The sequence below is a fragment of the Salmo salar genome, chromosome 19 (genome assembly GCF_965601325.2).
Source record: "Salmo salar chromosome 19, fSalSal1, whole genome shotgun sequence".
In the NCBI taxonomy this organism is placed as follows: Eukaryota; Metazoa; Chordata; class Actinopteri; order Salmoniformes; family Salmonidae; genus Salmo; species Salmo salar.
In genome coordinates, this window is record NC_138309.1 from 19,816,530 (window position 1) to 19,888,618 (window position 72,089).

Here is a 72,089-nt window from a genome sequence, read left to right on the forward strand (position 1 = left end):
ACATGACTAATCAAATGATCTGTGAAGTCAGTTATAAGTCAGCAGGGATGGAAATTAAGCTAGCCCGAGGCTAGCACTTTTCAGACTGGGCTAGTAAATTATTTTACATTTTTTAAATTTTTTGTCATTTAGCAGACGCTCTTATCCAGAGCGACTTACAGTAGTGAATACATACATTTCATTTCATGCATTTTTTTTTGTACTGGCCCCCCGTGGGAATCGAACCCACAACCCTGGCATGGCACACACCATGCTGGCGTTACAAACCCCATGATCCTTCTATCCCTGTTGGTACATCTGAGTGACCTCAAGGCTGAGGGTTTTAACTTTCCTTTTGAGAATAAGAATCAGAAGTACAGTCGTATAGCTCATTGCAATACTTCACCTCTTCGGGCAAATTGTACCCTAGACAGTGACGTGTATTCATGGATGCCAAGGGAAGCCAGGCTTCCCCAAAAAAACGTACAAAAAAGTAATAAAATAAAACATCAAATAATGTATATTTAATCTCTGTGTTTCATAACTTTCCTTAAATTCGTAAGAGGCTGAATGTACTGTACCTCACAGGAGAAAGCACCGAGCGAGCGAAACAGCGCCCCACTGATATTGTCTGGTCCAAACGAGTATGACATTTTTGCGCCCGTAGCATTGAATGCAAAGGAAGCCAGCGAGCATTTGGCCTCTCTTGACAAAAAAAGTATGGAAATCAGCATGGAGCTAAACTGAGCATCGAAAGAAAAAAAAAGTGTCAAGGGAAGCCAACTTGAATTTGGAGTCTCTCCTATCAAATCACTTCATTAACAGAAAAAACTTGAATTGTTGCATCTTGTTGTGTTGTTGTCCTCCGGTGGCTAGCTAGCCAGCTAGCTAAAATGGGCCCTTTCCTAAATTAGCCATAGATAGACATAGGGATTTGGACTTGTGGTTTTACTGAATTCTCTGTACTGGCCAATGATTATAACAGCGATTCTGATCCAACCATTAATTTATACATTGTTGTGCCCCTGGCTTGAGAGGATGGAAGTTCAATATGTATAGTAGCTAATGGCTAATGTTAACTAGCTAACGTTGCCCATGAATGGAAGTTAGGCTTGCGAGAAAGCATTTTAGACATGTAGCCTAGGACAACAAATACAAGCGTGTACTGTATGACAGAGTGATAGACCATTTCGTCAACATAAAAGAGAGGATGGCATAGGCGTTTCTCTACAAGTACGGGGAGTCAACTTGTTTTTCTACTTGCAAGAACGCGTTGCATGCACACAAACAGAAATCCGAACCATGGACAGCCATCATATTTAGCTTATGTTGATTGGACAAAACAGTTTTTGGTATCTTTTACTTACTAAATCAATAGTTGTTTAGTGGTCTGACATGCCATTCCACTGAACCTGCTCCGGAGATGGTTCCTTATCCACTAAAGATCCTCCTCTGTGGGCTCTTGGGACAGAGGGTTATAGTCTTTGGCTGGGTACAAGTCCTCCACTGACTGCACCTGGTTGGGCACGGCTATCTTCATCCACTCGCATTCCACATCCATACAGATGATATTGTGAACCATTAAAATAGGCTGCATGGCTACACTGATGAACTCCACGGAGGCATTCCCATGTGGTAGAGAGAATCCCATGGCCACCTTGTCTCCTAGAGATGAACGTACTTTGGTGCAAAAAGTGCAAATCAATCCCAGAACAACAGCAAAGGACCTTGTGAAGATGCTGGAGGAAACAGGAATAAACAGGTACAAAAGTATCTATACCAACAGTAAAACAAGTCCTATATCGACATAACCTGAAAGGCCGCTCAGCAAATGTCCTCTGGTCTGATGAAACAAAAATAGAACTGTTTGGCCATAATGACCATCGCTATGTTCGGAAGGAAAAAAGGGGAGGCTTGCAAGCCGAAGAACACCATCCCAAACGTGAAGCATAGGGGTGGCAGCATCATGTTGTGGGGGTGCTTTGCTGCAGGAGGGACTGGTGCACTTCACAAAATAGATGGCATCATGAGGGAGGAGAATTATGTGGATATATTGAAGCAACATCTCAAGACATCAGTCAGGAAGTTAAAGCTTGGTCGCAAATGGGTCTTCCAAATGGACATTGACCCCAAGCATACTTCCAAAGTTGTGGCAAAATGGCTTAAGGACAACAAAGTCAAGGTATATAAGTGGCCATCACAAAGCCCTGACATCAATCCTATAAAACATTTGTGGGCAGAACTGAAAAAGCATGTGCGAGCAAGGAGGCCTACAAACCTGAGTCAGTTACACCAGCTCTGTCAGGAGAAATGGGCCAAAATTCACCCAACTTATTGTGGGAAGCTTGTGGAAGGCTACCCGAAACGTTTGACCGAAGTTAAACAATTTAAAGGCAACGCTTCCAAATACAAATTGAGTGTATGTAAACTGCTGACCCACTGGGAATGTAATGAAATAAATAAAAGCTGAAATAAATCATTCTCTCTACTATTATTCTGACATTTCACATTCTTAAAATAAAGTGTTGATCCTAACTGACCTAAGACAGGGAATGTTTACTCGGATTAAATGTCAGGAATAGTGAAAAACTGAGTTTAAATGTATTTGGCTAAGGTGTATGTAAACTTCTGACTGCACATATGAGATGAGTAAAGCAGCATGTAAACATTAAAATGACTAGTGTTCCATTAAAGTGGTCACTGATTCCAGCTAGCTATTTACATTTTTCTCATTGTTTGTGTAGTCAAGACTTTTCCCCAGATCCCACAGGTGGTGACATGCTAGTTAGTCCCCCAGGGCATGGCTATTTAACAATCGCTAGTTAGCGCTAATCGCTCAAGTTAAGCACACTCGCTAGCATGTCACTGCCTGTCGGGAAAGTCTGACTACACCACAGTGAGATACGGTGTAACGGTAGCTAGCTAACGTTAGCTAATGTAACCAACTAGCCAACCAATGTACCTAAATAGCTAACCCACCAGGTGATATTTAGCTAGCTATATCTATGCACTGGTGGGCTAACGTTAGCTAGGTAGCATGTCACTACGTGAAAAAGTATTACCACACAAACCGTCAGCTAATGTTAACTAGCTGGCTAGCTCACAAAGGACTTGTCAGTGATAAGGTCACAACAGCCATTATGCTAGCCTATGCTCGTTTTCTGTTTACTTGTAAGGAAGATTATGTGCAACTATAGTCAGTGGTTATCTAGCTAATTTTCAAAAGCATATAGTTAACCACAGATCTTTGACTTAACTAGCTGCTTGTTAGCAGCTAGCAAACATGGTTGGACAACGATAAAATGCATGTGTTCTTATCAGATTAGTGGTTACAATCCGGTACATAACACAGAACCATCCTTGCTTCTGATCGACAGAGAGACCTAAGGTTAGCTACAAAGGCCAGGGTAATTCAAACAATTATAGTAAATTAAAAATGCTAATCCCCTACGGAAAAAATGAATGTTGTAAAAACGTTTGGAACCATTTCCGGGTTTAACAACTACGTTTTATGGGTATTGTGACTCATACTCTGGTACTCAATACGCTCTCTACCAGACGCATGGATAGAATGTTTGGAGGGTAGTATAAGGTAACCAGTACATCCACATAATAATACAGTCCACAGTCAAAGGCGATTACTAGAATTTGTTACATTTTGGAGTATAGGCTAGACCAATTATGTACCAAAGACATCTTAAATCTTTTTTTAATAATTTTGACCCATGCGTAATATGCGGTAGGCTAAGTATTGTAAACTCAGCAAAAAAAGAAACGTCCTCTTACTGTCAACTGCTTTTATTTTCAGCAAACTTAACATGTGTAAATATTTGTATGAACATAACAATATTCAACAACTGAGACATAAACTGAACAAGTTCCACAGAAATTGAATAATGTGTCCCTGAACAAAGGGGGGGGGGGGGGGGGCAAAATCAAAAGTAACAGTCAGTATCTGGTGTGGCCACCAGCTGCATTAAGTACTGGGGGGGGCATGCCAGAACACTGACTTTCCTGTCTTGCAGGAAATCACGTACAGAACGAGCAGTATGGCTTGTGGCATTGTCATGCTGGAGGGTCATGTCAGGATGAGCCTGCAGGAAGGGTACCACATGAGGGAGGAGGATGTCTTCCCTGTAACACACAGCGTTGAGATTGCCTGCAATGACAACAAGCTCAGTCCGATGATGCTGTGACACACCGCCCCAGACCATGACGGACCCTCCACGTCCAAATCGATCCCACTCCAGAGTACAGGCCTCGGTGTAACGCTCATTCCTTCGACGATAAACGCGAATCCGACCATCACCCCTGGTTAGACAAAACCGTGACTCATCAGTGAAGAGCACTTTTTGCCAGTCCTGTCTGGTCCAGCGACGGTGTTGCTGGTGATGTCTGGTGAGGAACTGCCTTACAACAGGCCTACAAGCCCTCAGTCCAGCCTCTCTCAGCCTATTGCGGACAGTCTGAGCACTGATGGAGGGATTGTGTGTTCCTGGTGTAACTCGGGCAGTTGTTGTTGCCATCCTGTACCTGTCCCGCAGGTGTGATGTTCGGATGTACCAATCCTGTGCAGGTGTTGCTACACGTGGTCTGCCACTGCGAGGACGATCAGCTGTCCGTCCTGTCTCCCTGTAGCGCTGTCTTAGGCATCTCACAGTATGGACATTGCAATTTATTGCCCTGGCCACATCTGCAGTCCTCATGCCTCCTTGCAGCATGCCTAAGGCACGTTCGCGCAGATGAGCAGGAACCCTAGGCATCTTTCTTTTGGTGTTTTTCAGAGTCAGTAGAAAGGCCTCTTTAGTATCCTACGTTTTCATAACTGTGACCTTAATTGCCTACCGTCTGTAAGCTGTTAGTGTCTAAACCCTTTACAATGAAGATCTGTGAAGTTATTTGGATTTTTACGAATTATCTTTCAAAGACAGGGTCCTGAAAAAGGGATGTTTCTTTTTTTGCTGAGTTTATAACGGCACAATGATTATTTTAATTCAGTATTTTATAGGCCTATGCATATGGGTGTTTTGAATTAATCATTACCTTAGAAAGCGCTATCCATTTCATTGTGTTAGGTTTTAAAGAACATCCACAAAGACCATGTTTTCCACTTAGTTTCAACCTGTCAAATCGATCAATCACAGTGAGGTGAGTTTTAAAAGCACATACTGTTTTCAGGATAAGTGTTTGATGTGATTTTCAATTGCATTGATGTCAGAGGGGTTAGAGCGACAATAGAGCCCTTAGTACCAGGCCAGTAGCGACCTGATGATATTTTGGAAATTGGGTACTACCAACTCATGTCCAGAGTGCATAAGAGTAGATTACCGTGACTCAATGGTCACTCAGCGGAATTTTACTGCTGTCATGACTCATGACTGTCGGTTTGGCGTTGATATGGTCACCTCAGCAGTCTGTCATGAAGAGGGCAGGTGTCCTTAATGTTTTGTATACTCAGTGTGCATCACCGGATTTACCTCATACTCTCCCTTGGGGGCTCATTGATAAACAGCGACATAAAATAGGTTTCAGTGGATTCCCCTGCTACGTTCATCACTGATAAGATCAAAGACTGACTCAGTGTCAATAATGAGTTGACCATAGCTTCATAATGAGAAACCAGCTATGGTCTCTATCTCTCAATTTCAATTTAAGGGCTTTATTGACATGGGAAACATATTTTAACATTGCCAAAGCAAGTGAACTAGATTATAAACAATAAAAATGAACAGTAAACATTACACTCACAAAAGTTCCAAAAGAATAAAGACATTACAAATGTCATGTTATGTGCAAATAATCAAAGTACAAAAGGTTGCCTTGTTGCCTTGTGGTAACAAGTCACAAATCTTGCTGCTGTGATGGCACAGTGTGGTATTTCACCCAATAGATATGGGAGTTTATCAAAATTGGATTTGTTTTCGAGTTCTTTGTGTATCTGTGTAATCTGAGGGAAATATGTGTCTCTGATATATTTGGCAGGAGGTTAGGAAGTGCAGCTCAGTTTCTACCTCATTTTGTGGGCATTGTGCACATAGCCTGTCTTCTCTTGAAAGCCAGGTCTGCCTATGGTCGGCCTTTCTCAATAGCAAGGCTATGCTCACTGTGTCTGTACATAGTCAAAGCTTTCCTTAAGTTTGGGTCAGTCACTGTGGTCGGATATTCTGCCACTGTGTACTCTCTGTTTAGGGCCAAATAGCATTGTAGTCTACTCTGGTTTTTTGTTAATTCTTTCCAATGTGTCAAGTAATTATCTTTTTGTTTTCTCCTGATTTGGTTGGGTCTAATTGTGTTCTGTACTGGGGCTCTGTGTGGTCTGTTTGTTCTCCCTCTCTCTCTCAGAGATTCCACCTCAATGCGAACGTTGGTGTGAGCTATTTATCATATTATCTGGGCGTGCACTTCCCTTTCACACTGGTTACATCCCAAATAGCACCCTATCCCCTATATAGTACACTACTTTTCACCAGAGCCCATTTGGCTCACTATGTAGGGAATATGGTGCCATTTGGGATACTCACTGTGTGGGGGATGGTGATCGTCAGAGGGGTTTGCCTCAGATCTATTAGTAAATAACACAGAATTTACAGTAGCAGGGTTATCTGCATCTCAGCCACTCATACAGCCATATATGGTCATCACAGGTCAGTGTTAGTCATAGTTAGCTGAGGTAAAGGAATACCTAGCTGATTCCCGCCCTCGCCCTGTCACCGGTCCTGCCCACACAGTTACCATGACATCAGAGAGATTGGAGCAACATGCTTCCTGATAATAAGGAAATTGATCTCCGATGCTATCAAGGAACTGTTCTTCATACACAAAGTACCAGAAAACACAGACGGATACTGTAGTTGTGTAACAGAAACATTTGAGCATGTTGGATGGAGCCCACTCACATAGTAGTTGAAGGAAGAATTGTAATGTAAATAGTATGCAAGCTTTATAATAACAATTAGCAATTCTTCAAAAACATTTTAGAGTAGGAACTAGTAACTACAGGTGTGTGTGTATGAGCTGACTGCCTTCACCATAGAAACAGATAGCTATACCTTCAATATGATGTCCCCCTTCCATTTTATCTAGTTATTCAACCATTAACATGACAAAAACACAGGTGTTGACTTTTTCATTTTATTCAGATGAATTATATGACATGTTATTCAGTAATTCAACTTCATATTGAGACAAAATACCGTGTAAGAGACTGAAGTCAATTTACAAAATGCTATAGACATTTCTCATTAGAAAACCACAAACCCAACAGGTAAAATGGATGTAAAAGATCATTGATTACACATGTACTACACGGTGTAACTTGCATAGCAAGTACTCAAAATATAATATTCAGATTCCACAGGAACAAACAAAAAGTTCATTAAGAACTTCAGACAATATGGTTTGTACAAACCGCAAATACATTGTCAGAAATCATATTGACACACAGAATGTCTCAATCATAAGACACATGCAGACATTTCTTTATGCTGAGAAGAAATAAAGGTTTTTAAATGGTTCTTCCTAAACTTTGAAGGTTCCTTGGGGAACTCTTTCTCGATAAAGAACCTTTGAGTTAAATGTGGGGTTCTTAACGTGATGGTTCTTCGGAATTCTAAAAGGTTTTTGAATTGTATTGAAGCCTGCAGATGTGTCCCTTCCATAGCAGACAGTAAATTGGCCAGTGTTGATTTTTCAGTGTAACATTTCTAGTGTTGATTCAAGTTAAATTAACACTGTAGAGGTAAATGAACACTCAGTAGTGTAAAAGAACCCCATTGTTGGTGTTAATAACCAGCGTTGAACCAAAACCACGCCCATCATTATCCTATTTCCCAGCAGGCCCTAGTGCAGGTAGATTTTTTTTTACATTGTTTTTTAAAATGTTTTTGCATGCACATTGATTGATTCATAAATCTTATGCTACGCAAATATAAATAACATACATTTTTGTAAACAAATCCAATCTGTTACTTGGACTTATTGCACACGTTGCTGAAATGGTTGTTCCAGTTTAGATGTTTAAGATATGAGTATCTTAGTCTCCCCAACCCTGGCAGTCATTTTGAAGGCAGGTTGTGGGTGAATAAAAATGTCAAACATTTAATATCCCCAGTCTGGCTGGATTCCAATAGGAATTACACATCACTTATAAAGCCAGCATATTGTGGCCTGTAAACTATGAATTTCAGGCCACAACTAGGCACTCAAAAAAGGCCTTATGAAATATATTTTGTTTTAAATAATTAGATTTTAATGACAACATATTCACTTAGGATTTCTCTTGGTGAAGCCACAGGACTGAAAATGAATGAATGCAACAAGCATGTCTTTATCACTAGCAAACAGTCATGGGTAGTACTTTTAACTCTAATATTCACTCGAAAGGCACCCTGGGAAATATGCAAATAAGTCTTAAAACCCTACACCGGTTTGGTATGGTTGTTCAAAGAACCATCCCATTTATGGTTCTTCAGAGATCCTAACATGGTTCCCCTATGGCATCGCTCTCTAGAATCTGATTTGGTTCCAACTTGCACCTTTATTTTTAAGAGAGCAAGAAACAAACTTGTAAAACATGCTAATATATCATGTATCTCCATAGCACATCACAAGATGTCGCTGATTCCACTGTTAACCAATGAAACCCAGAGTTACTGAATAACACATCTCATCTAACCAATGAGGCTCAGCACTGTTGAGAGATGGCAAACTAAGATAGCTACAGCGTCCATTTCACCTGCTCTACCCAACCCTCTGTCCTTCTGGTGACTCTTTCAAAACATATCAGACACACATTCACCATTGAGTCTTCATGAGTTCCAAACTCAACTTCCTGAGAGTCTCTGACCTATCAGTTCACCCGTACCAAAATGTTCCCATGGGGATAATAAAGTCATTATCTTAGCACCAGGCTAAGGTTAAAGGTTACAGTTATAGCTTTACCAGACCAATTTCTGTCAGAGGTCTTACTAAATGTGTCTTTGGGTTACGCTCAGGGTTAGCCATACTCTGTAGCAGGGGGGCCTCTTACTAGATTATAGTACCCAGTCATTGCCCCCAGGTCGATGTACAGTGATCCCTTCCTCCTCAGGTGGGCAGAGTCCTCAGGCTCAGAGTACAGAGACGATTCTGCAAAAAAAGGGAATTGTATGTTATTGGTAAGATACGCTCTCATGAAGTTTCATACAAATGTTAGTGTTATGTGTCGCTTGAGGAAGCGCGTAGGCATTTTACCACAGCACAGTTAACATTTCAAGTCCCTGTCTACCTCTGTAGGGAATATGAGGAACAAAGTATATTTTAGGGAAGTACGATGATAAAGAACAGGAAGATATATATATATATATATATAGGTCCCTACCCTGTGTGGTGTCAGGCTGCTGGCTGTGCTGCCTCAGAGGGTGGGAGGCCTCCACCAGGGCTGAGTCCAGGCTCCAGCAGCGTGGCTGCTCCTCCCTGGGAGGGTTGATGGCCTCGTCCCTCAGGAGCTCGGCTGCAGAGCTGCGCTGGGCAGGGTTCCTCTCCAGGGCTCGCTCCAGGAAGGACCTCATGGCACCGCTGCAGTCCTCTGCTATGTCCTCCAGGGGAGGGGCCTGCTTGTGGATCTGAGGGGAGCCATAGAATTAGAATTGTAGTGAAGCCATTCTACTTCTGTGGTAGAACCATATAGATCCTATAATTAGGGTTTCACAGCTATTCTTATAGTTCTACACTCTAAACAAATGCTGGGTTAAAAAGACCTAAACTGCACCTCCAGTCTTGGATCTGACCCGCTGGGTCATTTCTCAATAACCCAGCATTGACAACCCAACACTGCTCTTTTTAAAGAAAACAACCCAACTAGGTCTGATGCAACAGTTTCACATACCAGTCTTCTATGGAATGTGAGAATGCGATGTCAGGTTAGGCGAGACCTAGCCACCATCACTATAAGCATTCCTTGTCTTTTTAGTCATAGTGATGGCTAGGTGAGACTCAAAGCTATCCTGCAACTCATGCTATCTCTGGGCACAACTTCCCGAGTGTAAAACACATTTGATGTACAAGTAGGGTTGCAAAATTCCTTGAAATTTCAATAAATTCCCTGGTCTTCCAGAAATCGTGAATCCTGGAATAAAATCGAATTGCTAAACAACCTGTTTGTGTCGTGCTTATATTTGCAATAGCCTAATATACAAACAGACAAATAACTAAATTTATTCAAACTGTTTTGTGTACAGGCAGCAGCGGAGTCATGGAGTGACTGCACACTGAGCAGCAGCTGAAAGGACATAGGCTATTGGATCACGCATAAGCAGAAATCTCAGTATTTTTAGCAACAGAAAGTCAGGTTCGGGAACTGCAGCCAATCCAAAAAGAGAAACAGGACCTCTTCAAATCAGGAATGTGATAATGAAAAACATTTTTAAAAGCAAAACAGAACTATTGTACTGAGCCTAAAGGAGTATGCTGATAATGTGCCAGAGACAGCATCCCAAATGGCAACTTATTCCCAATATAGTGCACTACTTTTGACCAGGGCCCCTAAGGCTCTGGTCAGAAGTAGTGCTCTATACAGGGAATAGGGTGCCATTTGGGACGCAGACAGTCACGTTAAGGGATCACATGATGTTTGAGAAATGATCTTGCAAGAATCTAGGCCTATGCCGTGGAAATCTAAACCGGGTGATGAAAAAATCTGTCTGTTTCAAAGACTGGCTACAAGTGGGGGTTTCCCCTCCTTTAGCCCTGTCAGTGTAGCAAGACGAAGGCCTGTATGTTCACCATTCACTCATCTATACAGTTCATCCATCCACTTTCCATTGTCCCATTACTTAGTGGAGTGACTATGCAGAAACTTCTGCTACACTACTTTATATATTTGTGCATTTATTGGAAGTGTATAAATCATCTAATAGTTGTTGTTTTTTACTATCAGGAGATGCTTACTATGTAGAGGTAGGATGGGTAGGACCTGCGTGGGTATCTCCTGACCCAGGGCGGGCTGCCAGTTTGCATGTGGATAATGGTGGTGCCCAGACTGTAGATATCCGTCTTGGTGTTGTGTCCTCGACACAGAACCACCTCCGGGCTCATATACATCTGAGGAAGAAAACACAAGACAACAGTTACTCACAGGGTCAATGGTTACTCACAGGGTCAATGGTTACTCACAGGGTCAATGGCATAATGTCAATTGTAGAAGAAGAAAATAAGTGTTTGGACAGTACCCAATATTTTTCTTCATCAAATGTAATTTTTATGTAGTCATGTTGCCAGTGAGAATCATAACAGTTATAAAATGAATAATACAGTGTCTCTATGACTATGTATTAATACAGGAACCCTAAGAGCAGCTGGGCTGGTGTTAGGCTCTGAACTGCACTGTGTACGGTCTGTGAAATGTGAAACAGTAAACATCAGACCAGAGTCCATCTCTCAACTGGAATTTCCAGCCTGCCCCCATGTTAGCTAATGTCAGCCTAGTCTCAGCACCTCCACTCTGTTGGCTAGCTATCTCCCTCCCTGTTATTAATGCTGGGTGTCTGTCTCTCTGCCCTGGGACTTTCCCACTCAGCCACCAGGGGTATAGGTCACCACAGAGGGGAGGAGAGGGTTGAGGAGAGGATTAGGAAGAGGACGATGAGCAGAGGGAGGGTCGTGAGAAAGAACAGAGTGAATGCCTCCTCCAAGATTTTCCCAACTGTGAATAAGGATGTAAATTGGAATCTGAAAATGCTAGTGTTCAAAGGCTTTCAACCTACTGTATTATTACTGATAAACAATGTCCATTTGAGACAACTCTGAAGCCTGTGCATTGCACACAAAAACTTATAGTCCACCTATAAACCTATACAATATCTCTTCGTGTTTGATGTGGTTCCCCTGCACCTTTTCCATTACTATGGGACACTGTGAGACAAACACTGACACATCTACTAACTAAATCATTTTCAGAGTGCCCTGAGGCATCGCTTGATCTCAATCTTGAACGGAAAACTGCTGCTTTACCTTCCAGTAAACACACTTATTGAACTTCTCACAAAGTAAGAAGTTGCTCTTGTTGTTGTCATGTCATAGGTCACCAGGAAGTAAACTGAAATTCCAAATCCCCCCCCCAAAAAATGTATTGACTGAATTGAAAATTAATTGACCCTAACCCTGTAGGTCATGTCATAGGCCTGATGGTGTCTTTTGTTGTTATGTCATAGGCCTGAGGGTGTCTTTTGTTGTTATGTCATAGGCCTGATGGTGTCTTTTGTTGTTATGTCATAGGCCTGATGGTGTCTTTTGTTGTTATGTCATAGGCCTGATGGTGTCTTTTGTTGTTATGTCATAGGCCTGAGAGTGTTGAAGAGAGCAGACAGCAGAGTCACTTACCTCTGTGCCGCGCAGGTCCCTAGGGGTGTACAACTCCTCTGTCATCTGTACCGTCAGGCCAAAGTCCACCAGCACCGCTTTGTCTGACATCAGAACGATGTTGCTGGCTGAATAGAGAAAAGGGGGAGGGAGGGTGAGTGAGAATCACCAAAAAAGCTGTGCAGTTCAGCCATGTCAAAACTAAAGAATATGTGCTGCAAGATACAGTATAATCTCAGAGCCTAATACAGTGTGTGCTAACTTGCTACTCTGTTAAATGTTTGTCACAAGGTCAATATTTCTGCTATCATTTGCTACAATTGCTCTTGACATACAGTATATGTGATAGGAACTGTATGTACATTTAAGGAAATGAGAAGTATCAACATTTACACTGATGTAAAATTAAAGTTCACACAGAACATGCTGAGGCATGTTGAGTCTCTGAATGGCTTTTGACTGAGCTTAAAGAAAAAGGGAACTAAAGCATTTAAAAGTCATTACTGAAGTCAAACAAACATCTTTTAGGGTTTTGGCACAGAATTTTACAGTTATAATTAATAAGCAGGCTTTTCCCAAACCTCCTCTCCCTCCTTGCCCCCCTGACCTCACCGAGGTAACATTACATATTTCTGTGTGTCCCAAATAGCACCCTATTCCCGATATAGTGCACTACTTTTGACCAAAGTCCTATGGCACTACATAGGGAATAGGGTACTTCATAGGGAACAGGGTGCCATTTGGGATGTAGCCTTTGACTGGAGGACAGGAAGAGCACAAGACCACAGTGCCACGTCAGAAAGTCATAACTCACTGGTTTCTTCTAAGCAGCCCTACAGTTAACCTTGTTACAGGGAAGGAGGGAGGGTCTGACTGGAATTTCCAGATGCTACATATAGTGCATTTAGTCTTTAGCCAAGCCCTGATTGACTGACTGAATGATAGACTGGCCCACAGGTCTTTGTTTAAAGTTCATTGCAACACATTAACCCCTATAGATAGTATAACTTTTACTAGGGAACACCCCACATTATAAAGTTAACGTTAATACAATACATTTACTGGAGGAGAGGGTATTGCTTGCTGAGTTTAAAACTCTGATAGAGAAATGTTGCTGACCATTGTAATTGTTTTTAATTGACAGTATTGTGCTCGTGTCGTATGTACACGCCGACTACTTCCTGCTAACCTCTTGCCAGGTCCCCCTCGAAAAAGGGGTTTCTAACCTCAAGGGTCTTTTCATGGTTAAATTCATGTTAAATAAAAATGCATTTATCAACAGTTTTGACTGATGTTAGCTGTAGCTACACAGAGCTTTGAATGCTTTGTTGTGATTGACTTTAGCTCACTGCAATCTTGGAAGCAAATCTCACGTGCGATGGACAGCGCTGCGCTACTCCAATTATGGTAGCAGTCTGTCACAAGAGACTGTTAGCTCACTGCCACCTGCCTGCAGCCCTAGCCTTGCTATCTAATCTATCTCACTCTAAAATCCTGTGTTTCAGCAACTTCAGTAGCTAGCTAAGCAGATACTGGGGTTTGTCCCAAATGGCTCCCTATATACTTTTGACCAGGTTAAAGGTAGTGCACTAAATAGGGGCTAGGGTGCCATTTGGGACAGCACCTATAAACCCGTTAGCTACCTGTGTGACCTGAACACCGTCAGCAACACCACAGCTTCATCCTGCCTTCTTACAAGGTTCACGTGGTTTCTTTAGTTGTCTGTGGTTAAGTTTCCTATGAAGCCGTTGGTTCAAGGTACAGTTCACTCTAAAGTCCTTTCCCATCTTGGTTACATTTCACATAAAGTGGATAATAACAGTCACAGCCCACTGGGCACACCATGTCATTTCAATGTGGAGCATTGGGCAATATTGGTTACATACGTTGATCAGTGAAATTTCAACCTATTTTCCCAATATGTTATCATTATGCTTTCAACCATGTAAAAGCACAACCAAATTCCAATAGGAAATCAATGTCTGGTTTTTGGTTTAGTTGTCACCTAAACTGCACTTTCAACCATTTAAAAGCACACCAAAGTTCAAATGGGACTACAATGTCAGATATTTTGTTTATACAACAAGGTAATGTGTCATCACTGCTTCATCTAATAGCACAACCAAATGAACTGGATTGCAGTTAGTTGAAATTACATTACATCAAGTGAACAATGCCATTTGAGAATCTGTGCAGATTATTAAAGCAATTGTTTAGATTTCCAAAGACCTTCAACCCTGAACATGCACGCTTTCCACGATTATATAAAAATACATTTGTTACAGTAACTTCAAAATGTGGCCATGGATGTGTTACTCATTTTAAAGTTGAATGTTACATTAGTTTGTAAGATAGCCTTAACTTTAGGCTATTTACTATCTTACAAAAGTAATATTGAATTGTGTTTGGTTGACAAAGCAATCAAACACCATTCTACTGCTTGGATAGTTCCCTCTGATCCACTGGCTTAATCCTATTCTTTAACTTTTAGTTGAGCTGGAGACGTGAATCCAACATTTCATTTGTTAACTTGTCGACAGTTAATAGGCCATTTAATGTATTGGAAAAGTGATATTGAATAGTGTTTGGTTGTCAACGCAACCAAATATAAACCTTTGAAGGAGATAGCTCCATCTTTGCCAATGAGTCTTGCTTTAATTCCAGTTCGTCTACAAATTAATAATTGACGTCGGATTTACGTGACCAAAAATCTAGGTAAAAGAATAGGACTAAATAAAATCAAACTTTAAATTCTTTAACTTCTATTTTTGGTTGAGATGGAGACGTGAATCCAACATATATTATTACCTTGTATATTCCATTTGAAATCCTAGGCCTACAAGGGCTGAATTTACAATAGCTGTTGATGACTGCTCAAATGCTATATAGGCCTAAATAGCATAATTGAGGATATCTGATTCATAAAGTATGGTTACATTTCATTTGCTCTGTTGAACCTAATGTTTGGAATTAATTTGATAGCGCCAGTGAATCTATTAAGTGTAGATTTCTCCACAATAATTCTCACGGTAGCACATTGGTAATAGTCAGTGACAAATATCAAAGCTAAGCTGGGCTTGGTTAAAACCCTGGATGGGAGACAGAAGAAAAATAGCTGTAGATAGATTGACTCCCCAGTAGGAGGTGCAGCCCAGCCTACAGTTTTTTCTTATAGTGGATATTACATTGAAGATCTGACGTTGTTTCAAAGGTACAAATTCAACATATTTTATACAAGGTTTGTCTCTGTTGAAAATTGGTTACCGTGATGGCATAATCCTGTGGATGAAATGTTACCCACAAAACAACTTTTTTGAAATCCAATGTATTTTCTACGTAGATTCCATGTCATAATATACTGACAAATTATGTTGAAACAACATTGATTTAACCAGCTTGGGCCCAGTGGAGGCCACACATATACTACTAGTGTGCATGTGTTTTGGACACATACCTGGGTTCCATTTTTGATGTATTTGGGGCTAGAATTTGAGAAAAACTGAGTTTCTAAACTGTGGTAAAAGCAGAGGCTATAGGCCTATAACTTGCTCTAACTCTAATGCTTACTAATTGAGTGTACTAATGTGCATTTTTTTAACGTTTGTTTTGGGCACTTTCCACTCACGTTTGATGTCGTGGTGGATGACATTGTGAGAGTGCAGATATTCCAGGCCCCTGAGGACCTGCTGGGTGACCCAGATGATCTCAAACTCCCTCATGGGTCCACAGCTGTCCAGTTTCTCCAGAACCGAGCCTCCCTCGCCGGCCTCCATGAACAGATGGATGTTCTGGTCCCAGAGGAGAGCACCGTAGAGCTCTGCAATGTTCTCGTGACGGAACCGGGCCTGGATCTCCACATCAGCTGGTTTGAAATGCTCCATGGGGATCTAGTAGCATGAATAGAACCATTAAGGCATAAAGAACATTCTATAGACATTATATTTAAAAAGAGATTTAGACATGTACAGTAAAGTATGTCTATTATGCAAAGTATCTACAAAGTCTTTAGTATGTAAACATTCCACTGACTATGGAATAGCCAGACCAGGAAGCCACTCCCATCGTGTGTAACTATTTGTGGGCAGAAATAATATAAATGCCATATCCTGTTCTACCCCAGGTGAAGTGCCATTGTGATTAGAGTGCCTGCCTCGATGGAGTTGGAAGTTGAAACCTTGGCCAGGTCATACCAAAGACTGTAAAAATGGGACCTGATGCGTCTCTGCTTGACACTCATAGATAGATTGGGGGTTGGTCCTGCGATAGACTAGCATGGGGGGTTTCCTGTGGGGTAACCAGACAAATACTTTCAGTTTCTATCTATCTATCTGCAATACTGGCTTTTGCGATGTCGCAGATAAATATTTTTCTCTTTCTACAGTATATAGTGTTCCTCTTTCTAGATGTTCTGTTGCAGGTTTCAAAGTTTTTGGGTGCAAAGACCTGACTGACTTCACATGTGACATTCTGCTTTTATATTGGCCTAACTAATTAGTTTCTATTGCTTTGAAAACAAAACTTCCTGCCAGAAATCAATCTTGGCACATAGACTGGCCAGCTGCAGTTTCGAGAAATCCACTCTGCAAACATGCCAGACATTCCTGCACACGGACTCATTGACTCACCAGTTTGCATGCCATTCGCTTCCTGGTAACGGTATCCTGGGCCAAGTGGACTTTCCCAAATGAGCCCTTTGGAACATGGCCGCCGGAGCCTGGAGTCTTGTAGGTCCACATCCATGGAAACAGAAGTACATCCAAATCGATGCGATAGCGTCCCTTCTTCAGCACCATGTGTTTCTGCACAGAAGTAGTGAAAAACGGTGTGAAAGGTGCTGCTGAACCAGTAAAGGCTTTAAATAACACTACAGACAGATTGTCTATACTTGACCACATACATACACGCAGACAAACAGACAGACTGATTGACTAACAGACGAAGGGACAGACCGTTTCAATCACACTTATACACACACACACACACACACACACACACACAATGCCACTTCTAAGATGTCATTGTCCTTTGCATATGACAAATAAACTTTGATACACTATATATACAAAAGTATGTGGACATCACATTAGTGGATTCGGCTATTTCAGCTACACCCATTGCTGACAGGTGTATAAAATCGGGCACACAGCCACACAATCTCAATAGACAAACATTGGCAGTAGAATGGCCCTACTGAAGAGCTCAGAGACTTTCAACGTTGCACCATCATAGGATGCCACCTTTCCAATAAGTCAGTTCATCAGATTTCTCCCCTGCTAGAGCTTCCCCGGTCAACTGTGAGTGCTGTTATTGTGATGTGGAAACGTCTAGGAGCAACAACTGCTCAGCCACACAAGCTCACAGAACAGGACTGCCGAGTGCTGAAGCACAGGGCGCAAAAATAGTATGTCCTTGGTTGCGACACTCACTACCGAGTTCCAAACTGCCTCTGGAAGCAACGTCAGCACAAGAACTGCTCGTTGGGAGCTTCATGAAATGGGCTTCCATGGTCGAGACACCACACACAAGAATAAGATTACCATGCGCAATGCCAAGCGTCGGCTGAAGTGGTGTAAAGCTCGCAGCCATTGGACTCTGGAGCAGTGGAAATGCGTTCTCTGGAGTGATGAATCACGCTTCACCAGCTGGCAGTCCGATGGATTAATCTGGGTTTGGCGGATGCCAGGAGAACGATATCTGCCCGAATGTATAGTTCCAACTGTAAAGTTTGGTGGAGGAGGAATAATGGTCTGGGGTTGTTTTTCATTGTTCGGGCTAGGCCCCTTAGTTCCAGTGAAGGGCAATCTTAATGCTACAGAATACAATGACATTCTCTAGACAATTCTGTGCTTCCAACTTTGTGGCAACAGTTTGAGGAAGGCCTTTTCCTGTTTCAACATGACAATGCCCCCGTGCACAAAGCGGATGTCAATACAGAAATGGTTTGTCGAGATCGGTGTGGAAGAACTTGACTGGCCTGCACATAGCCCTGACCTCAACCCCATTGAACACCTTTGGGATGAATTGGAACGCCAACTGCGAGCCAGACCTAATCGCCAAACACCAGTGCCCAACCTCATTAATGCTCTTGTGGCTGAAAGGAAGCAAGTCCCTGCAGCAATGTTCCAACATTTTGGATTGAGATGTCAACACACTGTACACTACATGACCAAAAGTATCTAATGAGACCTTTGTGGGGACAGATACAAAAAAAAAACACTAATGTCCTGAAGTCTCACCTTGTTCAGTAACACACCCATCTCCTCAGGCTGGTGCTGCAGTGCCTCTGGTTGCATGTTAGAGATCAGGTTGACGAAGGAGAGCAAGTCCGACGCCGTCCCGTACCTGACCATACCACCACCGTTCCCCTGCTGTGTGCCCTGGGTCCCTCCTGTCACCCCTGTCACTTCGTCCCCCGAATCATCCACAGTCTCCTCGTTCTCATCCATCTCCTCCTGAGAGAGACCTTCTTCACACAATGCCCCAGCCTCTTCCTCCTTGGTGTGATAGAGATTCTCAACAGCGCCAATGATATCCTCTATGTTCATGTGAGCCAGCAGGAGTTCTATTCCAGCATTGGCATATTTGTAATCCATTTTAATATTCTAGCTTCTGCTGGGTTCTGAAATGGAACGGTGATGATTCATTAGGCAACTGAAATTCCAATATGAGCTGGAAAATAATGACATAATTTATAGATTGCAAATTGACCGCAAGAAGCACAAACAGATATAATATCTGACTAAAACATTTCAAACCTTGTATACAATCACATACCGCTCTATTATGCGTGGGAATACTTTGAACAGATTTCTTAAATTAAAATCACTTGTAGATTATTTGCTCGTGTTTTTACAGTCTTATGTTTTTAGAAAACTTGGGTGGCCAATAAAATCACCCGCGGACCAGTTGGGGAACCCTGCTGTAGGTTATAGCTAAGTGAAGAAGAATGTACTCGAGTGTAGACTACATCAACCAATTGCCCTCCCAACACTGAACACTCAACATAACTAAAGTCACTAACAAATAGCAAATATAAACTGGTCATTATTTGTTTGAAATAGCGTAATAACGATGTGCTTACCTGATTCTTTGTAATAAATAACGCAGGGTAGGATCCCCTCCGAATGCGCTACTCCATTCTTGCGTCCGACTGCTGTCAACTCTAACGCGCACTGAAGAGCCTACCGACTGTAGTTCCCACTCACGAGCTAGGAAGTAGAAGAGGAAGTCCTTATCAGTCTCTGTGTTTAGGTGGTATTGTGTAAATAAAAACATAAGCCGAAAGTGGTGTCTTGTAACTTTAGTGTATTCCTCTGTAGTTTCGTTTTCCTTTTCATATTATTGGATTTCCCCGTAATATTTGATTTCCGTAGGCAAACGGATTCATCAGATTCCATGGAATAGTTCGGTATTTTCACTACTCCCACAATTCTGCCTGTGCTTGCTTCGATACAAATATTTCGCAATGTCCCCTGTTGTTTAAGTTCAAGAAAAACAGTATATGAGAGAACTGACTATATAGTGACAGCATGATAAAAAAGTGTCATCATGAGACTATTTGCAGTGCCCATACCATACACTCGTTTCAATCAATGGATCACTTTGGTCTTGCAAATATAGGAAAAACGCAAAACTCATGTCTGACGCTGATTGAGCTTTGATTTTTGGCAGGTTTCGGATGCCATAGAACATACAGCACACGCATGCGCTTTCACGGCAGTCTCAGTGCAGCGATGGCGTCTTCCATTGCTGTGTGCAGGTTGCCTATGAGGGGCAGCCTCTCTAAATGCTTTAAAAAAGTAGATTCATGTTTTCAAAGAAAGTTCGGAACTAGTACTGCTGCTACGAAGACCGATGCACCCAATAAGAAATATACAATTGGTAGGTTTCTCATCCACCGACCATACACACACAACATGGCTGTAACCACATGACTTGTAACGTTAGATTGCTAACGTTGCTACCTAGCTAAATGTGACCGACCGGCTCAAATAGGTCTTATGTAGCAACATTTGCATTTTATTTATTTGTTTACATTGGATAGAGTAGACTCAGGGCTACAAAATGGTATATCATCATTTTTGAAGAGCAATGGTTAAGTAATTCTGCTTTGAAAGTTGATTAACTTGTTATCTCACTTTTGAGAAAATGGCCTTTTGAATGTTTTGGTATCTAGTGAAGAGCTCTTCTTCGTCTACAGACATTCAGCATCGTTCACACCCTCTTAAGCTTTAGCCCCACCCATCTTGTTTTGATCTCGGGTCGTTCAGAGCGCCCACTTGACGCTCTGGCCGATGATTTGTTTACCTATGGTAGACTGGACAATATTACACGTCAAAGTTCACCCAAGGCTGAAAAATGGCAAAATAACGTTGGTTAAGCTGGAACACGAGCATGAGGAGCTCAGCGTTCCAAGGGCAAAATGTATTTCGTGGCTAGCTTTTGATGACAAGGGAATACTGCCCACCCTTACATAATTAGAAAGAGGAGATTATCATGATTAAGATGCTGTCCAATAAAATACAAAATATACAAATCTAAATATACACACTGCGAGATATTTCCTAAATAGATAGACGTACCTATATTTCCCTACAGGAAACAATGGGACGACCTCAGAGTTCCATGATTAATTTGTTGTTTACATTTGAACTACAAACAATGTGGGCAGGTCTCATTGCCAACAATAGCAAAGCAGGCTTTGTGACGTAGAACAATACGCTGGGAATAGAACATTCGGAAGGCGAGTTGGTGCCACCGTATTCAATAGAACTATTAGGAACTGGCAGGGTGAAAAATGCCCTAAAATAAGGCCTGTTTTTTTGCGATTACTTCAAAACCATGGCAAGCAGCTGTGAAATATGGTAATATTATGAAACTGGGCTCCACGGCGGATGCAGTGAACTAGTTTTTATCAGAAAAAAGCATTGTTAAAAATGTCATGTGTCCAGCCTACATCTGGATAACATGAAAACAGCCTATTTCATTAAGCTTTTTTGCCGACTTTTACTGACACTGGCCGAATTCAACGGGTGTTGTGCGTTTGTAAATTCAGCAGTTATTCTGCACTCTGGCATACTCAGACTGAATTTACGAATGCACCCAAAATGTTTACTTGCATAGTGGAGTCTTTTGTTAAGACTTGTTGCTAGCTAGGTAAACAATGAACCTAGCTAGGTAAACAATGTGTAAGATCATACACGTAACGTTAGCTAGTGAAACAACAACCATGAACAGTGCCAAATCATGTCGTTACTACCCTGCACGAATCTGATGGGAACTAACCAACCAGGTTCAATGTTAGCTAGCTAACATTAGGCTCCAACTAGCCAAGCAAACAGCTCTGGGATACGAATAATAACATCATACACATACCGTTAGCTAGGGAGCCAGCCAGCTAACGTTAGCTAGCTAACAGTACACTTTGGCTTGAAATGAAATCACTTTCTTGCAAAATAGAAACGTGTAATATCTGAAAATGTGGCAAGCTCGACTATCTTACATACATACATCATTTTGCATGATGGACGCGTCTCCTTGTCATGGATGCCATTGCATGGTTTCCCTTAGTTTGAAGATGCAATCCGGATGACGGGTGTTCTCTCTCTTTAGCTATCCTACTCTAATTCCACTGATTTCAAAACTCGATCCTCCAGAAAGTGGAGATCAACACTTATGCAGCTCCATTACACAATACATAAAAAAAGCCGCGTTCGCCAGGATTACCAACACAGACAGGCCAGCTCAATTAGACAGAAGCATTTTTTATGGCAGACCAATCTGAACTCCTCTCTTGACATGTCCAGCCCACTCATTATCTCAGCTAATCATGGCTACTGGGATGGTTGCTTACTTTTTCTCTGGCTTAACCAACTAGGCTTGTAATTTAACAATTGTATTCGTATTTAGAGATGGCATACAAGTTTGTTATTAAGGCACATGAAAGTTCACATTTTCCCAGAAGGCATTTCTGCCAAAAAATGTATTTTGGTAATAAAAAATAAGTTTACATTCAAATGGCTTTCCTGTGAAGTAGTGACCCGCGACATATGCCTGGTTTCCCTGAAACGAGTCACAAATGTCCATTAATTATAGTGAGCTGCCAGTTCTCCAAAGAGTGTCAATGGATAACTGCTTATCTCCAGCACAAGCTCCCTTCCACTTATCAGGTCATGTAGCTAGAGCCATTGTCTCTAGCCCAATAAGCCTAACGTTAAACCAAGGACCTAAGCTACATGTTCTGTTTCGAGGCGTATTGGTTCTGGCAGCCAAATAATCTATCTGAACGTGAATAGATTCTCAATTGCGGTACAGTTCTTGAAAAATAAAGCCCTCTACTTTCATATCACAATTTCACAATATACACTTACTGTACAACACAGAAGGTTGGTGGCACCTTAATTGGGGAGAACGGGCTCCTGGTAATGGCTGGAGTGGAATGGCATCAAATATAGTGTATTCAGACCCCTTGACTTATTACATTTTGTTACGTTACAGCCTTATTATAAAATTGATTAAATAGTGTTTTTCATCAATCTACACACAATACCCCATAATGATGAAGCAAAAACAGTTTTTGGGGGGGCAAATGTATAAAAATTAAACATCACATTTACATAATTATTCAGACCCTTTACTCAGTACTTTGTTGAAGCACCTTTGGCAGCGATTACAGCCTCATCTTCTTGGGTATGATGCTACAAGCTTGGCACACCTGTATTTGGGGAGTTTCTACCATTCTTCTCTGCGTTACTGCACAGCTATTTTCAGGTCTCCAGATATGTTCCATCGGGTTCAAGTGGAAGGTGAACCTTGCCCCAGTCTGAGGTCCTGAGCAGATTTTCATCAATGATCTCTGTACTTTGCTCCTTTCATCTTTCCCTCAATGCTGACTAGTTTCCCTGCCGCTGAAAAATATCCCCACAGCATGATGCTGCCACCACCATGCTTCACCTTAGGAATGGTGCCAGGTTTCCTCCAGACATGATGCTTGGCATTCAGGCCAAAGAGTTGAATCCTGGTTTCATCGAACCAAAGAATCTTCTTTCTCATTGTCTGAGAGTCCTTTAGGTGGCTTTTTGGCAAACTCCAAGTGGGCTGTCATGTGCCTTTTCCTGAGGAGTGGCTTCCGTCTGGCCACTACCATAAAGGCCTGATTGGTGGAGTGCTGCAGAGATGGTTGTCCTTCTGGAAGGTGCTCCCATCTCCACATAGGAACTCTGGAGCTCTGTCAGAGTGACCATCAGGTTCTTGGCCACCTCCCTGACCAAGGTCATTCCCCGCCGGGGGGCCAGCTCTAGGAAGAGATTTGGTGGTTCCAAAGTTCTTCCATTTAAGAATGATGGAGGCCACTGGGTTCTTGGGGACCTTCAATGCTGCAGAAATGTTTTGGTACCCTTCCTCAGATCTGTGCCTCGACACAATCCTGTCTCGGAACTCTACGGACAATTCCTTCCACCTCATGGCTTGGTTTTTGCTCTGACATGCACTGTCAACTGTGGGACCTTATATAGACAGGTGTGTGCCTTTCCAAGTCATGTCCAATCAATTGAACTTACCACAGGTGGACTCCAATCAAGTTGTAGAAACATCTCAAGGATGATCATTGGAAACAGGATGCACCTGAGCTCAATTTTGAGGATCTGAATACTGATGGTACCAGTCAAAAAATGTGGACACACCTACTCATTCAAGTGTTTTTGTTTATTGTTACTATTTTCTACTTTGTAGAATAATAGTGAAGACATCAAAACAATGAAATAACACATATGGAATCATGTAGTAACCAAAATAGTGTTAAACAAATCAAAATATTTTTTTTATATTTAAGATTCTTCAAAGTAGCCACCCTTTACCTTGACAGCTTTGCACACTGTTGGCATTCTCTCAACCAGCTTCACCTGGAATGCTTTTCCAACAGTCTTGAAGGAGTTCACACACATGCTGAGCACTTGTTGGCTGCTTTTCCTTCACTCTGCGGACCAACTCATCCCAAACTATCTCAATTGGTTTGAGGTTGGTAATTGTGGAGGCCAGGTCATCTGATGCAACATTCATCACTCTCCTTGGTTATATAGCCCTTACACAGGCTGGAGGTGTGTTTGGTCATTTTCCTGTTGAAAAACAAATAATCGTCCCACAAACCAGATGGGATGGCATATCGCTGCAGAATGCTGTGGTAACCATGGTGGTTAAGTGTGCCTTGAATTCTAAATAAATTACAGACAGTGTCATCAGTAAAGCACCCCCACACCATCAAACCTCCTCCTCCATACTTCACGGTGGGAACCACACATGCAGCATGCAGAGATCATCCTTTCACCTACTCTGCATCTCACAAAGACATGGTTTTCAGAACCAATAATCTAAAATATTGCTTGTGTTTCTTGGCCCAAGCAAGTCTCTTCTTATTATTGGTGTCCTTTATTAGTGGTTTCTTTGCAGCAATTGGACCATGAAGGCCTGATTCACGCAGTCTCCTATGAACAGTTTATGTTGATGTGTCTGTTTAGCATTTATTTGAGCAGCAGAGGTAACTCTGGGTCTTCCTTTCCTGTGGCTGTCCTCATGAAAACCAGATCCATCATAGCGCTTCATGGATTTTGCAACTGCACTTTCAAAGTTATTTTTTTTTCCGGACTTACTGACCTTCATGTCTTAAAGTAATGATTGACAGTCATTTCTCTTTGCTTATTTGAGCTGTTTTTGCCATAATATGGACTTGGTCTTTTACCAAATAGCCCTATCTTCTTTATACCACCCCTACCTTGTCACAACACAACTGATTGACTCAAACTTATTAAGAAGGAAATAAATTCAACAAATGAACTTTTAGTAAGGCACACCTGTTAATTGAAATGCATTCCAGGTGACTACCTCATGAAGCTGGTTAAGAGAATGCCAACAGTGCGCAAAGCTGTCATCAAGACAAAGGGTGGCTACTGTGAAGAATATCCAATATAAAATATATTTTGATTTAAGACTTTTTTGATTGCTACATGATTCCATATGTCTTATTTCATAGTTGATGTCTTCACTATTATTCTACAATGTAGAAAATAGTAAAAATAAAGAAAAATCCTTGAATGAGTAGGTGTGTCAACTTTTGACTGGTACTGTATGTAAATATGGTATTTCAGTTTTTTTAATACGTTTGCAAAAATGTCTAAAAGCCTATTTTGCTTTGTCATTATGGGGTATTGTTTGTAGATTGATGAGGAACAAAATTAATGTAGTCCATTTCAGATTAAGGCTGTAACGTAACAAAATATGAAAAAATGGAAGTGGTCTGAATATGGTTTCCAGGTGTTTGATGCCATTCCATTTACTCCGTTCCAGCTGCTATTATGAGCTGTCCTCCCCTCCGCAGCCTCCGCATGTTTTAACCTATTTTTAACAGTTGCAGCCGACCGTATTTTTTTAGTGACAAATTGTTTGTGCCGCCTGTCTTCCGTTTAGGTCAGGGATGGGTAACTTTGATGAGGTAGGGGCCACAAAAACATCTCCACCCAGTAAACCTGCCCTGAACTTAGTCACTGTTACTCAACCTTGCACCTTAGAGGCTGCTGCCCTATGTAAATAGACATGGAACACTGGTCACTTTAATAATGTTTACGTATTGTTTTACTAATTTCATATGCCTCATACTGTATTCTAGTCATGGCCATCCTATTCAACTATTGCTATACAAATACTATTCTATCCTACAGATATACTACGTATTCTATCTACTTACTGTCCACAAGGTCTATACATCCCATATCATATATATTTATAATTCGGACTCCAACATTGCTCGTCCTAATTTTTTCTATATTTCTTAATTCTATTATTTTACTTTTAGATTTGTGTGTATTGTTGTGAAATGTTAGATATTACTGCACTGTTGGAGCTAGGAACACAAGCATTTTGCTACACCTGCAATAATGTGCTAAATATGTGTGTGCAACCAATAACATTTGACTTGATAAGGAAATCAGTCAATTGAAATAAATTCATTAGGCCCTAATCTATGGATTGATTTTACATGACTGGGAATACAGATAGCTTTTTAACTTTTTTTTTGTTTTTAGAGGTAGGGGCGTGGATCAGAGAACCTTTCAGTATCTGGTGTGACCAACATCTGCTTTATGCATCGCGACATATCTCCTTCGCATAGAGTTGATCAGGATGTTGATTGTGGCCTATGGAATGTTGTCCCCCTCTTCAATGTCTGTGCGACGTTGCTGGATAATGGCGGGAACTGAAACATGCTGTTGTACACGCTGATCCAGAGCATCCCAAACATGCTAAATGAGTGACATGTCTGGTGAGTATGCAGGCCGTGGAAGAACTGGGACATTTTCAGCTTCCAGGAATTGTGTACAGGTCCTTGTGACATGGGCCATGCATTATCATGCTGAAACATGAGGTGATGGCGGCGGATGAATGGCACGACAATGGGCCTCAGGATCTCCTCACAGTATTTCTGTGCATTCAAATTACCACCGATAAAATATAATTGTGTTCGTTGTCCGTAGCTTATAATGCCTGCCCATATCAATACACCGCCACCACCATGGGGCACTCTGTTCACAACGTTACATCAGCAAACCGCTCGCCAACATGTTGTCATACACGCTGTCTGCCATCTGCCTGGTACAGTTGAAATTGGGATTCATGTTGGACGTACTGCCAAATTCTCTAAAACGACATTGGAGAGGCGGCTTATGGTAGAGAAATTAATATTCAATTCTCTGGCAACAGCTCTGGTGGACCTCCCTGCAGTCAGCATGCCAATTGCACGCTCCCTCAACTTGAGACATCTGTGTCATTGTGTTGTGTGAGTGGCCTTTTATTGTCCCCAGCACAAGGAGCACCTGTGTAATGATGCTGTTTAATCAGCTTCTTGATATGCCACACCTGTCAGGTGGATGGATTATCTTGGCAAAGCAGAAATGCTCACTAACAGGGATGTAAACAAATTTGTGCACAAAATTTGAGCGAAATACAATTTTTGTGCAACATTTCTGGGATCTTTTATTTCGCCTCAAGAAATATGAGGGCCGACAATTTACATGTTGCGTTTTATATTTTTGTTCAGTATAATTATCGCAGGTACTCCTCTTTCTAACGTCTGTTTTCCGTAAACAAGCGCTGTAACATGGACATATGGCTGTGTGGGAACCTTAACCCTATAAATGTAGTGTAGTAATCTAACCTTTTTTAGTTTTTGGAAAATTATTTATTGCTGATATGAAAGATGCATTCCTTATGTTTCCAAAACCGTTCGTTTTAACATTCAGAGCGTCAGGGTTCTTTAATAAAACTCCCCCGGCCAGAACATCCTGAAGGTAGTTGGCGTCTATGAATGTTAGAAATTAACTTGCCATGATATGACTCTTTTTTTTTGTTTTTGCCGTGTCTTTAGAATCATATGATGGCTAGATTTTCACATGGGTTGCAATTTTCAGACCAAAGACAATGATATCGTCTTGCTAAAGTATGTCTGTCTGTTTTCTTGCTTTTTAGACTCAAAGGATGGAAACAAATCTTTTTACACAGTCCAAGAGGAGAAGATAGAGCAGGCAGAGAGATCTGTCCTTATCAGCTGCCCGGCCAAAACCAACGAGAAAAAGTTCCTCAACTATTTATCCAGACATGGAGATATCAACAAATGTTTCTTTTATGAAAGCTATGTAAGTATTTCAGTTGTGCTAAGATATGAGTCTACAAATAAACACTCGTAAATAAAAAAACATGCTGAAAAGGTTGTCAAAGATAACTGACTGTGCTGTCACTGCTCATGTTTGGCCTTCCAGGGTACATATGCTGTGGTGGAGTTTTCCAACAAGGAGAGCCTCGTATCACTCCACGAAGGGACGGCCATCCCCAGTATCAACCATGAAGCTACAGTGCCTTTCAAGTCCAGACTGCTTTCGCTCAGAAACACTGGTCCTGTAGACATGTCCAATGGCCAGTCAGCCCCTCAGTGCCAACCACAGACCACCATACACATTAACGACCTCATACAGAGACTGTCCAAAGAAAACAGTGTAGGTCTACATGGCCTGGTTTCAAATACTAGCTAAACGACTGAAGTTGTCTGTCTGAGTAAAGATTAGCATAGAAACATACAGTACCAGTCAAAAGTTTGGACACACCTACTCATTCAATGGTTTTTCTTTATTTTTACTATTTTCTACATTGTAGAATAATAGTGAAGACATCAAAACTATGAAGTAACACATATGGAATCATTTAGTAACCAAAAAAGTGTTAAACAAATCAACATGTATTTTAGGTACTTCAAAGTAGCCACTCTGCCTTGATGACAATGTAGAAAATAGTGAAAAAAAAGTGTTTTGAAAAACCCCAGAATGAGTAGGTGTCCACATTTTTGACTGGTACTGTATGTCTCAGGGACAACATATAGCTATTGTTAGCTTTTGTGCTAATTGATTCCGAGATATTCAACTATATTATTTTTGATTAACAAGGATCTCCAGATAACCCTTGCTTTAGGCTTAATATTGAACACACAAATAATCACACTGTTTTGGTGTTCTCTCTTTCTTTATCTCAGATAGACCAACAAATCTCCTCCCTTACAGAGACGTACCAGCTGACGGAAGAGAACGTCTGCCTGCGCTTCCTGGTCTGCTCCCTTCTAAAGGACATAGCTGCTGCATATTTCCCAGAATGCACCATTCGACCCTTTGGCTCCTCTGTGAACGGCTTCGGGAAGCTGGGCTGTGACCTAGACATGTTTCTGGACCTGGACGGCATCAGTGGAAGGAATCTGAAAAGGGTGAGGATGAGGACTATGTAGAAACCACATCAGTCACGTTCAGTAGGGCACACCGTAGCAAAACGTTTGTCAACGCGGGAAAAAATATATATGTTTTGTTATTGGATAAGTTTAGGTAGGAATCTACGAGAAAAACACATCAGGGCTGTTTCCCAAAAGCTTCGTAGCACTGAAATTAGATCATATAAGCAATGGAGGAAAGATTATGTTAGTGCTACAAAGCTTCCGGGAATCTCTCCAAGTGATTATCCCTTACCTTTTTGTCATGGTTCTTAGATGCCAATTTTGGCCTAGGGTTGTTTTCATATCATAAAACAGCTGTAGAGAGATTTGTCTCATGTTTTCTGCCTCATACCTTCTCCTTTTAATTAGATTGTCTTTGTTTACATCTATCTTTACAATAACTCATGTAAGATAGGACGTCAAGAACCTTGTTAACCAGACCCTTACTGTTGTTGAGCTGTAGAACATTTGTTCAAAGAGACAGGGGGAACTTCCTGTAGCTATTTTCTTTTACATTGACAGTATAGTGTGGGAAAAGCCCCACAAGAGGCCCACTAAGGCCTTTATCAGTGCTTCTCTCTCGTGCGCTCCCTCACACACACACACACACACACACACACACACACTGGTTAAACATTCTGCTAAGAAGGATCTTAGGGAAGTGAGAGATGTGCACAATGCTACAAATCACCATTTCCTCACCTGTAGTCAAGGCTGTTCAGTAGAAACAGAAGACCCTTGTGCGTATAGAGAGTTTGCGGAGCTTGTCAAAGCTCTGTCTTCTATGTGAATGTTGAGTGTCAATCTGACTTGCAAAGATTGACTTGGTTTTATAAGATTGAAATGATGCACTTTTCTTTATGTATGGTAGGGTTTAATAGTGGGAACCGGGTTACCGGCATTTTCCGCCCAAACCCATTCTCATTTCCCGAGATGATAAATAATGTTGAGAAACCGGTTTCTTTGCAAACATCAAAGCAGTTTGACCCGCTCCTGCAGGTTCATGCTCTACAACATCCATAGAGTACGATCCTACCTCACAGGAAGTAACCTAATTCAGGCACTTGTCCTCTCCCGTCTGGACTACTGCAACTCGCTGTTGACTGGGCTCCCTGCTTTTGCCATCCAACCCCTACAACTTGTCCAGAATGCAGCAGCCAGCCTGGTTTTCAACCTTCCCAAGTTCTCTCATGTCACTCTGCTTCTCAGCACACTCCACTGGCTTCTAGTTGAAGCTCGCATCCACTACAAGACCATGGTGCTTACTTACAGAACCCTATCTTCAGGCTCAGCTCAGTTCATGCTGTTCTTTGTCCTGGCACCCCAATGGTGGAACCAGCTTCCTCCTGAAGCTAGGACAGCAGATCCCCTGCCCATCTATCGAAAACGTCTGAAACCCTACTTCAAACAGTATCTTAAATAATCCTCCTCCTCACCTCGACCACCCCCCCTCCAAAAATAAATAAAAATACACTTAACCAGCACTTGCACTTGACCCCCCCCCCTCCCAGCTCTGACTACTGACAGCTACGTTATCAAGGGAAAAATGTGCTTTCTGTGGTTGTCCCACCTAGCTATCTTAAGATGAATGCACTAACTGTAAGATGCTCTGGATAAGAGTGTCTGCTGAATGACTAAATTGTAAAACGTCCCTTAGGCTACTTGCATGGCTTCTATAAATGTAATTGCTTACTATATGTGCAGGCTACACATGACCTCTGGACGCAGTTAAGGTAGACAATTCCCTGTGACAGTCACCACAACAAGCGGGATATCATGAAGTCAAAACAGCCATCACCTTCCCAAATTCCCCCAATAGCCAGGTGCAAGGGGAGAGAGAAGGGTCAACAAGCTGTCTGACGTTTTTCAGTCGAAGGTAGGCTAAAGCGAATGTAATGTTTACTAGACCTATAGTAATATTTTACCGGTCGGCCAACAGTTCTTTATAGGCTACATCAACGAAATAGTGTGGTGACTTTGAGAGAACTTTGATTAAATTGCAACAAATACAACAAGAAAATGTTAGATTAATGTATATATTTCTCCATTAACAGTGGTATAATCCTGTCCAATTTTTATTTTATTTTTATTTATTTTTTTCTTTTCTGCTGGCATTATATGCTTTTAAATAGAACGGGAATACCGGAATGCCTTGTAAATTCTTGCAATTTTCTCAGGAAGGAAAATTGATAGATTCTCTGGGAAAATATGAAACCCTTATGTGTGGGCAGGCACATGCAATTGTTAGTGTCTACGTCGTCCATACATTCTTTTTCAGCCTTGGCCTGCCATCTTCACTCACGATACTCACTGTAACCCTATGCATTTTAACCCTATGTTTCAGTAATGAGAATGTTATGTCCCATCTGCCCAGCCAAAAGCAGGGCTCTCCTTGGAGTACCAGACAAAGAGGTCTGCGTCTGAGCGGGCGTGTACCCAGAGTATCCTGTCTGTGATCGGGGAGTGTGTAGACCAGTTTGGGCCTGGCTGTGTCGGGGTGCAGAAGATCCTCCAGGCTCGCTGTCCCCTAGTCCGATTCGCCCACCAACCGTCAGGTTTCCAGTGTGACCTCACGGCTAACAATAGGTAACACACACGGTCACAGATCAAACATTTTTTTTGGTTTATTCAGTCTAAAACAGAAGTTGGTTTACATCCATCATGGTTAATCATCAGTGTGATTAAATTAGAACAGATTTTATGATGCTTAACCAGTGCCTTTTAAACAATTGCGACTCATGAAAGCTTACCTAGATGTGATTTTGAATTGTTAATCTTTAAAGTTCACTTTTTCACAGAACTATTAGTCACCTTTTTAAATGGCATTTAGCTCTCATGCTTCATCGAAACTCTCTAACATGTTAGTTCCTCGTTGCCCTTAACCTACTGGTGTTGCACAAACCAGACAGAAACTTAAGTTATGTAGAAACTGCTCTGTATGCTGGTTCCAAGCTGGCTAGCCCAAAACTGGTCGGAAACCAGAGAGGAGAGCGGGGGAGAAAAAGAGGGAACATAAAAAAGAGGTGGCTTGTGTTTGTGCCCTGAAACTAGTCAGGCACCGATGAGGGAGGGAGAGAGAGAGGGCACCAATGAGGGAGGGAGAGGACACCAATGATGGAGGGAGAGAGAGAGAGGTCACCAATGAGGGAGAGAGAGAGAGGGCACCAATGAGGGAGGGAGGGAGAGAGAGAGAGGGCACCAATGAGGGAGGGAGAGGACACCAATGATGGAGGGAGAGAGAGAGGTCACCAATGAGGGAGAGAGAGAGGTCACCAATGAGGGAGAGAGAGAGAGGGCACCAATGAGGGAGGGAGGGAGAGAGAGAGAGGGCACCAATGAGGGAGGGAGAGAGAGAGAGAGAGAGGTCACCAATGAGGGAGGGAGAGAGAGAGAGGTCACCAGGGAGAGAGGGGGCACCAATGAGGGGGAGAGAGGGGGCACCAATGAGGGGGAGAGAGGGGGCACCAATGAGGGGGAGAGAGGGGGCACCAATGAGGGGGAGAGAGGGGGCACCAATGAGGGGGAGAGAGGGGGCACACCAATGAGGGAGGGAGAGGTCACCAATGAGGGAGGGAGAGGTCACCAATGAGGGAGGGAGAGGTCACCAATGAGGGAGGGAGAGGTCACCAATGAGGGAGGGAGGGAGAGAGAGAGGGCACCAATGAGGGAGGGAGGGAGAGAGAGAGGGCACCAATGAGGGAGGGAGGGAGAGAGAGAGGGCACCAATGAGGGAGGGAGAGAGAGGGCACCAATGAGGGAGGGAGAGAGAGGGCACCAATGAGGGAGGGAGAGTGAGGGCACCAATGAGGGAGAGAGAGAGAGAGAGAGAGAGAGGGGGCACCAATGAGGGAGGGAGAGGGGGCACCAATGAGGGAGGGAGGAAGAGAGAGAGAGAGGGCACCAATGAGGGAGGGAGAGTGAGGGCACCAATGAGGGAGGGAGGGAGAGAGAGAGGGCACCAATGAGGGAGGGAGAGAGAGGGCACCAATGAGGGAGGGAGAGGGGGCACCAATGAGGGAGGGAGGAAGAGAGAGAGAGAGAGGGCACCAATGAGGGAGGGAGAGTGAGGGCACCAATGAGGGAGGGAGGGAGGGAGAGAGAGAGAGAGAGGGCACCAATGAGGGAGGGAGAGAGAGGGCACCAATGAGGGAGGGAGGGAGGGAGAGGAGGCACCAATGAGGGAGGGAGGGAGAGAGAGAGGACACCAGGGAGGCAGGGAGGGAGAGCGAGAGAGAGAGAGAGCACCAATGAGGGAGGGAGGGGGGGGGGGGGGGGGGAAGAGAGGGGCACCAATGAGGGGGGGAGAGACACGGCACCAGGGAGAGAGGGGAACTAATGAGGGAGGGAGGGAGAGGGAGAGGGAAGAGAGAGAGAAAACACCAATGAGGGGGGGAGAGAACCAATGAGGGAGGGAGGGAGGGAGAGAGAGAGCATCAATGAGAGAGAGTGCAACAGGGAGAGGTGAGACGGCTTGTTGTTTCACTTCTTCTCTTGGTCCGACGGATACTGTGGTTAGCCTGAGAGTGAAGCAAGCACATACACACCTGCTAATGTTCAGAAACAAACCCACCCACGCCTCAGTTTATTAGGAAATAGAGTAGAGTAGAGCGGGTTTCTCAATGCTTATGTTAAATCATTGAAGGGTATGGTTATGCACGGTTTGTAATACGGAACCTTTCAAAATAGAGGGATGTTTTGGTACTAAGTGAGAATTGTAAAGTTCAGCTAAATGCTGCCCTCTGGAGGATATTGTGTGCCACTGTCTTTCATATTCTCTTCTCACAAACTTCTGTAACCTTCATGGTTTCTAACATCAGATTGAGATGTTTTGTACAGAGAATATATCAAACAAATATATCAGATCGAAAATAGCATGTTATACATGTTATAAATTAAAATATTAGGAATGGTGATTGAAAGTAATGTAAGAAAGATCAATTAAAAGGCGCAGACAGGGTCAAGTGTGTCATTTTAATGACTACTGTAGTCTTAACTGTCATTCTGTGTGTCCACAGGGTGGCGATGAAGAGCTCGGAGCTTCTGTACCTGTATGGAGGGCTGGACCGGCGGGTGCGTTGCCTGGTGTTCAGTGTCCGGTGCTGGGCTCGGGCCCACAGCATCACCAGCAGCATACCTGGAGCCTGGATCTCAAACTTCTCTCTCACTGTCATGGTCCTATTCTTCCTCCAGAGGAGGACTATTCCTATACTACCCACCCTGGACCACCTCAAGGAACTAGCAGGTATATTACAATGGAGCACTATGACAATTTACTTTCACAATCAATACTATCGATATCTCACCTCCAAAGAGCTAGCAAATAGTAGTCTGTACTTTTGCATTGTTGCACTTCCTAGTTGTATTCAGAAAGGTGGAAATTGACATTCAGCAGGTAGCAATGGACCACTGAGTGAGTGGCAATTGGGTTATTTATTTAATTTCAAGCAATTGATCGTTGAGCCTCATTGTCAACAAATATCTGTGTTGGTGTGGTGCAGTGATGCTCCACCCACCGCTCATACTCCTGTTTCCCTTGTCACCTTGGCTCTCAGATAATTGCATTCTTCCCTCCCTCCATCCACCTTAGACTAGACAGAGACACTATCCCAGGCAGTATCACATAGTGCTTACAGCACTATAAAGGCCCCATCACTCTGGCAGGGGCCAAGACGCACGCGCGCATAGCAAATTCATACACACCACCGGCCTCTCCTCTGACCCTTGGCTGACACGGTCAAGAAGATTGGTACCAAGGCTCTGATGGACAGCCACGCTTGATCAGAAATCTCTATTTTCCTCTTCTTTTTTTTCTCTGTTTTCCCTTTCTCTCTCTACCGCTCACTCTCTTTCTCTCGTTTGTAATTGCTCTCTTCTTTGACCTGTCTTCCTCTTTTTTTGCTCTCTATCCATCCCACTCTCTCTCTCTCTCTCTCTCTCTCTCTCTCTCTCTCTCTCTCTCTCTCTCTCTCTCTCTCTCTCTCTCTCTCTCTCTTTGCCTGTCAGTTTTCTGAGTGACAACATCTTTTAAGGCCCTATAAAATCTGTGTTGTGGAGGGAATAACTTAATCCAAGATGGCATAGCCCATATAAAGAGGCGGTTTTGTGTTTTTTATCCTTATATATTTTTAATCTCACTTTCCACCTACGTTCTAAATATACTTTCCTGCAACCCGTCTCACCCAATGTGGTACGTATCTGCTATTTTTATACCTTATAACTGGAACCTCCATCAGAAGCTAGCCAGCAAACTAGCTAGTAGTCACTGTTAGTCGGGGCTAGCGGTCTTCACCTTTTAGCTCGGACACCAGCCAGCTTTAGCTCGGTCAATACCTGCCAATCTGCACAGCGCGATATCAACCCAGAGCATATCGGACTGCTTTTCTCCACCACATCATCGGATTTCTGCCACAAGCTCTGGGCCATTACACCGGATCATCGCAGCTAGCTAGCTGCAACTGACTAGCTACTGCTGGCTAACACCTCTGTCCTGAAGCAAGCACCAGTTAGCCTTGAGCTAGGCCCATCTCCCGGCTAGCCGAAGAGGTATACCCGCTAATTAGTGGGCTACAATACTTTTGCCAATTGGCCTTGACCCTTTATTGCCAATACGGAGTCCCGCCGGTCCATCCCCAACTACAACATTTTCCATCAAGCTAGAACTGCCAAAGGGGGCGGAGTTGCAATCTACTGCACAGATAGTCTGCAGAGTTCTGTCATACTATCCAGGTTTGTGCCAAACAGTTCGAGCTTCTACTTTTTAAAAATCCACCTTTCCAGAAATAAGTCTGTCACTGTTGCCGCTTGTTATAGACCCCCCTCAGCCCCCAGCTGTGCCCTGGACACCATATGTGAATTGATTGCCCCCCATCCATCTTCAGAGTTCGTACTGTTAGGTGACCTAAACTGAGATATGCTAAGCACCCCGGCCGTCCTACAATCTAAGCTAGATGCCCTCAATCTCACACAAATGATCAAGGAACCTACCAGGTACAACCCCAAATCTGTAAACATGAGCACCCTCATAGATATCATCCTGACCAACTTGCCCTCTAAATACACCTCTGCTGTCTTCAACCAGGATCTCAGCGATCACTGCTCATTGCCTGCGTCTGTAATGGGCCTGCGGTCAAACAACCACCCCTCATCAGTGTCAAACGCTCCCTAAAGTACTTCAGCGAGCAGGCCTTTCTAATCAACCTGGCCCGGGTATCCTGCAAGGATATTGACCTCATCCCGTCAGTAGGGGATGCCTGGTTGTTCTTTAAAAGTGCTTTCCTCACCATCTTAAATAAGAATGCCCCATTCAAAAAAATGTAGAACTAAGAACAGATATAGCTGTTGGTTCACTTCAGACTTGACTGCCCTTGACCAGCACAAAAACATCCTGTGGTGTACTGCATTGGCATCGAATAGTCCCCGCGATATGCAACTTTTCAAGTCAGGAACCAATATACACAGTCAGTTAGGAAATCTAAGGCTAGCTTTTTCAAACAGAAAATTACATCCTGTAGCAAAAACTCCAAAAAGTTTTGGGACACTGAAGTCCATGGAGAATAAGAGCACCTTCTCCCAGCTGCCCACTGCACTGAGGCTAGGAAACACTGTCACCACCGATAAATCCACAATAATCAAGAATTTCATTAGGCATTTTTCTACTGCTGGCCATGCTTTCCACCTGGTTACCCCTACTCCGGCCAACAGCTCTGCACCCCCCGCAGCAACATCAAACAACATCCGGTGAAATTGCAGAGCGTGAAATTAAACAAAACAGAAATTCTCATAATAAACATACATAAAAGATACAAACGTTATACACCAGCTTAAAGATACATTTCTTGTTAATCCAACCGCTGTATCAGATTTCAAAAAGGCTTTACGGCGAAAACAGACCATGCGATTATCTGAGAACAGCGCCCAGCAGACAAATCATTACTAACAGTTAGCAGCCAAGAAGAGGAGTAACAAAAGTCAGAAATAGTGCTAAAATGTATCACTTACCTTTTGATGATCTTCATATGGTAGCACTCCCAAGACTCCATGTTACACAATAAGTGTTTGTTTTGTTCGATAATGTCCCTCTTTTATATCCAAAAACCTCTGTTTTGTTTGTGCGTTTTGTTCAGTAATCCATTGGAACAAAGCGCAGTCACAGCATGCAGACAAAAAAATCTAAAAAGTAGCATAAAAGTTCGTAGAAACATGTCAAACGATGTTTATAATCAATCCTTAGGTTGTTTTTGTCATAAATAATCGATCATATTTCAACCGAACAATATCTTCGTCAATAGAAAAGGAGAAACAAGAAAGGTGTGCTCCCAGTCACGCGCTGGACTCATGTCTGGAAATTTCCACTGTCCTCTCATTGAAAGTGGTGTTCCTCCCTCATTTTTCAGAGTAAAAGCCTGAAACAATGCCTAAAGACTGGCCACATGTAGTGGAAGCCTTAGGGATCGTGAACGGCATCATAAGTCTTTGTATGGTGGATAGGCTTTCAATGGAAAAACAGGAATTTCAAAATAAAGGCACTTCTTGGATGGATTTTCCTCAGGTTTTCGCCTGCCATATCAGTTCTGTTATACTTACAGACATTATTTTAACAGTTGTGGAAACTTTACAGTGTTTTCTATCCAAACCTACCAATTATATGCATATCCTAGCTTCTGGACCTGAGTAGCAGGCAGTTTACTTTGGGCACACTTTTCATCCAAAATTCCGAATGCTGCCCCCTACCCTAGTGAGGTTAACAAACAGATTACTGACCATTTCGAATCCCACTGTACCTTCTCCACTATGCAATCTGGTTTCCGAGCTGGTCATGGGTGCACCTCAGTCACGGTCGTGGTCCAAAACAATATCATAGCCGCCACAGATAAAAGACCATACTGTGCAGCCGTTTTCATCGTCCTGGCCAAGGCTTTCGACTGTGTCAATCACCGCATTCTTATCGGCAGACTCAATAGCCTTGGTTTCTCAAATGACTGCCTCGCCTGGTTCACCAACTACTTCTCAGAGTTAAGTGTGTCAAATCAGATGACCTGTTGTCCGACCTCTGGCAATCTCTATGGGGGTGCCACAGGGTTCAATTCTCGGGCCGACTATTTTCTCTGTGTCTAAATCAATGATGTCTCTCTTGCTGCTGGTGTTTCTCTGATCCACCTCTACGCAGACAACACCATTCGGTATACATCGGGCCCTTCCTTGGACACTGTGTTAACTAACTTCCAGACGAGCTTCAATGCTATACAACACTCATTCCGTGGCCTCCAACTGCTCTTAATTTCTAGTAAAACTAAATGCATGCTCTTCAACCGATTGCTGCCTGCACCCACCCGCCCGCCTAGCATCACTACTCTGGACGGTTCTGAATATGTGGACAACTACAAATACCTAGGTGTCTGGTTAGACTGTAAACTCTCCTTCCAGACTCACATTAAGCATCTCCAATCCAAAATTAAATCTAGACTCGGGTTCCTATTTCGCAACAAAGCCTCCTTCACTCATGCTGCCAAACATACCCTGTTAAAACTGACTATCCTACCAATCCTTGACTTCGGCGATGTCACTTACAAAATAGCCTCTAACACTCTACTCAGCATATTGGATGTAGTCTATCACAGTGCCATCCGTTTTGTCACCAAAGCCCCATATACTACCCACCACCGTGACCTGTATGCTCTCGTTGGCTGGCCCTCGCTACATATTCGTCACCAAACCCACTGGCTCCAGGTCATCTATAAGTCTTTGCTAGGTAAAGCCCCGCCTTATCTCAGCTCACTGGTCACCATAGCAACACCCACCTGTAGAACTTGCTCCAGCAGGTATATTTCACTGGTCGTCCCCAAAGCCAACACCTCCTTTGGCTGCCTTTCCTTCCAGTTCTCTGCTGCCAATGACTGGAACGAATTGCAAAAATCACCAAAGCTGGAGACTTATATGTCCCTCTCTAACTTTAAGCATCAGCTGTCAGAGCAGCTTACCGATCACTGTACCTGTATACAGCCCATGTAAATAACACACCCAACTACCTCATCCCCATATTGTTACTTATCCTCTTGCTCTTTTGCACCCTAGTATTTCTACTTGCACATCATCATCTGCACATCTATCACTCCAGTGTTAATGCTAAATTGTAATTATTTCGTCATGGCCTATTTATTTCCTAATCTTCTACAATTGCACACACTGTACATAGATTTTTCTATTGTGTTATTGACTACATTTGCTTATCCCATGTGTAACTCTGTGTTGTTTTTGTCGCACTGCTTTGCTTTATCTTGGCCTGGTCGCAGTTGTAAATGAGAACTTGTTCTCAACTAGCCTACCTAGTTAAATAAAGGTGAAATAATAAAAATAAAGTTTTTTTTTAAACAGAATTCAATAATATTGGAAAATGTATTGAACTTAGTAGGAAATCAACTGTCTCTTGAACTTATTAGAAAATGCATTAATTTCCCCTAGTTAATCATAAAACATGAACAAAATGCATCAGTGATTCGTGTTTTGTTGCAACTTTCTGAAACGGCACAGGAATTCCCGTGTGTGTGTATGCCGTTAGCGATGATGCTAATGATAACCGTCTTCTGGTAGAGATGGCAACACTTTCTCAAAAACCTTCTCAATTAAATGTTAACTACAAGTAGCCTATCTGGCAGAATGATATCATGATTATTTCCATCAATCCAGTGGCCATTTGTTTCGCAAACTCTGCAATCACATGAGCGCTACAGAAACATTGCTTACCAAATGTTCTCTTGCTGGTGTGCACTTGCATTAATGGGGAACTTCACCCAAAATCAAAATTTCTTAGATTTTCCCCAGAACTCAGTGGTCTCCTTTACACTCATGAGAATTGGCTTATATCGATAGAGCTTAATTGAAATGTTTCTTTCAGAATAAATATAGAAAGCATATGCATAACCATGGTAGCAATTGAAAGCGAACAGTTTGGAGATAATGGGAAAATGTATTAGACAAAAGGTGAGTGCGCGACAGTTGAAGACTGAATACAAACATTACACTGTTGATTTTAAATGTGTATTTTACATTTACTGTTCTTTTCACCGCATTTGTTGACGACAAAATCCGTAAATACTCTGGATATATTCAGTAACATGATAAGAATATTCCTGGAAAATGGGGTGCAGGTGCAAAGAGTGTGGAAAGCTGTCATCAAGGCAAAGGGTGGCTACTTTTGAAGAATCTCTCAAATTTAAAATATATTTTGATTTAACACTTTTTTGGGTTACTACATGATTCCATATGTGTTATTTCATAGTTCTGATCTATTATTCTACAATGTAAAAAATAAAGAGAAATCCTAGAATGAGTAGGTGTCCAAACTTTTGACTGGTACTGTATATATGTACTACAAAATGTAGCCAGCTCTCTGGCTTAATTTTGGAAGAAATTAATTTGTTGAAAACCTTTCCAACTTTTGTCTTTCTCTCTTTTGAGTCAACTACTCACCACATTTTATGCACTGCAGTGCTAGCTAGCTGTAGTTTATGCTTTCAGTACTAGATTAATTCTCTGATCCTTTGATTTGGTGGACAACATGCCAGTTCATACTGCAATAGCTCTATTAGGTCGGAGGACATCCTCCGGAAGTTGTCATAATTACAGTGCAAGTCTATGGAAGAGGGTGAGAACCAGGAGCCTTCTAGGCTTTGTATTGAAGTCAATGTACTCAGAGGGGCTCAGAAGCTAGCTGTCCTCTGGCTACGCTGTGTTGCTACCGTACAGAGTGCTGCTGAGGCTACTGTAGACCTTCATCGCAAAACAGTGTGTTTTAGTATAGTTTTATCTAAAAATTATAACTTTTTTTAATGTTTCATTATTTTTATGAAATTCATTGAGGATGGTCCTCCCCTTCCTCCTCTGAGGAGCCTCCACTGATAGCATGTTACTTTACAGCCTCTTCGTTCCAATTTAGGCGCTTATTGGTGCCCAAATCAGGCATTTTCAACCTGTATACAGGTATGAGTGTATAGGGTTAAGCATTGTTCTGGTCTTAGAACATCCACTCTTGTTGTTTTTCTATTAAAGTTTGATTTTAAGACCTAAAACCTGGAAAAACAAAATGGAGAGAACTGAATTTGGGGGGAAAAACAGAATCAGGCAAAAAATAAAACAGATTTTATGGGGCCCTAATCTTTGTCTTGTTCAGGCTGCCCAATTCCGGTCCTGAAGGGCCGTGACACTTCTGGTTTTCATCCAGGGACTAATTCAGACCTGGGACACCAGGTGAGTGTAATTAACTACCAAGTAGAAACAAAACCAGAAGTGTTTTGGCCCTCCAGGACCGGAATTAGGCATCCCTGGTATTGTTTATGGACCTCATAGGTGTGTACATAGACATCTAATATATTGTATGTAATTTACGCTTTCCCCTTTCTCTTATACAAGGCCCTCCATGTGTAAAGTGTCATTTACCTTGTGTGTAGTGTGTCTTACCTTGTGGTAAATACCTTATCATTTACCTTATGTTCCCCCACCCTTTTCTACAAGGCCCTCTAGATAAGAGTGTCATCGAGGGAAACGACTGCACGTTTGTCAGCGACGTCACAAAAATACAACTGCAAGACAACACAGAGACATTAGGTGGGCCCATAGCATGAATGTGATTATTTAGTATTTTATTTCCACATGGAAACAGGTTTCTTCATCAGTATGAATGTGGTATTTCTTATCATACTCTTTGTATTTCCTTTCAGAGCAACTGCTGCAGGAGTTCTTTGAGTTCTACAGCACCTTCGCATTCAACCGCATGTCGATCAATATCAGAAAGGTAACACACAGACAAACGATGAATGTGCGCAAATTGGCGGGAGAGAAACATGCCTAGCGCGTCTTCGCCATATAGTCTTTTTTAAATGTTCAAATCTCTGGTTAAAAATTGAGTTCTGACGGCTACTCAAAACATTTACCAGCGCACAGGTTTAAACTTGATATGGCCTGCGTATGGTCTAAATCAGGTATTCCCAAACCCCAGGGTACACGCAATGCCGTCGGGGGTACGCCAAATAAAAATGTGATTCACATTTTAAAACGAAAAATTATAGATTTTTTTACATTTTCTAACAGTACATTTATATTGTCCAATGGGGCTATACCATCTAGTGTTCAGTGAAATAACAACACAATGTCAAATACAGGTAGCCTAGTCAAATAAATATCATCCAATCACATTAACCGTTACTCTCTCGCGGGAAACCTTCACTCTTGCGCAGACATTTTAGAAACGAAACATGACCATTTGAAAAAATAAGCCCCGGGGGTTTTGAGGATGAATAAAGACGACTTTTGAGTAGAAGAAATGTATAAAAGCAACCGATACCATTAATAAGAAGGGGCTAGAAGCGTCTTATATGGTGAGTTACCGAGTGGCTAGGACAGGCAAGCCCCTTACTATTGTGGAGGACTTCCTGCTGCCACGGTTATGGCTGGGACAATGCTGGAGGAAAAGGCCAAAAAAACTATACAGACAATGCCTTCATCAAACAACACTGTTTCGCGACGCATCAGTGACATGGCATGAGATGTTTTGAAACAATTACTGCTTCGCATACAGGCCAGTGAATTCTATGCGTTACAGCTGGATGAGTCAACAGACGTGGCGGGCCTGGCACATCTCCTGGTATGTCCGTTACGATTATGGGGGGTCAATAAAGGAAGATATCCTCTTCTGGAAACCAGGACAACATGAGAGGATATTTTTAAAGTACTGGACAGCTTTGTGAAATGAAATGGACTTTGATGGCCAAGATGTGTTGGTACAAAGCCATGACAGGGAGACATAGTGGAGTGGTAACGCGCGTGCAAGCAGTTGCTCCCGACTCCACTTCGGTACACTGCAGCATCCACCGAGAGGCTCTTGCTGCCAACAGCTTGAAAGACATTTTGGACACTACAGTGAAAATGGTTAACTTTGTTAAAGCAAATCCCCTGAACTCTCATGTATTTTCTACATTATGCTATGATTTGGGCAGCGACCATGTAACGCTTTTACAACATACAGAAAGAAGTGCGCTGGTTATCAAGGGGCAAAGTATTGACACGTTTCTTTTTTTTAATTGAGAGACGAGCTTAATGTTTTCTTTACTGACCGTAATTTTCACTTGTCTGACTGCTTGCATGATGAGTTTCTCACACGACTGGCCTATCTGGGTGATTCTTTTTTTTTTTTTATATATATATATTTTTTTTCTTGCCTGATTGACTCTGGAACTACACTACCGGTCAAAAGTTTTAGAACACCTACTCATTCAAGGTTTTTTAAATTTATTTTGTAACTATTTTCTACATTGTAGAATGATAGTGAAGACATCAAAACTATGAAATAACACATGGGATCATGTAGTAACCATAAGTGTTAAACAAATCAAAATATATATTATATTTGAGTCTTCAAATAGCCACGCTTTGCGTACTCTTGGCATTCTCTCAACCAGCTTCATGAGGTAGTCACCTGGAATTCATTTAAATTACCAGGCGTGCCTTGTTAGAAGTTAATTTGTGGAATATATTTCCTTCTTATTGCGTTTGAGCCAATCAGTTGTGTTGTGACAAGGTGGGGTGTTATACAGAAGACAGCCCTATTTGGTAAAAGACCAACTCCATATTATGGCAAGAACAGCTCAAATAAGCAAAGAGAAATGACCGTCCATTACTTTAAGACATGAAGGTCAGTCAGTACGGAAAATGTCAAGAACTTTGAAAGTTTCTTCAAGTGCAGTCGCAAAAGCCATCAAGCGCTATGATGAAACTGGCTCTAATGAGGACCGCCACAGGAATGGAAGACCCAGAGTTACCTCTGCTCTAGAGGAGAAGTTCATTAGAGTTACCAGCCTCAGAAATTGCAGCCCAAATAAATGCTTCACAGAGTTCAAATAACGGACACATTTCAACATCAACTGTTCAGAAGAGACTGAGTGAATCAGGCCTTCATGGTCAAATTGCTGCAAAGAAACCACTGCTACAGGACACCAATAAGAAGAAGAGACACGAACATTGAACATTAAACCAGTGGATATTTTTCCTTTTGGTCTGGAGTAAAACATTTGAAATTTTAAGTTCCAACCGCCATGTCTTTGTGAGAGGCGGTGTGGGTGAACGGATGATCTCCGCATGTGTATTTCCCACCTTAAAGCATGGAGAAGGTGGTGTTGTGGTGTGGGGGTGCTTTGCTGGTGACACTGTCTGTGATTTATTTAGAATTCAAGTCACACTTAACCAGCATGCCAACACAGCATTCTGCAGCGATACGCCATCCCATCTGGTTTGCGCATAGTCCCACTATCATTTGTTTTTCAACAGGACAATGACCCAACACACCTTCAGGCTGTGTAAGGGCTTTTTTTTTTACCAAGGAGAGTGATGGAGTGCTGCATCAGATGGCCTGGCCTCCACAATCGCCCGACCTCAACCAAATTGAGAGTTTGGGATGAGTCGGGCTGCAGAGTGAAGGACAAGCGGCCAACAAGTGCTCAGCATATATGGGAACTCCTTCAAGACTGTTGGAAAAACATTCCAGGTGAAGCTGGTTGAGAGAATGCCAAGAGTGTGCAAAGCTGTCAAGGCAAAGGGTGGCTATTTGAAGAATCTCAAATATAAAATATATTTTAATATGTTTAACACTTTTTTTTTGGTTACTACATGATTCCATATGTGTTATTTCATAGTTTTAATGTCTTCACTATTATTCTACAATGTTGAAAATAGTAAAAAATAAAGAAAAATCCTTGAATGGGTAGGTGTTCAAAAACCTTTGACTGGTAGTGTATATTCAATGTGCGAGACAAAATTGAGGCTTTGATTAAGAAGTTGGAGCTGCTCTCTGTCTGCATTAACAAGGACAACACACAGGTCTATCCATCATTGTATGATTTTTTTTGTGTGGAAATGAACTCAAGCTTACGGACATTGTAAAATATGATATAGCGAAGCACCTGAGTGAGTTGGGTGCCCAATTACGCAGGTACCTTCCCAAAACGGATGACACAAACTGGATTCGTTATCCCTTTCGTGCCCTGCCTCCAGTCCACTTACCGATATCTGAACAAGAGAGCCTCATCGAAGTTGCAACAAGCGGTTCTGTGAAAATGTAATTTAATCAGAAGCCACTGCCAGATTTCTGGATTGGGCTGCGCTCAGAGTTTCCTGCCTTGTCAAATCGCGCTGTTAAGACACTGATGCCCTTGGCAACCACGTACCTATGTGAAAGTGGATTCTCGGCCCTCACTAGCATGAAAACTAAATACAGGCACAGAGTGTGTGGGAAATGATTTAAGACTGAGACTCTCTCCAATACAACCCAACATTGCAGAGTTATAACCTGTGGTTATTCACAATTTTCAATGAACAAATAGTTTTATATGTAAGATGGCTAAATAAAGAGCAAAATTATTGATCATTATTATTTGTGCCCTGGTCCTAGAAGAGCTCTTTGTCACTTTCCACGAGCCGGGTTGTGACAACTCGCACTCATTCTTATGTTTAGTAAATGTATCATGTAGTGTGTGTGTGTGTGGCAGGTTTACAATGATCCCTGGTTCGAATCCAGACCGCATCACATCCGGCCGTGATTGGGAGTCCCATAGGGCGGCGCACAATTGGCCCAGTGTCGTCCGGGGTAGGCCGTCATTGTAAATAAGAATTTGTTCCTAACTGACTTGCCTAGTTAAATAAATAAAGGTTACATTTAAAAAAAAGTATAAAGCATGTGCTTGCATGCACACGGCATTCTGTTTTAATCGGCGTCAACTAGCAAGTCATTCTGTTTCTCCATTCATCCTTAGACATAAGGTGACAGTGCTTCACTGAAAGCTTTAAACAGAAATAACCTATTTCTTTTAGCTATAAACAGACTCTTTCACCCCTGTGCCTAATTGCCATAGTTTATAATTGGCCAGCTCTGAGGGGAGCTAGTCGTCGTAAAGTGTTGTTTGTCGATCACACACCAACATCACACTGACGTCCCTCGGTGCCTGCTAAGACTACAGCCGTCCGAGGACTGTGTGATTGATGGCTGCTCCTCCTCCACCCATCTCTTTATGAACCCAATCTCTAGTTCTTCACGCTCAGTAAAGCAAAAACAAACAACGCGTTTATTCAGTCTTAGACGCGTGTTCATTTGGACACCATTTACCCAGTTAGTTTTTTGCTTGGTTGCTCATTTTCATTGTTGCTCCTCCTTAGTCTAGAGATATAGTGTATTAAAGACGTTAACCTGGGGTCAGCCGTGTGTGCATGTCCCAGGGTCAGGATTGATGTATTGAAGGAAGGCCTGTAGGAAGCGTGGTGGTCATGGCCTTTCAATAGTAGAGAAACCACCATCAATCAACGTTACTGTGTGCTGTCTCTCCTGTCTCCCTCTACCGACCATCTCTCCCCCCTCTTCTCTACCTGCTCCTCTTCTCTCTCTGACTGATGGCTTTATGCTCCATGGTCATCCATCCCTCCATCCAATGGAGCTGGAGGCTCCATCTCTCGCCATCTATCCAGTCAGCCTTTTTTATTTATTTGTTACAACCCCAGGCTTTAGATGTTTTGCAGGCCATGCTTGACCTGAATTCAAATAGTATTTGTTTAGTGTCGAATACCTTGTGTGGTTCGATTGAGCCAGACTGGAGTGTTGCACCATTGGGACAATTCCATTGGTTCCATTTCGTCAGGCAAGCTCGATCGGGCAGCAGCTAAAGCATTCGAAAGAAAACAAACGCTATTTGAACCCAAGTGGGTCTGTTGCGTGCATAGAACCTTGGAGGGCTCTGCTTACGTCCAGAATGGCACCCTATCCCCGTGTCACACAGACACATTTTCCAAAGCAGCAATGGTGTAGCCTTGCTGTCATGCGTGACAAGGAGTTAGCAAGATGGCAGAAACAGATCTTGGACCAGCCTAGTGATGGTGTCAGAGAGGGTCAGTGGTATGATAGATGAGGCGTGGTAAATCTGTGTCTACCCTGCTGGTGCTGCCCCCAGGCTCGTTCCTCATAGCTAAGCTGACACTGGCTGTGTCCCAGATGGCATCGTATTCCCTACATAGTGCACCACTTTTGACCAGAGCGCTATGGGCCCTGGTCAAAAGTAGGGCACTATATAGGGAGCCATTTAGAACACAGACATATCCCCGTGTTAGCCTGGCCTGGGAAGAGGAGAGGTGTGCCAGACTCAGACTAGCCCGATCCATTCTATCTGGGTCCATGTGGCATAGATAACAACAGCCACAAAACACCTGACCTCACCAGCGTGACCAATAAGATAGATGGACCATGTATAAAGACCAGTTGGTGTTTTGACAGCTCTTTCTCACTTTCACGATCTCATTCCCTCTTACTTTTTCTCTCTTTCTCAATCCTTCTTTCTCTCTCTCCATCTCACGTTTTCTCCTTCTCTCGCTTGCTCTCTTTCAATCTCTTACTTTCTCTTTCTTTCTGTCTCACAGGGCAGGGAGCAAAACAAACCCGAGGTCTCTCCATTGCACATCCAGAACCCCTTTGAGCCTGCGCTGAACGTCAGTAAGAATGTTAACGGAACGCAGCTGGAGCGCTTCGTGGCGCTGTGTCGGGAGAGCGCCTGGATGCTGCAGCAGCGGGAGTTCAACGTACCGCACAGCGGCAGCGGTACCGGAAACAACGCCCCCTGGGGCCTGGCAGCGCTCCTCATGCCCTCGGTCTCCCAGGTGGCCGGAGTTAAAGGTCGTAAGAAGAGGAAGAGGGAGCCGGCCAGCGAGAGGATAAAGGGCCTGCTGGAGTCTCTAAAGAACAGGGAGGTGAAGAGCTAGAGAGCGGCCATGCAGTACAGCCCCACTAGAGGTCACTGGTGAGTTCTGGGTCTATGGGTAACAGTGGCTATGTACCCTATCATGGCCGTAAAGAATGGACATGTCAGGACTTGTCCAATTGCTTTTCACACAACTGCAAATAACCAATCCGAGCCAAACCAAGCTGATATGGCTTGCGCCATGGTTGCTGCAACCTACCTGAAAAGGACAATGTGACAACAGTTTGGTTTCGTTCAGCACGGTAGTGTGAAAAGGGTACCTGTGACCAGATGCTCGTTTATAAGAAAGCCCGACTACTCTACATGGCGACGTTTGCACATCGATGTACATAAAGATATGAAGTTATAGGGTCCGCTGACATCGTTTTGTTTGTATACATTTAGATCAGATGTATTCAGATGTTGTTTTTTATTAAAGATCCTGAACAGTAATTCTGAAAAGTCATTCTCTCATGGCTAACTACCAGGAAGTTTGAAAAGGCAGGCTGAGTGGGCGGGGAGATTATATGCATGAGCTCACCTTGACTGACAGCTCTTTGAAACGCCTATGTCAAGCAACTTGGATGCAGTGAGCAGTGTTGCAGTGAAATCATCTCAAGCAAATTTGGTGAGACACAAAGCAACTCAAACAACATTGAAATTGCATCAATTAGGCCTCCCGAGTGGCGCAGTGGTCTAAGGTACTGCATCGCAGGTCTAGCTGTGCCACTAGAGATTCTGGGTTCGAGTCCAGGCTCTGTCGCAGCCGGCCGCGACCGGGAGACCCATGGAGCGGCGCACAATTGGCCCCGCGTCGTCCGGGTTAGGGGAGGGTTTGGCCGGCAGGGATGTCCTTGTCCCATTGCGCTCTAGCGACTCCTGTGGCAGACTGGGCGCATTGCAGGCTGACACGGTTGCCAGGTGTACGGTGTTTCCTCTGACACATTGGTGCGGCTGGCTTTTTTTTTTAATTGCATCATTTACATAATAAAAAATACATATCTCCCATTTTGGCATGTCTCTTGTGATGTGGTTCACAGCAGCACTGATGGCTGTGTTCACTTGACAAGCCCTAGCTAGCCAGTAACTAGCTAACACCAGACACAGATGAAAGGAGAAACGTGTAAGTATCTTTGCCATAGATGAATAAGGTAAACTTTTAATAACATTTTCTGACACCCTACAGTCAAATTTTAGCACCAGTAGAGTAGCTATCTAGCCCCTCTGCAAACACGCCTTCTCTGTTGTTGGTGGTATTTATTTAAATGAGATAAGAGAATATCATGTTACCATTGGTGTATTAAAATTTGTTAAATTGATGTCCCCTTAATAATGTATCCAAGTGTTTGACATGGGGGAGGGGACCAGTAACTTTATGATCAAACTTTATCAGTGTAGAAGCAACCATCATTTTTCATACTTTGATCTGGTTTCCTTCAAATACCATCACATTTCATGAAAAACATAATTTTGACTGTTCATGACCTTTAAATCAGTGTCACAAAATGGACTAAGACTTTTTAATGACAAAATAAAAACAGTTGTGGTCAAGTTTATTGAAATATGTGTGGCGGATGATGAAGAGTACGACAGTCACTCATTCAATGTGCTAAAGGGATCTGTTATTTCTGGATTCAACTTTTACCATCAGCCGTCGAAAAGCAATATCTTCGCCCCAAATGGTACTCTATTCGCTATATAGTGCACTACTTTTGACCAGAGCCCTATGAAAAGTAGGGCACTACATAGGGCATAGGATGCCGTTTGGGACACCTCCAATGATGCACTCATGCTTGCTTGTTAGTCAAGGCCATATTTAAACACTTAGTCCATACCGTTGGTTATCCAGTCAGTCTGGAGCAGAGGGGAACCAGCGGTGTGGTTATTTTGTCAAATGGATTGACCTCTTCCTGGCTACTGGTTAAGCTAACATGTCAAATATGTAGCTAGAGAGTAGGCACATTCCATTTTAAACACAGGTCCTTCGTTTTCTCAGTGGAGACCGAGAGAGACAGGGCCTTAATGTTGTTTTTACAGAATCTGCTCACAATGCCTGATTGCCAGTCATGTTAATTAGAAATGTGGCATTTCCAAGCCAAGCCCTGATAAGCTTGGTGAACTGTGTACACAAGATCAGGCCATTTAGACTGTTATTTAATCAAAACTTCTTGCAACCTAAGCACTCTCTGTGAATGACCCCTACTCACTGAATAATTTGCCGTTAGGGAAAGGGAATGTGTGTTTTTTTCCAGCTACTGTAAGTTTCTGCCTCATTTGCGGTTCTTCAAACCATAGAGGTACTACTGTAGGACTCGTGCTAAAAAGTGGGTGTGTTTTGAGTGAGTGAGAGTGTGGGTGTGTTTGAGAGAGTGTGCGTGTGTTTTGAGACAGTGAGAGTGGGTGTGCGCATGAGGGTCCCAGGAGATTGGTGCAGGAGTGTGTGGTGGCCCCACAGCTGTTTTTCCGCTCTGTGCAACGGGAGGTTAGGGGGTGAAAAGGGATCCAGTTTTAACAGTTCGTCCTCTGAGACGGGAAGGAGAGGAGCACCAACTGCCTACTCACACACACACACACACTTTACACTGATTGACTACATACAAAAATACATTTTATACACTCACGCCAGGATAGCTTTGAGCTTCTCTCCTCACTGATTCTCCCCCCTCTGAGTAGCTGTAGGTTTAGAGAGCTTGTGTTTGAGGTTTGTTCAGGAGGGTGCAGGTTAACAATGTTGAGAGAGAGAGAAATACATTTTGCAGAACATACTATAGTCAGATTTTCTGTCCAGTACTTAATTATGACTGGCGTACTATTAGGAATGTATTCTTACACAAGAACAATGATTTAACATGACTAACTCTTCTCTTGGATTTATCGCTATGTAGGTACCATAGGTACTCATGTGTAATACAATCGTAGTTTCTGACCATTTGCGGACATGAGCCAATACTTCCTCAACAGAAGTTTCCGGGTCACAATAACACTGTGTTATACCTTCTCTTAATGTGTACCTATGGTATGTAACTGACTGGTTCTTCCAGTATGTAGCCCACCCGCATGTCTGTCCTCTGCAGAAGTAGTACCACTCCACAGAGAAAGAGGGGGTGTTTCCTAAATGATAGCCTATTCCCTACATAGCGCAGTACTTTCCCATATGGGCCCGGTCAAAAGTAGTGCACTAAATAGGGTGCCATTTGAGAGACACCCCTCACTCTCTGTGTAGGGGTACTCCTTCTGAAGAGGGTGCAGTGTGTCTAGCTGCTCTTGGGATTCTCAAGGGGTGTGTTTGGCTAACCTACTAGCGCTGACCCCCATCCTCAGTGTCTCCGGGCAGCCCACCGTGGGCTCTGATTTATGAGCCAACATGGTGGTAGGGCCGCGCTGGATTGGAACACTCAGAGCAACTCGGGAGGTTCTAGCGGCGAACACACTGTGGACGTGGTCAGTCAGGCCTGGGTTCAAATAGTATTTGAAATCTTTGAAATATTATTAGTGCTTGTTTTAGCCTGCCTACAGTGATAGCTGGAAGGGGGTTTCTGTTGTACAACTTTTTTATTGCTACAGTACAGGCAAGCTCAATCAAGCCCAGCTAGAATAGTTGAAATGATTTAATATAGCTGAAGCCAGGTCTGGTCAGTTTGTTACTGGGGGATTTTCTTGGCTCCAAGTTGCTCGCCCTTCAGAGCCTTAAAGGAATTTAAAAGGGTGGATTGAGGGTTTGAAAAATGGAGGGATTGGAGCAAAAATCAGATGGAAAACAGGATTAAAAAATGGTCTTGGCTTGCAGTTGGATTTGGAATTCCACTTTTAAAAGCTTTTATTTTGCAAGCTTTTAACAATTTCTTAGGTGTTTTATTTTTTTTATTTTTTTTTTTAGACCAAGATTAAATGTTTCCTTATAAAAACCTGGTATGAAATAGTGGACCTGGAGAGCGCAGTTTTTATTGTAATTTATGAAATGACCTCTTTGTAATTTATTTGAATACACATTCCAGTGCTATAGTGTGTCTCTCAAATGCACCCTATGTCTCAAATAGTGCACCGGCACTACGTTTGACCAGGGGCTCATGGGGGCCCATAGGGCTCTGGTCAGACACAGTGCATCATATAGGGAATAGGCTGCCATTTAGTCCTTATTTGGCCTTATCTTTCGAACCACTTTGATCAAACCATCTGATCCATGCTAATAGCACTCCCCAGGCTCCACACACATAGTGCGTCCCAAAATGGCACCCTATTCCCTATATAGTGTTCTACTTTTGACCGGCTCTGGTCAGAAGTAGTGCACTCTACAGAGTAGGACTATGCCAATATCACTTATTTTCCACTCCAAAACTGAAAACACGAAGCAGACCAAACTATTTGGTCCTTTAAAACCTGCTTTATGTAGAATAGTGTGCTATATCTTGGAAAATAAATACATGCGACTCTGGTTGACAAAAATGGTTGTTTCCAATATTAGGACTGCTTTCTTAAAGAAGTTAAATCAGGTTCATGTTTTCTTTCCTTGCCACGATACTAACGAGTATCATGATACTGGTATCGTCAGAACCCTAATATAGAGAATACGGTGCCATTTGGGTCGTACTCACAGTTTACAAAGACCTGTGCGTAGTGGAGAAAGTTTATCTCCAATCACTTCCCCTCCCAGTTCCATGAATTGTTCTGACAGCGTTGTCCGGGGCTATTACATGGGTTCCGTGGGTTGAGGGACAAACAGGACAACCGTCCAAGTATCCCAGGCAGTGTATCAGTGTATAGCTCCACCAATCCTCTTTTTAATCCACACCACCCGCTCCCCCGTCATCCAACCAAGCAGAATTGGCCCTCTCCCAACTCCTCTCTCACTCTTCCTCTACCCTCCTGTCTGTCTCGCGCTCTCTTTCATATATATTGTATATGCCATTTAGCCTGCTCTCTCTCTCTCTCTCTCTCTCTCTCTCTCATGGGAGGGGTGTAGGTAGAGCAGACTCGGGTCCCATGAGGTTATCAGTGTGTATCTCCTCTCAAGTTCTCCTACTTAGTTGCGGTGGACCGTCAGTCTAGCTTCCATTTTCAGTCACTGAAAGCTCCCATGTCTGGGAAAAAACTAGCTGTCGCAGTTAAACTGGGAAACCGTTTTCACCTCTAAGAAAGCAGAGTAAAGGTAGCCATTGGCGACTCTGCCAACAATGTAAGCAATGTGTACAGTGGAAGGGAATGCCTCTGTCTCACTGTACTAAAAGGGAAATTGCTTCAGGTCAGGATTCAGGGTGCTCTGCTGCCTAGCCCTAGTTGGTGCCTGGCACAGGGTTGGTAATTGAATTGAATGGTGGCACCATAGTTGTTTGCATCTTTTATATCCGTCATAGCAGACCTAGGGTGGATGACCGAGAATGCCACCCATTCAGTAGCCTTCTATTGATTCAATATCTGTATGGCTTTAATTAATAAAATGAACTGGAGTATGGGCCCACGCCATATACAGACACCGTTGTACCAGATACCCACCCCTACCGGAATGAAGGACAAGGGGTGAGTCTGTCGCCATGGTAACACCCTCTCCGGAACACTTTCATAGCCTCCCAAATGGCACCCTATTCACTATATAGTGCACTTCTTTTGACCAGGGCCCCGGATCCTGATCAAAAGAAGTGCACTATATAGGGGATAGAGTGCCATTTGGGACAAATCCTGGAGGCTGGCCGAGGATGGCTTCTCATAGGGGTCAGCTGCTCATTGGAAAAAGATGCGATGGCAAAATGTTTACAACATTGTTACTGTACATCCTGGCTGTGGTTAAATCCAGCATTGTTTGGGATGAAGATTGGGACTGGTAGGCTACTGTACAGCCTCTTTGAATGCCCTGTTAAGGGCAGCTGTTTGGTCCCCCCTGGTTGGTCTCAATGCAAAGCTCTGTGTGCCCAGTGTGGGCCTTTCTGTGGTTGCCCTGGACACTGTTAGGATCCAGGATCCATCCAGGTGGGTGGAACAGTCTGTCCATGGGCTGAGGGAGGGTAGCTGGAGAAGATCAGAACCCGCCATGGCCAGATCTCCTCCCTCTCTTCTCATAATCAGCCAGAACTGAGAGAGAGCCTAACTCCTGGCTCCCCTACACACACACACCTCATCTCCACCTCCCATTGCCCTAATAAACCACCATACTTTAAGACTGTCTGACCGCCACTATCAGGGGACACAATTACCACCACACCAAATATAGCCTCTGGGATCCATTCATCCTTTTAATCTGACTTCTGTTGTACCGTATCACTTCAATTAGCCAAACACAACCTTTTCCCTCTCCTGTTTGGACCAGCAGAATGAGGGCAGTGAGTAAGTTTGAATAACAAGGGGCTGTTAGCTAGCGAAATACCATATGGTAGTCTGATTTGTTTAGTTCACTTTCCTATGACCGCTGATTCTGATCAGGATTCATTGTTACTGGAAGACTGACTGACTAGACTAAAAAGAGAAACTATTTAAGGAATTCAGCGACCACATACATCTGAAATTAATCGTCCGAGGAGGAGGGGGTCTAATGTATTTTGTGGAATTGGACTGGTGGGGGAAGGGAGGTGGCCTTTACTCCGTCTAGAGCATGAACAATACCATTGAAGGGAAACATTTAGCAGGGAGGGAATAGGAATGAAATGTGGTGTGAAGAAATAGAGTAAAAGGAGGGACTACTAGTCTGATTGTAGTGACAGAGCCTCAGAATATGTGGGTTTATGATTTCCCAGAATGAATTCCATTACACACTGTACTGCATGAACACACCACAGCCAATGTAACCTAAGACGGCACATAGGAAGGGTTTCTGCTGCTGGGGTCTGTCTGTTGGTGTTCAGAGACGACGACGAATGTCACCCGCCGGTGTGTGTGTGTGTGTGTGTGTGTGTGTGTGTGTGTGTGTGTGTGGACAAACACCTTTTTATCTGGTCAGCTTAGCTGGGACAGAACAGGGCAGGAAGGGTGTGAGAGGTACAAAAGAGGCCCTGTCTGAAGCTATTTTTCACACCCACCGTCAGAAGGAGGGTAGCTTTGCTGGCTGGGAGACATTACTCTCTATTGTCAGCTGTCTATTGTCTCAGTGGACAATCAGCGGCGTAGATACTGCAATCTTTCACTGGTCATTGGTCACACCCCCGCAGTGTGGTGAGTTCCGTGTCCACTCTGCAAGATCTGATTGGCTGATGGACTTGAGAGTACGGTGGAGGAGAAATGGCATACAGATGAGATACAGAATGCAAGTTGAGTTTTCTCCTTATTCCCCGGATATGTCCTCCCTCTTTTCCTCAACCTCCTTTTTTCCCCCCAGCAGATCAGGGAAAATATGGAAAATGCTGATATGAAATAATACGCTGCCCCCCCTTTACTCCCTCTGTCTACATGCCCCCCCCACTCCCACATTCCTGATTGGCTCCAATTAAATCCGTCCTAGTTTAGCTTGTGTAATTAAAGTTCTATCGGCTTCCTGGTGCAGGTTCAGTCTGGTTAACGAAGGCTCCATCAACTCATTACACAAATACTCACTCACAGAGCGGTGACTACTTCTTGTTAAAGCCTCTGGGATGTGAGGACTTTACAGGTTCATTACTGTCTGATCTAGGATCAGGTCCCCCCTGTCCTTTATGATCTTATTATCTGAAAGGTGAAACTGATCCGAGATCAGCACTTTTTTAAATAATTTTTTTTATTTGCGCATCCCCTATTCTGAAGACAAAAGTTGTTTTGGCTCTACTCCAGCACTTTGGTTTTGAAATGAGGGTATTTTCATCCATATTGGGTGAACCGTTTAGTCATTTTTGTACATAGTCCCCCATTTTTAGAGGACCAAAAGTAATGGGACAAATTTGACTTGTGTATTAAAGTAGTCAAGTTTAGTATTTTGTCCCATATTCCTTGTACGCAATGACTACTTCAAGCTTGTGACTTTACAAACTTGTTGGATGCATTTGCTGTTTACTTTGGCTGTGTTTCAGATTATTTTGTGCCCAATAGATATGAATGGTAAATGATGTGTTGTTATTTTGGAGTCACTTTTATTGTAAATAAGAATATAATATGTTTCTAAACAGTTCAACATTAATGTGGATGCTACCGTGATTACGGAAAGTCCTGAATTAATTCTGAATAATGATGAGTGAGAAAGTTATACGCGCAAATATGATACCCCAAGACATGCTAACCTCTCACCATTACAATAACAGAGGTTAGCATTTCTGAAGGTTTAGGATAATTCACATGGATGCTGGCCCATGTTTACGCCAATGCTTCCCACAGTTGTGTCAAGTTGGCTAGATGTCCTTTGGGTGGTGGACCATTCCCGTTCAAAGACTCTTTTGTCCTGCCCATTCACCCTCTGCATGGCACACACGCACAATCCACGTCTCAATTGTCTCAAGGCCTTCTTTAACCTGTCTCCTCCCTTTCGGCTACACTGATTTGAAGTGGATTTAACAAGTGACATCAATAAGGGATCATAGCTTCCACCTGGTCAATATATGTCATGGAAAGAGCAGGTGTTCTTAGTGTTTTATTCACTCAGTGTGTATTTTCTTTTACAATATTTATCATCAGCATTTCATGAATTTTAACCAAATTCAAATGGACTTAACTCCATCATTTCAAAACGTGCATGTTATCATACATCATTTAAAAGCCCTTTTCATAGAGCGTGTTACAAACTAGACTGTAGGTAGTAACTTTTAAGAGATCGTGACTGGGTATAAATAGGCGTTTTGGGGATTGGTAGGCTAAATTCATTGTACTTCACCTTCATTTCCATTTCCTGAAAGTCAGACTCTTCCCACATGCCACCTCATTTCGCTCAGCTTCAGAAGACTGCATTCGCCAAGTTTAAGATGCATTCTTCAGACTTTTTTATTTTATACAATTGTGATATGATTAAGTGTAAAAAATGCCCTTATTAAGGTGTGACACCTCGTCTTAAATGCATGAGGGTGATGGTTTGTAGTGTGATTTCCTGTAGATCAGTACACCTGCTTAAAGACGTTAGTGCCTCATTAGAAGGACATCTGTGGCAGCAACCCAGTCCCAGTGACAAGGAAGACTGATTGGGCTTCAAGGATGACAGGCTGTAATGCAGAAACAGGTCTGTGATCCTGTGACGTCCCAGGTGGAGCTAGCTACTGTGGTCACCCACGGCTACTGCCTTAACATTCCCGTTTAATACCTACCTGCCTTGTTCATTGGAGGACACCATCAGTAGGCCTAAGCTAGATGATGGCATTGTACAACAACCCAGACCCATACAAACAGTCCATCCCGTCCTATCCCAACCATCAGCTGTACTGTTGGGCTTCAGCTGCCCACAACGCATCTCTTGTTACCAAATATTTGGATTCTGGAATATGCAAAGTAAGCCTGTCCGAGTCAGGAAAACAACATCAACATCATGCTGGTTCTTTGCATGGCCTCTTCTCTTCCTCAACTGTTATACCCAGACAGAGCTATCGTGTTACTTTAATGAACCCCATTAGGAAGAGTAGTCTCTGTTGGGCCTCCAGTGGGTCTGCTCTGTGCTCTCCATCCCTCCCTCATCCCCTCCCTCCCTCCACTTGCTGGTTGGGTTGCTGGGCCACATTACTGTCTGTCTGACAGCTTAATGACCCCCCCCCCCCCCCCCCCCGAGAAGTGGAAACACAGAAGCTCCACCGTCCTCCTCCAGAACTCCAGACAATGATAGCCTGTTAAGGGACCCTCTAGAAGTCCAGGGACGTGGGATGGTATGCATCGGGCTGGGGGGGGCAGTAGACAGGCTAACTCATATTGCATTAGTGATTGGCTCCATAATGAACAACAGCCTGTGTGTGTAACCGGGGGTTCCTGCGTGCCACACGACCTTCAGGATGCTAACCCCATGACCTGGCTGACCTTGTGGCTCCGCCCAGGGGAAGATTGGCCATTACCCATGCTAACTCATTTAACCTCATCAGGAGACATCCTTATTCAAAAATCTAATTACATTTTATTTGTCACATGCTTCGTAGACAACAGGTGTAGACTATGACAGTGAAATGCTTACTTACGGGTCCCTTTCCAACAACGTAGAGTTAAAGATAAGATTTAAAAAAATGTAGTAAAAAAAATAAAGTAGTGACCCGAGGAATAAATACACAGTAAATAACGAATAGAAATAACAAGTAAAAATAACATGGCTATATAGAAGTAGTAGAAAATAACATGGCTATATAGAAGTAGTAGAAAATAACATGGCTATATAGAAGTAGTAGAAAATAACATGGCTATATATAGGCAGGAGAAAATAACATGGATATATAGACGCAGTAGAAAATAACATGGATATATAGACGCAGTAGAAAATAACATGGATATATAGACGCAGTAGAAACGAACATGGCTTTATACAGGCAGTATAAAAGAACATGGCTATGTACAGGGAGTACCAGTACTGACTTGATGTGCAGGGGTACGAGGTAATTGAGGAAGCTATGTACTGTTCATATAGGTAGGGGTTCCTATACCTAACAACACAACATGTTCTAGAAGTTTTTACTCTGTTGACTTCTGCTGCAACTTATCATTATCGGTCGTTGCCAACATGTAACTGAATAAAACAGTAGAACCTTTTTTTCCTATGTATTTCCTTCCAGGTGATATGTGTGGTATGGTATGGCCTAGGCATGCATCCTGAGTGCTGTCTGGGTGTGTCTCTTCCTTCCTCAGTGTGTTTAGGTAGTAGGCGTGGGGGCCTGAAGACACAGGCCAGGCCAGATGCCTGATTCTATAATTGTGTCCCAAATAGCACCCTATTCCGTATGTAGTGCACTACTTTTGACCAGGACCTGCATAAAAGTAGTGCAGTGTATAGTGAATAGGGTGCCATTTCAAACTTTGAGTCTCCATGCCTAAACCTCAGACAGAAGGTTCCAATTCTGGGGCTCGGCCAATAGGGACAGGTTGACCTACTCAGACGGACAATATTTGAATGTGGCCAGGTTTATTTTCTTTTGATTAAATAGGCATTTGGGGCATTTGGTGCAGTTAGAAAAGACTCTGTAACTCTATACTGCTTTTATTCTGCTCCTGGCCCTCACAAGGGAGCAGAGGAGGAGGAGGTGGAGGTGGTGGTGGTTGTTCAGCATAGCTTTTGGTCTAAGTTTTAAGGTTAGTGATAAGGTTTTCTGTGTGGTTAAGGTTAGGGTTGGGTTTAGGTTTAAAATAACATTTTAAGAAGATAAATTGTAGAAATAGGTGGGTTTTAGACATTGTGACGTAGTAGCTGTGTTATCTAGTGACAACTGAGCAGGTGGGGTGAGGAGGAGGAAAGGTTGGGAGGAGGTGGGGCAGGGGTGATGAGGAGGAGTAGCCCAAAGGCCAGCAGATGGCAAAATTGTCATTTCATCTTACCGTCCAAATGCATTTTATGCAGCCGGCAATACATTCATATCCCTCGTGGACTGGTTTGTACTTAATGACAAGGCAGAATAAAGGGGGAAAATAAACGTACATTCTTTATAGAACACCATTTTCCACCACCATGCTAGAGTGGCTAAATGCTAATCCCGGATGTTGTGTATCATGTTCAGCCAATCAGGTTGCAGCAGTCATTTTATTTTATATTTACCCCTAACATAACACAGCAGGAATGAAATAAACAGAACCCCTGCTCTGATAGTTTCAACCTGACTGAACCAGAGATATTTTTGAGGAATCGTATTAACACCCATTGTGTATGTTGCCAATGGGCCAGGAGCTGCATTCTGGGCAATTCTGGGACAAGGAGACCATTCCTTCAAGTAGTGAATGGGAGTCAACATTAGCATGAATTACGTGAACAAGAAGTACAACATTACAAATATTTTTCGAGATAATTAACTCACATCTTGCGTGGCGATTATTAGCATGACAACGTGATTGGTCGACAGTCTACCAGGCGGAGCATTATACGTTTTCTCCATTAATTTCCCGCTGGGATTCTTATCTACTACTTTTTTATTGTCTCTGGCTGAACATGATACAGAACATCCAGAATTAGCATTAGGCAACTAGCATTGTGATGGAAAATGGTGTTTCATAAAGAAATTATGCATATTTTCCCCAATACGTTGTTTTCCGCCTTCTCGCCATTAAATAAAGTTGAGGAAATCAAAGCCTATGCAGCCTGAATGGAGAATTATTTTAGGTACGAACCGGTCCACGAGGGATGGGAATTTATTGCCGGCTGCATGCAATGCGTTTGGCCGGTAAGAAGAAATGACTCAATATCACCATCCGCCTCTTTTGGGCTAACTACCTGTTCTGCAGTGCTCTGAGTTGTATACCGTTTATCTACCGAGGGGGAGGATCTGGAATTCTGGATACAGTAACAAGCTGTACATTTTATCCAGTCATCACCGCTCCGCCCCAATGCTACCCCCCCATCCTCTCACTCTCATTTACACCCTTACATTTAGACAGCCTTAAACAAGTAGACGGAGTGACAGCCAAACGAATGGGACATATTGAGACAGACTCCATTTATTTTGCACACATTCGTTAGTTAGGCACCCCTCTTCCAATAACCCCACCCTGTCTACCCCCCTTCGCTCTAATTGCATCTGGGTTAACCGTTGAGGAAGGTGAGGGGTGGAAAATTCCAGAGCGGTAAGATAGCTTCACTCTTGGGCTCCCTTCTTTCCAAATTAAAGGCATGTGTGGAATTTCGTGCCAGAGCTCTGACAGGGAAGGAGCGAGTGGAGGAAAAAGAGGGGAGAGACGGAAAGGGGAGAGAAGTGGGGTTCTGCTGCGATTACGGGACGGAGCACATGTGCTTCTCTACCTTCTCAATCCACCTCACCCCATCTTCTCAAAAGCCCATCTTAGCATGGGCAGTACCAGTGAGGACTTTCACCATTTTGAAGTACCCTAAAACTTCAATTAAATGTCAAGTCTCATATAGCTGCCTGTCCCTTTTTTAATAGCAAATAAACACCTGTAAATGTTGGGTCTAAATTAATTGTTTACACAGCTCATTAATAAAATCTTTACAATTCTGTCATCGTTGCTCGCCATGGCACCACCAACAAGAAAACACATCATTTTCAAGCTAGCATTGATCAAATTCGCAGAGCAAGATTTGGGCGAGGAAACAGCCAGGTATTTTGGAATTGATCCAAAATGAGTTAGAGAATGGCTAAATCAAAAAGTTGAAATTCAACATTTGAGGTGGATCAGAAGAGGGTGAGACTGAGAGGTGGGTGGAAGCTGTGTGCATTAATGAAATAGGCACCTGGCTCAAATAGAAGCCTGTATCTAATAAGCGCTGGTTGTGTTCAGTGATTGAAGCCAAAAAATTCCCAGGCTATTAATTTAAGTTGAATGGTATTTAACTGGGTGGGACTTCACCCAGTTAAATACTTGGGTGAAGGAAAGATCACATAATTCCATCCAGGTCTTAGGGAGGGTTCAGCCAATGAATTATACTTGTGAGCAAACATTCCATAACTGCAGGTGGCAGTAAATTGCTAACCTTGGCTTTATATCTGTTCAAACAACACACTCCAGGTGGCAGTATGCACCCTTTCAGTTTGTTTACCAACTCATAGAGAAGAAGAAAATTGACTACTTCAAAATGGAGATGGCCTCATCGGCGCTGCCCGTGCACTCAGATGCCAAAATGGGACAGATACAAAGAAGAGTCCTCTATCATTCTCTATGGTCTGACATTTCATCCTATTCTATTCAATCCCACAATGCCATTCTTCTACCCATCAGTGATCTTTCTCTTCTTCTGTCTGTGAACTTGCTTACTGTATTATATATCACAGGATCATATTGGATGAGTCCTAAATGACACCCTATTCCCTACATAATGCACTACTATTGACCAGAACCCTATGCGGGCCCTGGTCAAAAGTAGTGCACTGTATAATGAAAAGGATGCCATTCAGATGCAGCCCTTGTGATGCTTCTGCCAGATACAGTATGTTAGACCAGTTAGCTCAGTGTTCCACCACATGGCCTGCTGCTCTTGTACTCTGGCTTCGTTAATGGCACCCTATTCACTCTATAGCGCACTACTTTTGACCAGCGCCCAGTAGTACATTATACAGGGAATAGGGTGCCATTTCAGATGCATACTCTGTCTTCTTGTCCATGGTTTGATTTCTTTCTGCTCTCCTTTTGTTTAAGAGAGAAGAAAGACAGGGTTAAAAAAAGAATACTGCTGCCTTTGAAGTTGTAGAGGAGAACTTGTGTGGAGGAGAGGGGTGGGGAAACGGCTGAGTCCCTGCAACTTGAAATAGTAACTACAAAAAACCGCTTTGATATTTTGGATACTGGAGGAACACGGCCGGTACGGTAAACCCTACTATTTACACTGGGGTAATAGAGGCTTTCGTCCCAAATGGCACCCTATTTCCAATAGGTGCACTACTTTTGACCAGGGCCCATGGGTCGAAGAAAGTGCACTATATAGGGTAAAGGGTGCCATTTGGGACGCAAACGAAGAATTTCCATTTTCTCTCAGATAAATAACCACACGGATCTTTGAGACAGATTTCCATCTTTCCATTTTAAATGAGTTCAGAGACAGACAGTAGATTGAACAGAGGCTTTTCTCTCTTCGTTTTCTCTGTGTTCAGAACCTAAACCCTTTGGGATGAGATTTCAAAGCACAAATTAATATTTTTAATGGCAGACTTTTTTTTCCTTTGTTAATGACATCATTCTTAATGAATGTAAAAGTCAAGTAAGTAGTGAGATGTGTAAGCTATATTAACCTACGTATGACACATATTGGATGCGATAGATGGGAAGCAATGGCCAGTACATTTCATCTACTTTTCAAATAGTTTTGATTGAACTGCAAATACACTAGCTATTTGGCAACCAGTCATCCATTATAACATTACTGTATTGGTGGCTGTCTGAATGTCAATGTATGATTTAGACTATGTAGCAGGCAGCAGAATGGGAATACACACCTGTTTTGATTACATGAAAATCACCTCTCTCCAACGTCTGGCCCATTCACACACTCTCTCCATTCCACTGGCCAGCAAATCAAAACATGGGTGTGTGCTGAAGAAGAAAGAGAGAGACCTGAAGCGAAAAAGTCTCTAGCTCTTCAGAGACACCTACACCTCTAAAAGTAAGATTCAAAAAAATAAAATAAAAACTAGACAGAAGATTCGAGAAGTGAGTGAGAACTATAATACAGTGGATTGGAGGAGTAAGCAGCTGGTTTTCAAATGAGTTTGTTAAATCTTTTGTAATTCATTATTTACAGTCATGGTGTAACTATGTGGGTCATGACAGTGTTATGACCATATTATGACAGGTTATTAGAAGTTATGTCAGCTGTTATGACATGGCTGTGACCGTGTCATAAAATGTTATGACAATGGGTGTCAAGTAAAGTGTTCCCTGACTATCACTTCTCCATACTACAATTAATCAATCATCAGGTATTACTGGAGGTACAGAAGAGAGAAAACATTTATATGTGGGATGCTATGGGCCCTGGTCAACAGTAGTACATTATAAAGGAAACCGCTTTGGTTATCTGGTTCTCTTGTCTCGTCTCCAACCCGCCCTGCCCTTTGCCTGCCTGCTGAGTTTCCTGTGCTGGGGAGAGAGACGGGTGGCAGAGGGCCAGGACTGGAAGCATGTGTGAGCAATCTGTAGAGTCAGAGTAGGAGAGTGAGTGTGTGTGTGTGTGTGTGTGTGTGTGTGTGTGTGTGTGCGTGGCTATGTGCACACGTATGCATATCTGTTCACATACCTACGTAATCAGATTTTAATGGTACACTTTAATGTCGGGTACTCTGCATATAGCAGCATACATATAATCACGTGCGTATAATCATGGTATTTTCAATCTATGATGAGTGGTTTGGGTTTGAGGTCCGGTCTGCTGCCAATGAGCTTGATTTGAGATCTGAGCTGCAGCGCTCCGTTTATTTTCCTAATCGTCTGCAGACTAAATAAGACCTAAAATCTCTTTTCATTTCCATTTCAAACTCGTCTTATGCAAAGACACCCACCACGTTTTCTCATTTAAAAAATGACCTGTTCTTTATTTTGTTGGTTCGTAAAGCTCAGATTAGTGTAATGTGTGTCATTGCTCAAGCACACAAACGAGTGACCATGTTCGACCCAGAGTTAGGAGTTATTCCCATGAGGTCTGGAGAGTCTCCGAGCGATAAGAGTGACCGCCCCGTGAGAGAGAGAGAGAGAGAGAGAACTATGTTTTATTGTCATACCTGATAGGTGCAGTGAAATGTGTTGTTTCACAGGGTCAGCTATAGTAGTACTGCACCCCTGGAGAAAATTAGGATTAAGTGCCTTACTCAAGGGCACATGGACAGATTTTTCACCTTGCCGGCTCGGGTATACGAACCAGGGACCTTTCGGTTACTGGCCTTAACCGCCAGAGAGAGAGAGATGGAAAGATAAAGAGTGAGTGTGGTGTGTGTGTGACACTACAGACCCTTTCAGACTATTTTAGGCACACAGGCAGTGTGATAAACCACTTTCTTACTTTAGCTGCATGCTGGCCCTGAAATGCTGCTGAAATAGTTTGCAGACTAACAGTGTATACATCCCAAATGGCACCCTTTCCCCTATACAGTGCACTCTGGTCAAAAGTAGTGCATCATAGGGAATATGGTGCCATGTGGGACACACAAACTGTTAGTCTGCAAACTATTTCAGCAGTGAGTGAACACATGAGCTGAAGTGTGTCAGACATCAGGGCTGTTTGTCCCTCCCAGAAATTCATTATTGTAATTCCTGCAGTACAACAGACTCATTTCCAATTTATCAGAGCCCCAAATCACAACCTGATCTGATTTTCCACCCAAATAAGGAGCACAACATTGTTTGTTTGTTTGTTATGGAAAGCTGGATGGCTTGTTTCAGTAGGAGGAACTGGGGGGGGGGGGGGTGATGGGGAGTGGAACAGAAGCCTACACAGTAAATGAAATCAACACTTAAACAGTTCATTTTAACACTACCTCAGATAACATATGGTTCCACTCTACAGTGTAAAACTTCCTCTGATTAAAATGTTATATTTTGAGTGTTAATGTAATGCTTTGTAGTGTGAAATTAACACTGCATTACACTTGCTACTGTTACTCAAATTGAACACTGAGGTAATTAACACTCACAGTGTTATTTCTATTCAACACTAGTGTTAATCTAGAGGTAACTGCTATTAGTGTTGTGCAAAAACGCTGTTACAATAAGTGATTTTGGATGTTGTTTTAACGCTTTTAAAGCCTAATTTGCATATTTCCCATGGTGGCTTTTCTTTTTGAGTGAATTGTAGAGTTACCACCCATGACTGTATTTGTTAGTGACAGAGACATGGTTATTGAATTCTTTCTTTCTACAGGTCTGTGGCCTTCTCCAAATTAGTATCTGGGTGAATGTTAACAATTAAAGTGTATACTCAAATGCTGTTTTTATGCTTTTATGCTGTTTTTGTGTATAAATATAAATGAGTTGGTTTTAAAGGAAAAGTAAGAACTTTTCCAACATAAAATTGTATAAAAATTTTACTTTGACAGTACATTACATATAGCATTCAGTCTTGCTTTGTTGGCCTAGTTTGGCCCTAATACAGTGGTGTTAGGAAAATCCTGGTTTACAAATTACAGGTCACATCAGGCCTGCAAATGAAATTATGCTGGCTGGCAAAGTGATGTGTAATTCCAGTTTAGGAATCCAGACAGAGTTAAGATATCCAACAGTTTAACTTTTTATTCACCCACAACCTGCATTCAGATGACTTCCAGGATTAGGAATTCTGATTTTGGAGACCACCTAAATCATTTCAACCGGAACAACCATTTCAGTAACGGGTGTACTAAATCTAACTAATTGATTGGATTAATTTAGAAAAATGTATGTTATGTATCTTTGTGTAGCATAAGATCAATGAATCAATGTACATGCAAAAGCACAGATATTAAAAACAATCTCCCAAAAAATACCAACCTGCATAGTATGCTGGGAAATATGATAATGAAGGGTGTGGTTTTGATGGGACCATTTTATTAACACTAACACTGGAGTTATTTTACACCACTGAGTAATTTCAATGTAACAGAGTTTTCCTCCTGAATCAGCACTAGAAATGTAACACTGAAAAATCAACACTGGCCAATTTGCTGTGTACCTTTTGTCATCATCACAATGATGTTCCCCAAATGTCACACTATTCCCTATATAATGCTCTATGTAGGGCCTTCAAACTCAACTCTGGACCTCGAAGCCAGTTTCACAACAGGTGGACCTCGTATGGTAAGAGTTGAATACCCCTGCCCTAGTGGATAGGGTGCCATTTGGGACACAGACAGGGTTACAGGTTCAACGGCAGGCTGGGGGCTCAGAAGCGCTTTGCATGATCTCTCTCTCGTCTCACCGCGTCATATTTACATGAGTAATGTTGTGGAGGAGGTGTGTTCTTCCAAGAATAGTAATTACTGTATCAGACAGTCCTACAACCCAGCATTACTCCTAGAGTACCAGAGACCTGCAAAGAAGTGAGTTGAACCGAAAAACAATGAAATGTAGTTTTTCCGTATTTGACCTTACTTTCCAAACACTGTGCTGGTTTAAGTTTCAAAGTTTTCAAAGGTCTTTTACACTTTTCCGCAGAAGTAAGTGAACCACCAGATATAAAAACCTGTAGTCCTTAGTTTATTTATTTCACCTTTATTTAACCAGGTAGGCTAGTTGAGAACAAGTTCTGATTTACATCTGCGACCTGGCCAAGATAAAGCATAGCAATTCGACACATACAACAACACAGAGTTACACATGGAATAAACAAAACATACAGTCACTAATACAGCAGAACAAAAGAAAACAAAAAGTCTATATACAGTGGGGGGCCTATAAAGGAAGGCTAGGCACTACGTTGGGGGTTTTGCTTTGCTCAGGTTTTATGATACAGTCTAATCAGTTTTCAAAAAGCAGACTGAAGTGGCATCTGGGTGGGAAACCCCCTACTGTGTGGGTGTGTGTTGACTTACTCCTGGTTGGAGTGGATGGATGGGCGCTGAACCTAACTAAGCAAAGTATTGTATTGCACTGCTACACCAGTGAGATTTATCGGTGTGTTTGTGATCTTTCATTGCGTTATGTAGTCAGCTTTCTTTCATGTGCTGATGGAGAGATACATGAGGGAACGTGACGATGATGCCATCCGTTTATGATGATGAAAGGGACATTTAGCCATGCTTTCCCCCTGGTTGGTCAGTGTGCATGGTGTGGATGTCCTGTCTCTCTCTCCATTCTCTCTCCATTCAATTCAAAGGGCTTTACTGGCATGGAAAACACACTACCGGTCAAAAGGTTTAGAACACCTATTCAGTCAAGGGTTTTTCTTTATTTTTACTATTTTCTACATTGTAAAATAATAGTGAAGACATCAAAACTATGAAATAACACATATGGAATCATGTAGTAACCAAAAAAGTGTTAAACAAATCAAAATATATTTTCTATTTGAGATTCTTCAAATATGCTTTGCCTTGATGACAGCTTTGAACACACTTGGCATTCTCTCAACTAGCTTCACCTGGAATGTTTTTCCAACAGTCTTGAAGGATTTCCCACATATGCTGAGCACTTGTTGGCTGCTTTTCCTTCACCCTGCGGTCCAACTCATCCCTAACCATCTCAATTTGGTTTAGGTCTGGGGATTGTGGAGGCCAGGTCATCTGATGCAGCACACCATCACTCTCCTTCTTGGTAAAATAGCCTTTACACATCCTGGAGATGCATTAGGTCATTGTTCTGTTGAAAAACAAATGATTGTCCCACTAAGCCCAAACCAGATGGGATGGCATATCGCTGCAGAATGCTTTTGTCACGCCCTGATCTGTTTCACCTGTCCTTGTAATTGTCTCCACCCCATCCAGGTGTCCCTTATTTTCCCCGGTGTATTTATCCCTGTGTTTCCTGTCTCTCTATGCCAGTTTGTCTTGTCTGTTCAAGTCAACCGACGTGTTTTTCCCGTCCTCCTGCTTTTTCTATTCTCTTTTGCTAGTCCTCCCAGTTTTGACCCTTGCCTGTTTTTGGACTCTGTACCCGCTTGCCTCACCATTCTGCCTGCCCTGACCTCGAGCCTGCCTGCCACACTGTACCTCCTGGACTCTGAACTGGTTTTGACCTTTTGCCTGTCCACGACCATTCTCTTGCCTACCCTTTTGGAATATAATACATATCAAAGACTCAAACCATCTGCCTCCCGTGTTTCCATCTGGGTCTGGCCTCGTGCCCTTTATAGCTGTGATAGCCATGCTGGTTAAGTGTGCCTTGAATTTGAAATAAATCACAGACGGTGTCAAAGTTCTTAATTTTCCGGATTGACTAACCTTCATGTCTTAAAGTAATGATGGATTGTTGTTTCTCTTTGCTTATTTGAGCTATTCTTGTCATAATATGGATTTGGTCAACACAACTGAATGGCTCAAACGCATTAAGAAGGAAAGAAATTCCACAAATTAACTTTCAACAAGGCACACCTGTTAATTGAAATGAATTTGAGGTGACTACCTCATGAAGCTGGTTGAGAGAATGCCAAGAGTGTGCAAAGTTTTCATCAGGGCAAAGGGTGGCTATTTGAAGAATCTCAAATATAAAATATATTTTTACACTTTTTTTGGTTACTAAATGATTCCATGTGTTATTTCATAGTTTACATGCCTTCACTATTATTTTACAATGTAGAAAATAGTAACAATAAACAAAAACCCTTGAATGAGTAGGTGTTCTAAAACTTTTGACCGGTAGTGTATGTTAAGATTACCAAAGTGAGTGAAATAGATAAACAAAAGTGAAATAAACAATAAAAAACAGTAAACATTACACTCAAAGTTCTCTCTCTCTTTCTCTCGTAACTTTCCTCTCCTGTATTACCTTGGCTCAGCTGGACAGCAGATTAGCTTTGTTTACAAAGGAAGAGGGAGGGGACAGGGCCGAGGAACGCTGGCTTTTGATCACAGGTTATTTCAAACCAAAACTCGCTAAGGAGCCAGAGGGGTGGGTGGGTGTGCGTGCGTGCGTGCGTGTGCTCATAGCCTCATAAAGCCATGCAGCACTTTAAATGTTTCCTACACAGGACGGAAGCCATGTGCCACTTCAATCACTCAAGATCTGAGGAAAGCTTGTTTGACATAACAGTTTAGCTATTAACTACTGTAGCTATTAGTGTTACTAAATGATTATGTATGTGGTTGAATAAGCATGAAGGCACTTAGGTATCCACATGGGTCTAACATTTAAAAATAAAGACAAAGTAAGAGATAGGAGGAGGAAGAAGAAGAAGAGGAGGAGGAGGAAGAAGAAGAAGAGGAGGAGGAGGATGGTGCAACGAAGAACAGTAAGAGAGAAAAAGAGGGAGTGTTGTGTAATATGGTGTTTGTGCTGTGAGTGGAGTGATGTCACCCCTGGCCTGTCCTAGCTGGTACCAGGCACAGCCTCCCTCCCCCTACCCATGGTGGAGTGTGTTTGTGTGTGGGGGGGGGGGGACACGGACGACACAACACAAACCAGTCAATCCATTGACAAGGGCAACACAACACAAACCAGTCAATACTATTGTGATGGTTGGTAATGCTGACACCCAACTGAGGGGACAGAAGAGGACCGTTCAATGATTGTGGCTCACTAACATAATACTGAATGAAACCAATAACATAATACTCAACAACACAGTTATGTAAGACATCAACTCATATGGACTCAATGGACAATATCCTATAACAGCCTGTACAATGCTGACAGAGAGAAATAAACATTTAAACCTTTCAGGCAAACCTCTAAACTGAGGTGAAATTCTACAAGATCTTGAATTTACGGTTGACGACGCTGTTGTTGATGTTGAAACCTACCATCTTCCTTACTATGCCAGCCAGCCAAGCACACAGCACATTTTGGGGTGTTAAAATCTCGGTGTTGAAGTAAAAAGTGTTGTGAGTGTTAGATATGTGTTAATTATTGTGGGGTTAACACCAGTGGGATTAAAATTGACGCCACCAGCAGTGAATAAATGTGTTAACCAGGTGGTGATGTTGTTACTCGACAGTGTTGAGTTCATTTTCCGTTAACTCGCTAAGTGAAAAAGACATGGGATGGGCCTCATTATCATATTTCCCAGCATGCTTTGTTGCAGGTTATTTTATAGAATCGTTTGTTTTAATATCTATGTTTCTGCATGCACATTGATTGATTAATTGATCTTATACTACACATCTAAACTATTCTAATCTGTAAGCGGTTGGATTTACAGTATTTCACCCGTTATTGAGATGGTTATGCCAGTTTAGATGGTTTAGGTTGTCTCATTTATTAAATTGGAATTTGCAACACCCATGGTGTTAGGTAACCAACCCTCTTGGGTTTAGTTCAGCAACACTTTGAAATGTGTTAGTTTAACACTATTTTGGTGGTTCACATATAATTACTAAGAAAATGTGAACACTTTGGATGCTAAAATTCCAATTGCAAATTTGCTGTGCAGCCAGCCAGGCATTCTTTTACAGCTGACCACTAATAATACTAATGATGCCCTTTAAAGTGTTGCTAGACGGAGCCCTGTGGGTCCCTCATAGACCCTCCATCACTCACAGAGTGCATCCCACATGGCACACTATTTCCTTTACAGTGCACTACTTTTGACCAGGGCCCATAGCTCTGGTTAAAAGAAGTGCACTTTATAGGGATTGGGGTGGCATTTGGGGACACAGACCCCAGTCTCTAAGACATTAGGGGTATTGTTCACTCTGTAGTGGCCGACAGACAGCACCTGAAATGAATGACCCACATGGGTTTAGAGCCTAGGTACAGTAGACATGGGATTCCTTCCTCTGTGAGTTGAGTTTCCTCCCTACCTTTTTTCCATGTTTCTTAGGGTAGAAGGAGGGAGTCACTCTCTACGCTCCAGCCTCTTAGGATCCACAGCGGGCCGCCGTTTGCTTTTCCCAGAATCCTTCGAGGTGACTAATTATAGTGTCAGCCTATCTGCACCCTATCCCGTCTCTACACCCTGTGTTCAGATGTCGGCCCCATTCCCCTCCGCTTCTAGCCAGTCCAGGCCAGTGAGTCCTCGTCCTCCCTCCTCTCGCCAGATGTGGAGTTTTTTTTTTTAACTGGGAGTGTAAGTCTGGTTCTCTCTCTACTCTCAGCAGCAGCAACCCTGGGTTCAAATAGTATTTGTTTTTCTTACAAATAACTTTGAGCATTTGATTGAGCCTGTCTGGCATGCCAGATCAGGTAGGGGTTGCACTTCTGGGACTGTTCTATTGGTTCAATTACACCAGGCAAGCTGAATCAAGTGCAGCTGAAGTATTTGAAAGAAAATACATACTATTTAAACCCAGGTAGAGTCTGAAATCATAGAAGCATGTCATTTAACTTAGGGTCAATCATTTAGCATGAAAAATATCTTTAACGTCTCCCACCCACCACCCACAGTATCCTGCAGGTCAAGTATACCACAAAGCCTCAATTTATTTCACAACACCATGACCTGTAGGAATCAGATAGAGGGAGAGAGAGGTATGAGTTAGGGAGAGAGGGAGTGAGTGGGAGAGGTACTGTGTGAGAGTAGAAAAACAAAAGCCCACCAGGCTTTTGAAGCTCAATTGAACATTAAATCACTTTTCGGGGGAAGAAAATGAAATGTTATTTATTTTTTAGCTACAATAAATGTGTGTGCTTTGGTTAGGAGAGGTAAAGACAGAGGACATAGAAGCCAAGCCAAAACGTCTTAAAAGGGTTGTTTTTTTTCTCTATCCGGATCCTGATGGAATCTAACCTCTCCAAAAACATGGATGTTGTTTTGCTCTGCGGAAAGAGCACCGTTCCAGAGTTATGGTGTAGGTCTGTAGGAGGTCTGTGGTGAAGAAAAGAACGCCTCAACAGTGAACTTGCCTATGGGGGTTGTCTATGGGCTAACAATGGGAGGGAGACCAGAAAGCTGTGGTCAGAATGTGGAGGATGCTCTAGAGAATCTATTGTATTCTCTGCCCCACCTAATCAAGTCTGCTCCAATACCAGAGATGTGTAGTCTCTACTCTGCATACTGTTCTTATAGAGCCCATAGGAAACATTCATTAGATTTACCATTAAAGGGATACTTTGGGATTTTGGCAATAAAGTCCATTATCTACTTCCCCAGAGTCAGATGAACTCATGGATACCATTTTTATGTCTCTGCATCCAGTATGAAGGAAGTTAGAGGTAGTTTCGTG

General features: G+C 42.7%; 2 protein-coding genes across 2 annotated transcripts; one reads left to right on the forward strand and one right to left on the reverse strand.

Annotated features, from left to right (window-relative positions):
- Positions 1–7,096: 7,096 nt before the first annotated feature.
- On the reverse strand, positions 7,097–19,891 carry LOC106578553 (mitogen-activated protein kinase kinase kinase 8). The gene is made up of 8 exons (XM_014157509.3): positions 19,397–19,891; positions 18,552–18,934; positions 16,941–17,114; positions 15,941–16,202; positions 12,337–12,443; positions 10,906–11,058; positions 9,338–9,581; positions 7,097–9,105 (listed from the first exon to the last, which is right to left on the reverse strand). Exons 2-8 carry the CDS (start codon positions 18,906–18,908, stop codon positions 8,975–8,977), a joined length of 1,428 nt encoding a protein of 475 aa, XP_014012984.1. The 5' UTR covers positions 18,909–18,934; positions 19,397–19,891; the 3' UTR covers positions 7,097–8,974.
- Positions 19,892–19,990: 99 nt separating this feature from the next.
- Positions 19,991–49,422, forward strand: mtpap (mitochondrial poly(A) polymerase). Its single transcript, XM_014157507.3, has 9 exons — positions 19,991–20,196; positions 27,826–27,992; positions 28,116–28,349; positions 28,880–29,104; positions 31,482–31,693; positions 34,123–34,349; positions 41,615–41,707; positions 41,821–41,894; positions 47,552–49,422. Exons 1-9 carry the CDS (start codon positions 20,019–20,021, stop codon positions 47,888–47,890), a joined length of 1,749 nt encoding a protein of 582 aa, XP_014012982.1. The 5' UTR covers positions 19,991–20,018; the 3' UTR covers positions 47,891–49,422.
- Positions 49,423–72,089: the final 22,667 nt, after the last annotated feature.

Coding starts and splice junctions, on each gene's coding strand:
- LOC106578553 (XM_014157509.3), bottom strand. CDS start 18,908: ATGGATTACAAATATGCCAATGCTGGAATAGAACTCCTGCTGGCTCAC. Junction 16,203..16,940: donor AGCGAATGGCATGCAAACTG/GTGAGTCAATGA, acceptor TCATGCTACTAG/ATCCCCATGGAGCATTTCAA. Junction 11,059..12,336: donor GGGACCTGCGCGGCACAGAG/GTAAGTGACTCT, acceptor TTTCTTCCTCAG/ATGTATATGAGCCCGGAGGT.
- mtpap (XM_014157507.3), top strand. CDS start 20,019: ATGCGCTTTCACGGCAGTCTCAGTGCAGCGATGGCGTCTTCCATTGCT. Junction 31,694..34,122: donor GACCTCACGGCTAACAATAG/GTAACACACACG, acceptor GTGTGTCCACAG/GGTGGCGATGAAGAGCTCGG. Junction 41,708..41,820: donor AGACAACACAGAGACATTAG/GTGGGCCCATAG, acceptor ATTTCCTTTCAG/AGCAACTGCTGCAGGAGTTC.